The sequence below is a fragment of the Hibiscus syriacus genome, unplaced genomic scaffold, assembly GCF_006381635.1.
Source record: "Hibiscus syriacus cultivar Baekdansim isolate YM2019G1 unplaced genomic scaffold, ASM638163v2 tig00111073_pilon, whole genome shotgun sequence".
In the NCBI taxonomy this organism is placed as follows: Eukaryota; Viridiplantae; Streptophyta; class Magnoliopsida; order Malvales; family Malvaceae; genus Hibiscus; species Hibiscus syriacus.
In genome coordinates, this window is record NW_024062973.1 from 222,661 (window position 1) to 294,749 (window position 72,089).

At 32.8% G+C, this 72,089-nt stretch overlaps 4 protein-coding genes, 1 non-coding gene and 1 pseudogene across 10 annotated transcripts; 5 read left to right on the forward strand and 1 right to left on the reverse strand.

Annotated features, from left to right (window-relative positions):
* The first annotated feature begins 3,949 nt into the window (after positions 1–3,949).
* LOC120151996 lies at positions 3,950–9,064 on the forward strand (annotated as a pseudogene).
* Positions 9,065–13,218: 4,154 nt separating this feature from the next.
* LOC120151995 (ABC transporter B family member 25-like) lies at positions 13,219–18,083 on the forward strand. The gene is made up of 17 exons (XM_039164302.1): positions 13,219–13,297; positions 14,072–14,140; positions 14,233–14,268; positions 14,355–14,429; positions 14,554–14,678; positions 14,815–14,914; positions 14,991–15,162; positions 15,258–15,376; positions 15,862–15,972; positions 16,062–16,206; positions 16,334–16,466; positions 16,596–16,671; positions 16,768–16,833; positions 16,939–17,046; positions 17,250–17,357; positions 17,445–17,642; positions 17,865–18,083. Exons 1-17 carry the CDS (start codon positions 13,268–13,270, stop codon positions 18,066–18,068), a joined length of 1,875 nt encoding a protein of 624 aa, XP_039020233.1. The 5' UTR covers positions 13,219–13,267; the 3' UTR covers positions 18,069–18,083.
* Positions 18,084–18,931: 848 nt separating this feature from the next.
* LOC120151994 lies at positions 18,932–26,003 on the forward strand. 3 transcript variants are annotated; one of them, XM_039164299.1, is made up of 8 exons: positions 18,932–19,096; positions 19,739–20,206; positions 20,245–21,157; positions 21,488–21,694; positions 21,905–22,370; positions 22,514–22,630; positions 22,685–24,977; positions 25,652–26,003. In XM_039164299.1, the coding sequence occupies exons 2-8, from the start codon at positions 20,132–20,134 to the stop codon at positions 25,679–25,681; spliced, it is 4,101 nt and encodes a 1,366-aa protein (XP_039020230.1). In that variant the 5' UTR covers positions 18,932–19,096; positions 19,739–20,131; the 3' UTR covers positions 25,682–26,003. The 3 variants fall into 3 exon arrangements, with proteins under 3 accessions (XP_039020230.1, XP_039020232.1, XP_039020231.1); XM_039164301.1 differs by having other exon boundaries at positions 22,514–22,606; positions 22,721–24,977; XM_039164300.1 differs by having other exon boundaries at positions 22,544–22,630.
* A 7,197-nt stretch (positions 26,004–33,200) lies between these two features.
* LOC120151993 (protein LONGIFOLIA 2-like) lies at positions 33,201–38,001 on the forward strand. 4 transcript variants are annotated; one of them, XM_039164295.1, is made up of 6 exons: positions 33,201–33,273; positions 33,441–33,591; positions 34,005–34,075; positions 34,297–36,372; positions 36,446–36,596; positions 36,970–38,001. In XM_039164295.1, exons 2-6 carry the CDS (start codon positions 33,447–33,449, stop codon positions 37,806–37,808), a joined length of 3,282 nt encoding a protein of 1,093 aa, XP_039020226.1. In that variant the 5' UTR covers positions 33,201–33,273; positions 33,441–33,446; the 3' UTR covers positions 37,809–38,001. The 4 variants fall into 4 exon arrangements, with proteins under 4 accessions (XP_039020226.1, XP_039020228.1, XP_039020227.1 ...); XM_039164297.1 differs by lacking the exon at positions 33,201–33,273 and having other exon boundaries at positions 33,370–33,591; positions 34,297–36,195; positions 36,232–36,372; XM_039164296.1 differs by lacking the exon at positions 33,201–33,273 and having other exon boundaries at positions 33,370–33,591; positions 34,312–36,372.
* A 374-nt stretch (positions 38,002–38,375) lies between these two features.
* Positions 38,376–38,447, forward strand: TRNAT-CGU. The gene has a single exon. It is a non-coding gene; the product is annotated as a tRNA-Thr (tRNA).
* A 3,354-nt stretch (positions 38,448–41,801) lies between these two features.
* Positions 41,802–42,854, reverse strand: LOC120151986 (transcription factor TCP5-like). Its single transcript, XM_039164288.1, has 2 exons — positions 41,967–42,854; positions 41,802–41,863 (listed from the first exon to the last, which is right to left on the reverse strand). The coding sequence occupies exons 1-2, from the start codon at positions 42,817–42,819 to the stop codon at positions 41,802–41,804; spliced, it is 915 nt and encodes a 304-aa protein (XP_039020219.1). The 5' UTR covers positions 42,820–42,854.
* Positions 42,855–72,089: the final 29,235 nt, after the last annotated feature.

The following is a 72,089-nucleotide window of genomic DNA, read 5'->3' on the forward strand; positions in this document are numbered from 1 at the left end:
TATATATATATATATAATCATATCTAATCCATTGATATGAAAATAATCTTTCCAATCCAACTTACTTTGTTCACAATGTTAGGATCTGAATCTTAGATCTTATCAGGGATGGATCCAGGGGTCGGGGGACAATCACTCCCTTTAAAATTTAAAATTGTCGTATTTTGAATTTTTTTCTTTGTACTTTCTATTAAAAATATGTTTCATCTTAAAATTGTATAAGTTTATTATCTTCTAAAATTTAGAAATTCTCCCCTAGTATAAAATTCATAGTCCATCCTTGAATCTTATTTAAAAGATTTAACTTCTTCTTTCGGTAAATCTACTTATAATTAGTAAAAAAAAATCTTATATTGCATAGTATTTTAAAATAATTATTTAAACAAATATATAATCAGAATATTTTTAGATTCAATTATTTATACAATGTTTAAATTACTTATAATCCTCAAACATCTAAACCGAAAGCACTTAAGTATATTTGAATGCCTGGCCTTCAAAATGTACCCATGAAATTAAGACCTATTAGACAGTTATTTAGCTTTAAAAGATATTTTTAATTAAACATAACAACTCATGTTAAAATCTACTAAAGTATTTTGTACTAAAATAGTTTATCTTGGACAAATCACAAGAGCTAATTTTCTAAATCAGAATTTAAAATTTAAAGTATGAAAAATATAATGGTTAAATTTGATCAAATCAGAATATATAGACTAATTCATAACTTGTGCAAAGTACAAGTGGTGATCACAGAGTTTAACATATATTTAAACCACGAATTTTCCTGATGAATTTATTGTTTGAATGGGTAAAGTACACAAATGCCCCCCTGGATATAAGGTGTTATTTTTTTTAGTCATCAAACTATTAAAAGTTACAAAATAGTTTTCTAATTGTAGGGCATTTATTTATTGAGTCTCCTTACTATTAAAAGTTATAAAATGGTTATTCGATTATTCATATGCTACAAGCTCGTCATTTTTCGTTAAAAAATTGATAGTCGTCTGAGCTGGACGTTAACTTATTGGCTGAGATATGATAAAATAATATTTTAAGGATGTCTATAGGCATCGTCATTTCTTTTAAGCATTGGTTCAACGACATAATATAAACGGAAACTCAGTTCACAAAATACAACTCAAACGATCCTGAGATCAAATTTTATCACATCCTAATAAGCAAGTTAACGTCCAGCGCATACGACTGTTGATTTTTAACGGAAAAATACGATTTTAGAACATATAAATAGCCGAGTGACTATTCTGTGACTTTTAAAAATCATGAACTCAATAAAACAACATCTTAAAATTAAAAATATAAAAATACTAAATAAAACAATATTTTATAAGCGGTGTACCATTTGTATTTCACCCTTTTTTGAATTTACGGGTGGGGTGGCTTTAATGATAATTGTACGACTTGTGTCAATACCATAAAGAACCAGGCTGGTCCAGCAAAACACACGTGGTACATCAGCACAGGAAGGCAACATTTTTTTTTGTTTTTTAGCTCAACAATGCCGTCTGTTTGTTGTTGATTTTTTTTTTTTTAAATTTAATATTAAAATTTAGATTAATTAATATGATTGTTATTTAAATATTGTAGAGAATATAAATTTTTTAAAATATTAAATTAGAAATTAATATTTTTAAACTTGGTCAAATAAGAAGTTATCTGTGCATACTGCATACACGATATCAGTTGTACTAAATTTCACTTAAATTTGATCAAATAAAATATTATCTCATTTTCACGAGATTAATTAGTGTTTGGTTCACAGAATATAAGATTATCAATAAGAATAAAAGATTATCAGAGAATATGATTATTGAGAATGTTGTATTTTGTGTTTGTTTAGTTTAACATAAATGTAAGATTATTGTGTTTGGTTAAAGGAATAAAAGATTATTGAAATGTATATTTTACAAAATTATCCTTATTATATATTTATTTTTTAACAAGTTGAATTATACTATAATATTACTATAATTAATTTATATATTTTTAAAAAAAATTAAATTTATAAAATTTATATATATATTTTTTAAAAAAATTAATTTCATAAAATTTATATAATTTTTTTTTACAAAATTGAAAAGATAAATATGTTTGATGAAATGATAAAATTTTATTTTAATTCCTGAACTTCATATAAAATTATATTTATAGATTTTTTTTTGTAAATCTAAAAAAATTTAAGGATAAATCTGTAATTAAACCTTCGTAGAATTTTTATTATTCAACGAAAGAAGGATATTTTTGAGAAAAAAAATTAATCGCATTTTAGTCTAAAACGCCGGTAATCCAACAATACCTAAGTAAAGTGAGGTAATGACATTCCCGGTAATATACCCCAATAAATTTATTGTTGGTAATAAAAGATTATCGGGGGCTGGGAATATTGGCCAATCAAACAGGAGAATGAGATTTCATTCCTCCGGTAATCTCATATTACTTGAACCAAACACCCCAAATATTTTTAAATTATATCAAAAGTTCTAAAATGATCTCTAATCAGCACATATATAAAATATTAGCGTAGATTAACATTTTTTAAAATAATTAAAATATGTTTTCTATAAATTCAAATATAATAATGAAAGAATTGAAAATCTTGGTTGAAAAATAAGATATTAATCAACGGACACAAAGTATTCAGAAACAAAAGCTTGAGAAATAGTAAATAATAAAACGCTAATAAAAATGAATAATTCCTGTCGGTCCATATTTCAAAACACATTGTACATCATAAAGTGAAGCTAACTGTTTGAACGGAGACGTGAAAGGAAGTTTAAAGCTTCTTTTTTTGCACTCTTAGATCCAATAGTGTAATGCATTTTATTTTATAATACCCATCTCAACGACACCTACCACAAGTTAACTTCACCGACACTATTATTGAACTACATACACTATTAAAGATGACACTCTCAGATCCAATAATTTAATGCATTTTATTTTATTACACTATTAATAGACATTTACATTTTAAAGTGTTTGATTGATCTTTTTTATTACAAATGACACGTGTGTTGTATGGTATGAAAGATGACAACGAACTACTCATGAGTGCTATGAATGGAATAAATGTGCATTTAGGAAGTTAGAGGCTACGAATTTATGAGTAAGGATAGATGAATAAATTTATTTATGTAAGTGAATCTTAATTTAATCAACAAAAATATTTAAATTATATAGAGATTTAGAATTTTTAAGACGATTGCACCCTCCGATACCCCTTCAACCCATCCTTAATTATGAGTGTAAAATCGATAAATTACTCTGTTAGTAAGTAAATTTTTAGGATTTATGTCAATTTTAACATTGAACTCTGAAATACTTCAATATAAACACTGGAGTTTGTCTTCGAATTCCCTAAAAGCATTGGATCGTTAAATTTAAACTGGTATAGTGATGTGATAATTTTAGTGTTGATGTAAAGATTAATATGAACCCATCAAGTAATTTTAGTGATTAAAGGAAATATTGTTCTTCTAGAGGTCATACCTTATATATACAAATTTTTATTTCATGTCATTATATTCATCAAAAAAAAATTTTAAATCTATTTTCAGTCGTTACTAAAAATATATTATTATTTAGAGTCTTTCGTGATCACCCTAAACATTGATGAGTTGTCCTATCGTCTTTTATCATTTTATCGATTTAGTTTTTTTCAAAACCTTGTTAAAACTCATAAAATTTTGTCATTAGGGTTTGAGGAATTTGCTCAAAAACATGAACAATACAAAATAATATTTTAAGAAGATAAACAATACAACTCAAAAATAGTATATCGAAACTTATTAGATCGAATTAGTATCTCAACCCATGGACATGTTTATTTCAGAACACAAAACTCTTAAAAATGGCCCATTACTGTGATATGCCGTTGGGCTGCTCAATCCCGATACTCGCGAAGCTAAAGCTAAATAGAAAATAGCAATGGCGGCCTTCAACGCTAACTTCATCTTCCACTCCTCAACTCAGGTCGTCATTTGTTTCAAAAAAAAAAAAAGTTGAAAAAAAACCCTTTCTGTTCTCCATAACTTAAACAAAGCAAAGAATTAGGGTTTAAGGAAAGAATTTAATAATGGACGGCAATAACTTGGAGAAAACACTCCAAGAAGGGAACCTTACGGGCAACTCAATTGCCTTATCTTCGCTCATCTTCGCCATCACAATCTCACCCAAGTATTTCTTCAAAATTTCTGCATATTTTTATTTATTAATTTATTTTTACACTTTCCTTTAATTTTTTTTAAGGCTGCAAGAGACGTGGCTTCAGCAACAATGACGCCTTTAGACGTTGAAGCTTCTCCCAATAAGCTTCTTGAACTTGTTGCCAAGGTGGGTTCTGTATGTTTTTCTTATTGGGTTTGAAGGAAAGGCAGACAATAAAAAAAGGTAAAAGAAAAAAAGTTTTCTTTAGTTCTAAAGAGATAACAGGGTCTTGCAGTTGAGAATGATGAAACATTACGAGGGGTTCCTTCTTCTACATTGTTTGATTTGGGGACAGCTTTGGGTTATGGCTCAAATCCGAATCCTCGGGTTTCTTCTGTTGATTTCAGGCAATACCCTTTTGCTAAATTCCCATATCTTTTCATTTTAATTGGTTTGCAATGGTTTTACACTTAATTTTTTTGGAACAGAAGGCTAGATTTGTCATATATTATTCGGATTTAAGTATGTATCTGACATGGGTATTTTTAGATTTTTGAAGTTTTTCCCGTGTATTTGAAGGTGATATCCTCGTGTCCATTTGTCACACACTAACTAGTGTCGGATATAGATACATGAAAAATGAAGAATAGGAGCAACATAACTAGCTAATTAATCTAGAAAAGCCAAAGCGAATAATGAAGGAACCTATAATTTCATATTAGTTTGATATTTTTTGCCCTTCTTTTCACTGTAAGTCGGATAGGTTCCTTGCTACCAGTCTTCAATAAGAGGAGCTCTTAGAAGCTGGAATGGAGATACTGCTTCAATTGCTCTTTTGGGTATGGTCTTGCTGGCGGCAGACCGGACAGAAGAACACTGTGGTGTAATACAGAATAGACAAAGATAGGTTCTGAAAGAATATATTTCGTTTGACTTATGGAGGATTGGCCGAGAGAGGCAGAGACGATTTAGCAATGCTGGATTAACATTCTTTTTCCTTTTTAGAAATTTATTTTGCTATTCTGATATTAACATGCAGCTACGAATTTGAGCATTATTAAGTTTGAAATTCCTTGCTATTGATTGACATAAACTCATGATGAATGTCTATTGTGAAACCAGTGCTGCACAGGATACTAAAGGCTCGACAAAGAGTTTTCCGAAGCACGAGATGAGGCATCTTTCAGAGCACAAGGTGGTTAGCTTATGTGTGCAACACTCTTGTGAAAGTGAGTATCGAACTGAACTGATAGTTCAAATCTTCTTTAGAATATTGCCAGGTGCGCAAGGTTTAGTACCGACGGGAAGTTTGTTGCTACCGGAAGTGCCAACACATCAATTAAACTCTTTGAAGTATGATTCTTGTATTTGTATGTTTAAGTTTTCTTCAATTAGGATCATGTTTGACTTCTGTTATTTAATTGACGCAGATATAAAAAATAAAGCAAATGATGCTGCCTGATTCAAAAGATGGTCCGGTGCGACATGTTATAAGGACATTTTATGACCATGTTGAGGTATTGCTTATCGTTTATCCTGCAGTATGCTTAAGTTAATGGCAATGAGTCTCATAATCATGGATTTTTTATATTATGTTTACTTTTGGTTCCAAACCCTAATATTTTTACATTTTATCCCCTCCTTTCTGTTTCATTTCAACCTTGTTTCTGCACAGCCTCTCAGTAACTCTCCTTTATGCTTGTAATCTTAATCAATTTATTTGTTTTTGTCTCTTTCAATCTAAAAGTTGAAAATTTCTGCAACTAGCATGTGTTTGGGTGTAAAATATATACCAACATTATTTTCGTGAATGCTTGTTTTCAAGGAAAAGCCATAGAGAAACTTATACTTTTATTCCTTATATACATATATGTATATATATATATATATATATATATATATATATATTAGTATATTTTTCTAATATCTTATGGCTGAAATGATGGGCATCTTGATTTCTTATAGTTTGCCCTCCAAATCTCTGATGACAATCTAACTCTAAAGCTTATTAAAGATGCTTGCTGGTTTTTCTTTGTATGGTCTAACTCTCTTTTGCTCAAATGCAGCCCATAAATGATTTGGATTTCCATCCTCAGAGTACCGTGCTAATATCTGGTGCAAAAGATAACACTATAAAGTATGGATTTTATTCTAAATATAATTAGCTTTGGGATTTTCTTTTAGTTTTTATTATTTCCTATTTCGTCTCGTATTCTTTCCCTTATTAGTTCATCAATAACTACTTAATGATGGAAACAGTGAAAATCGATGTTTCCTTTCTGGAGTGGTAGATAGCATGCAAACTGACATTTTTACATTATGTTCGCAGATTCTTTGATTTTTCCAAAGCTACTGCAAAGAGAGCCTTCGGAGTGATCGTATATTTTGATACTGCTTCAATCTTGGTTTATGTTCTAAGATGATTTTAATGTACTTAAGAACATTATAGTAAACTTTGTACTTCTGATGACCTAGGATACTCACAATGTACGGTCTGTATCTTTCCATCCATCTGGTGATTTTCTAATTGCAGGTAAACTATTTGAATCATATTTTCCCTGTTTTGATTTTTTCTCGCTTTTCTATTTCTTCATGCAACTTCGTACTTGAAGCTTAGATGAATATTCTAGTGGAAGACTGGGATTCGTTGAAACTTGTGAAAATGGTTTGATTTAATAATTCTACTTATACCGTGTTCTGTATTTGAATTTTCATAACCCTGCTAGACCCATTTAAGGTTATGAGATCCACTTTCCGTAGAGGACCAATTTCATCTATGCACGATAGGGTACTGTTTTGCAGTAATATGGTTCATGCACCCAACCCTACATAGTGGGAAAAGGCTTGGTTGTTTCTTGTAAGTCAAATCTTTATGAACCATGTCCTTCGACAAATGCTGACCCAGTTTTTGCATTTCTCGTGGTTCATTTGAATGGGCATAAGTTAACTCATAGGAACTCCTTTTCAAGTCTTTTACTATGATTTGACTGCTTACAAGGTTCAGATGAAAACTGGCAGGAACCGATCATCCAATACCACACTTATACGATGTTAATACATTCCAATGTTATCTATCTGCAAATCTCCCTGAGATTGGAGTTAATGGAGCGATAAATCAGGTATAAAATATCATCTTGAATACAGAAGGTTCTCTTGTCCATTTGTTTTGTTAAAGGTAGGTTGAGACCATTTAGTCTGTAACCTAATCTGCTGTGGTTTACAGGTAAGATATTCTTCTACCGGTGGCATGTATGTTACTGCATCTAAAGATGGTGCCATTCGGTTATGGGATGGAGTAAGTGCCAGTTGTATGCGCTCCATAGTTGGTGCCCATGGAACAGCAGAGGCCACGAGTGCATGTTTTACAAAGGATCAAAGGTATGAATGGTATCAGTTTGGTGGTTCAATTACATCTTATGTCAAAGCATGGCACTAAGTTTGATATGTTTTAATTTATAAATGAAATGGGCTATAAATTGTAGACTATAATGTATTATGTTTGATAAAAGGAAAAAAGTTTTTATATTGCTATGTTACTTGTACTCGGGAGTGAGTCCTCAATGTTATATTATGGCTCAATGTTCTGCATGGGTATCTTCAATTATTTCTATGTTTAAAAATATATTTGGAGAGTCCTTTGAAGATCATATCCCCGTACCATGTCCTGATATGCGCCAGACACAGCTATTAGACACTAGTGCTTCGTGAATAATAAGTTGAAGCAACATAGTTATATCGTGAATGAGAAATTGTTTCTCTGGCTAAGACTGTAAGCTACATTAGATTGTAATGGAAAGTGAAGCAGATTGCAGTGTACGGCTAATGGGATACAAACTCAATCAATGATGGAAAGTTCATGTGAGTTTTGTAAATTTTGCATGATTTGATATGCATTAGTACCTTGTTTTGCTTCAAGAAACTTGACCCGTAGTCTTGATTTTCTAGGTTTGTCCTTTCTTGTGGAAAGGATTCCACGGTGAAGCTTTGGGACATTGGCACCGGAAGATTGGTCAAGCAATATCTTGGGGCTACTCACACGCAATTGCGGTTTCAGGTATGTGAGGGTGGTTTTCTATTTGGTTAAGCTTCCTTATTGTTAGTCGTATCTCTTCTTTGAGGTCTTGAGGCCAAATCGACTACCCCCAAATTAGTTATTTGGTCTGAACAGAGTTATCTCCGGACTCATGAATTTCTAGCTGAAACAGTGCTCTGCCATGTACCGGAAAGATATCGTGGCTGTTTGTTGCATTGCAACTTGTTTCCCCAGATGAATCAGTGATTTCGATTAGATCATTACCAAATAGTTCGATATGTTCTCTGCAGGCTGTTTTTGATGATACCGAAGAGTTTGTGCTATCCATAGATGAACCTAGCAATGAGGTTCGTTCTACTTCATGATTGTAGTGGCAACAACATAATCTCCTACTTTTGGCCTCCATTAATTATTCTGTTATAACGCAGATTGTCATTTGGGATGCTTTGACGGCTGAAAAAGTGGCAAAGTGGCCTTCCAACCATATCGGCACCCCTCGTTGGATTGAGCACTCACCAACGGAGCCTGCTTTCATATCCTGTGGGACTGACAGATCTGTTCGGTTTTGGAAGGAAACTCTCTAAGCACCCGGAATGATCTGGAGAACTTAATAGAACCGAGTTGGTAAAAGCTAAGTGCATCATGATTATTGCGGGTCCTCGGTCTGGCTTGAAACTTGTCCACATATTAGGAGTCGATATTGTGGCACATCATTGGAGTCGCCGTCCAAATTGTGAGTCGTCACGGATCCCCCTATCTCCTTTCTCTCTTTCTTCACCTATCGGAGAGAAACAGGCATTGCAGTTGTTTAGTTTCCCGTTTGATAAAAGTTGGTTTGATTAGTGTGCATCACGAGTATATATAGAGGGTTAATCGTTTGTTCATGAACTATATAATATTATCTTTCAATAGATAAAAATTAAAAAAATATTATTAATCGATGCAATATTGATGTCGCGATTCACGTTATAATGTTACATGATCTACGGATATTTGTGCACAAAACAAAAGTTCGAGTGCTAAGCCTATAACAACCTAGTGTTGTTCAATTGAACCTAACATTAATTGAGATATAACAAGGAAGCCTGTTATCATCACAGGAAATTTATTTTGTTGAGTTTTTTTATTATTAAAAGTTATAAAATAATCTTTTAATTATAGGACATTGTTTTATTGAGTCTCGTGACTGTTAAAAGTTAATAATTGGCCACTCAACTATTTATATATTTCAAATTCATTATTTTTCGTTAATAATTGTTAAACTTGACGTTAATATGTTGATTAGTATATGATGTATTTGTTCTTAAAATTTCAAATGACTATCATATCTCATTCAGTATGTTAACATTTAATTCAGACGACTGTTAAATTTTTAATGAAAAAGGATTAGTTTAGAACATATGAATTGTTGGGTGACCATCTTCTAACTTTTAATAGTCGAGGAACTCAACAAAGCAACGCCTTATAGTCAAAGAACCATTTTATAACTTTTAATAATCAAGAGACTTAACAAAGTAATGTCCTATAGTCGAGAGATCGTTTGTGTACTTTATCCCAAAAAATTTAATCATACTAGTTCATCATCGTGTATTCCTTTAAATATAACTAAGTAGGATAGACAGATATAATCCATACGTTATAGTCATTGGCACCTAAGTGTCCCAACCATCAACATAGTTAATATATGCACATTTTATGGTTTTATCACATTTTCTATTGTTTTTAATTTTTTTACTATTTTGTTAATGTGACAGTCCCATAGTTGTCATGTTTGTTAATTATCAGTCAAAGTTGATTAACGGTAACAGAAGGATTTAATCGATTTGATCATAAACAACGATCAAAGTTGGTCAAAAGAGAAAAAAATAGTTTTCTATGTACAGTGGCTAATTTAAAATTCCTTTTTAATATAGGGACTTATGACAAATTGACCATAAAGAATGTCTTATTGTTGTAGGAAAAAGAAGTTAGGTGTGTCCCTAGATGAGCTTAGGCCTAGGTCATGCCTTCATCCTCAATTTCTGATATAAATGAGCTTAGCCCTAGGTGACGCCTTCCCCAGGAATTTCAGATATTATTTATTTGTTATTATTATACAACTAATAATTTAAATAATCACTAATGTTCTATTTTTTTAATTTAAACTTTTTTTTTTAATAGTTTGAGTTATTATAAGGTATATTTATTCTTTATTTTTTTAGTTATTGATAACACATATCTTGTAAATATAATTACTTTAATTTAAGACCTTAAAGAAGAATAACATTTCCGTTAATTATTGAGGCCAAAATGTTTTTCTTTTCTCTTATAACACGCTTTTATCTTAATTTTGTAAAATAATAAAAAAATCAAAATTTAATTCATTATCGTATCTCCAGTTTAAGATTATTTAATTATTTTGTTGATTTACCTCTATTTTGATCCTTAAATTAATTCTCTCATATTAATATTATAATATATTTTCATAATCATCTCTTACAACTCATTTTTATCTTGATTTTGTAAAATAATATTTAGAGTTGGATTCATTGTTGTCTCTTCAATTTATGATTATTTAGTTATCTTATTGATTTGTCTCTATTTTGAACCCTCAAACTGATTCTCTCATATTAATATTAGAAAAATTCTATAACGCTCCTTGAGCGTGGATGAGCACATTTAATGATGAATACCATTAAATTAATTTATAAAACGTTAAATTATAAAACACTAAATGTATAATTATAAATTAGTTAAAAATCTAAATCTAAATGTAATTTAATTTAAATATAATATTTATAAAACATTAGTTTTTATGGTAAATTATATCATTGACCACATAACTATTTATCCCTTTTACTTAGACCTCTGATTTTTCAATTTTATCAATTGAATCATCTGCCGTTAAATATTAACAAAGGAGATGATGTGGTAGTTAATAATTTTTTTATCCAATCAAATCGTACCATGTGTCACCAATTAAATGAATATAAAATAAATTGAAACAATAACTGCTAATTGTGAGGTTTAAACCCAAGACATGAGGAGATGAAGCAGACACTCCAACCACTAAGCTACACCATTTAAATAACAAATCTATCACGACATAATATATATAGTTAATGGCAATAAAAAAGGAAAAATGACTTAATAAGAATTCCAACATGAAATAATTGAATAATAGGATAATATGACATAAATACACAAATATTATAACTGATTAATATGTGAAACAAATTTAGTGGTCTAATTTAGTGGTTAGGGTGCTTAATTTTTCGACTTGGGTCCCAGGTTCAAATTCCACTAGTAACGATTATTGATTTAATATTATTAAAAAAAATCCAATCACACAGTGACTCATGTCACAATCGGATTGAGGATTAAATTTATTAAATTAAATAAAAGTTAGGACTAAGTTAATAGAATTAATGTGTAAGTAATGAGGACTAAATGTGTAATTATATAAATTTTCTTAACTGCCATGTCATCTCCTCCATTAATATTTAACGACATGTGGTTTGATTGACAATATATAAATAGTTAAGTGACCCGATTGACAAAATTGAAAAATCGGTGGTTAAAGTAAAAAGGGTAAATAGTTAAGTAATCAATTATATAATTTACCCTAAAACTAATATTTTATAAATATAACATTTTAATTAAATTACATTTAAATTTCTAACTAATTTATAGTTATACGTTTAGTACTTTATAATTTAACGTTTTATAAATTAATTTAATGAAACTCATCATTAACAATGTTCATCGGTGCTCGTGTTTCAACATCATTCTTAATATTATAATATATATTAATAATCACCTAATATGTATACTATTTTAGTTGCGATAAAATCAATTATCAATATATTGTTATATTTTATTATTGTTTTAGTGTCAATGGTGCATTTTTTTGCGGTTAATAATAATACTTGTTTGTGTATTTTTTTTTCGACTTATTTGATTGAGTTATTAAACTCTTTTCCAGTTTAATCATTTTTTTATTATTTAATGACTATTTTTGCTCTTTAATAATTTTAAAGAGCAAATATTCAAAATTATAATGAAGTTCGTTAACTAAACACATAATTAGAATATTTTACTGTAATCATCGACGCAATAAACTAGTCACTTGATATCATATAAAAATCATATAAGAAAAATGTTAGAACTCATCCAAAAAGAGAATACTAAAAAAAAGAGAGACAAATACGAACAAATCTAACTGTATCGGCAAATGAACCAATAGAAGATTAGATTATTGACAACCACAAATCAAAATTAAACGTCGTAAGAAAACTATTTATGAACGCAAATCACGTATCCAAGTTAAATCTTAGAGTCCAAAGCAGGGAAATCAACAGGATAATAAATAAAAGTCATATTAATTAGGCGAAGTGAGTCAGTCTAGATTAATCAAAACGAAACTTTTAAACCCGAAAGACAAAAAAAAAATGTCATAATGACTGAATTATCAAAGATTAAACAAACAAAAGAAAAGTAAATATACAATATAAGAAAATAAATAAGAAACAAAGATAAAATATTGTCGATGACCAACATCAAACTGATATATTTTCATGTCATACAAAATGAAAAAAAGAAAGAAAGAGAAGCGACTGCCTTTAGAGTTTGTGCTTATTTAAATTAATAGTTGTATAGTAATAATAATAATAAATTAATAGTTATATATATATATATATATAATCTTGTGCAGGATATGAAAACTAATATATACAACAATCTCGTGATTCGAAAACTAGTATATACAGTGACATCGTTACACATGTCCAAGGAGTTAATTCAGCATGGTCGAAAGCAACAAAATCATTGCGTCGGTGATGACGAAGCCATGGTTGTCTCGGTTCATTCAACTGGGCCCATAAATATGTGTGTCAGGCGATGAATGATAGCCACGCGCACACACACTCACACTCACACTCACGGACTCCAAAATCCAATAATTTGTCATATAAAGTCCACCATGAAATGCTGAAAGATTCTGAATCCCTCAGCTGCTCCCACTTTCATTCGTTCTGCAATACATAATCACTGCATTTTTCTTTGCTCCCATCCACAGGTTTTTCCGGGATGCGTTTCGATAGAACTCCTCTCTTGGGAGTAAGTTCCTTCTCTATATACTGCCTTTCCTTCTCTTGGGAGTTTGATATGAGTTTTTTGCGTGTATTGTGAATATTGGACGCTGGTTCGTGTCCAACATGGCTGTTTTTCATTTTTTGTGTATTGGACGATTCTTCGAGCATCATATCTGCATATTTAATTCATATATGCATTAGACATGATTGAGAATGAGGAGTCAGTTTGTTTTCTCTACTGCCTTCGGATTTTGTTTTTTATGTTAAGTTTGATCTGAATTGTTTGCATTTATTTATTTATTATTATTATTATTATTATTATTATTTATGTTACTCGGACTGGATCGTGAATATTGGATACGGGTTTGCGCATATGAAATGGGTATTTTCAGTTTTTTTATATGTTTTGTAATTTATCTGAGGGTTCCACTGAAATCAGGGATGGATTGAGTGACGGGGCGATCAACTCTGAAAATTTTAAATTCTCTTATAATTTAGATATTTTCTTTGTATTTTTTTATTGATATTCGGTTTTTGCAATAAAAATTTATACACATACAAATCTGCATTTGTTCATGTTTGAAATCATATCTTTATCATCAAAGTTGGATATTTGTTGAACATAATTAAGAATGTCTATAGGATAGAGGTGAGTTTTAGATAAAGGATCATACCCCGAAACCAATGTCCAAATATGCATCGGATAGAGGTGTTGGACGCATGAAGAACACCCAAATCTAAGAGACATAACCGACAGCTCAGTGTTACATTATCTAACGTTACTTTCATCCATGCATAGGGGAGAAGAAAGAGGAATGCAAACTCAGATGATAACTTGACAGATCTTGAGCATGGGGATGCAATACCGGTAAAAGCGGATTCCTTTTTTTTTCGTTAATGTCACATGAAATTCTATATTAACTGATATGTTAATGAGAGATGATTTCTTGAGACTTTCAGGCTGCAAATGTGAGCTTCACCAGAGTACTTTCACTTGTAAGTAGCTGAGATTCGTCATTTGTTGTTATGTAAAGCCATAAACATGGAAACTTTCGGGATTTTAACATTATACCATGTAACAGGCAAAGCCTGATGCAGGGAAACTCATCTTAGCAACAATTGCTCTCTTGATTGCTTCCACTTCAAGCATACTGATTGTACGCATCCTTTTTGTACTACTTATCGGTTCTCTCAATTTTACGGACATATGAAGCTATTTGGAATGAGAAATTAAGGATAACTAAACTTATTCATGGTGATGTCAATGGTTCATTTCTACAGCCGAAGTTTGGAGGGAGGATAATCGATATTGTCTCGGGAGATATCAGAACACTGGAACAGAAAGCTGAAGCATTAGATGCAGTTAGGAGCACCGTACTAGAGATTTTCCTGATTGTTATAATCGGGTACAAATAGTTTCGACTTTTATGCTATTTATATAACCTATCAGTTTGGTTTTGATAGAAGCAAATGAATATTTTTCAATCCAACTGCATCTCAAGGGTTCATCATCTTTTTATTGGTTTTGTTTCATGGTTTCAGTTCGGTTTGCACAGCACTGCGAGCGTGGCTGTTTTCTTCTGCCAGTGAAAGGGTCGTTGCTCGATTGAGAAAGAACTTGTTTAGTCATCTTATTCACCAGGTACAATATCTATTAAACTACTGTGACAGATTTCAATCATATGAACTAATGTTACAATGGTTGATGAGTTTTGCAGGAGATAGCCTTCTTTGATATTACTCGGACTGGTGAACTTTTGAGCAGGCTATCGGAAGATACACAGATCATAAAGAATGCTGCAACTACCAATCTCTCCGAGGCCCTAAGAAACTTGTCGACTGCATTCATTGGCCTTGGTTTCATGTTTGCAACATCATGGAAACTAACATGTAATAGTTATTTTTAATACTCAAAGCAATGTTTTGAAGTTTGTATTTATTTTGGAATTGATCCCACGTAACCTTACCTTGTTTATATGTTCTAGTGCTGGCTTTGGCTGTTGTTCCTGTAATTTCTGTTGCTGTTCGTCAATTCGGTCGCTTTGTTCGTGAACTTTCTCACAAGACACAAGCTGCAGCTGCAGCAGCCTCTTCAATTGCTGAGGTTTGTCTGTCATTATAAAATGAAGTATGCAGAAAATCTATGTTTGTTTGAATTCCTGGAGTCGAACCAAAACCGGTCAAACCGTTATACAAATCTGTTTGTTACATATATATTATACATATACATATTCATGTGCATGTACATATGGGACCTTCAAAGTATTTGCAGCACACAAATTCGAGCACTATTCTATCGATTATTGAGATTTTGATTGTCATAATATCTTTTCTGCTATTGTTTGAAGATATACTAGAAACTAGGAAGCCTGTACCATGTATATTAAGATATCTTCTATCTATACTTGGAATCAGGTGTGAGAGTCAGATAGGGAATGTGTCTGACACGGGCAATGTTCATTATTGCCATGATGGCACACCTATGTCTAAAACCAGTACTTAAAGCAAAAATGCAAAATCAAAGCAACTAGTATCCTATTGCTCCCTTTTGTTGAAAATCAGATACAAAGTTTTTGTATGGTTGTTTAGGAATCATTCGGAGCAATTCGAACAGTGAGATCTTTTGCGCAAGAAGAGTATGAGATATCTCGCTACTCTCAGAAAGTAGAAGAGACACTGGATCTTGGACTTAAACAAGCAGTGAGTTCCCTAGAGTTATTCAATCCCTCTTCTTTTCCCTTTCTTCCCCTGCGCGATGCGGCAAATAATCTCATCTCTGATTGCAATAGAAAGTGGTTGGCCTCTTCTTCGGAGGCCTAAATGCTGCATCGACGTTGTCAGTTATCGTGGTAGTTATATACGGAGCTAATTTGACAATCACTGGTTCAATGAGCCCCGGTGCTCTAACGTCCTTCATTCTTTATAGTCTCACAGGTATGGCCCATGTTTCCTATATTTATGTATATAAATGTGTGTGTATATATATTTCATCATCAAGTTTTCCATCTGGTATGCTGGTTTTCTACTCTCATGAATTCGTTTGGGCTATTCACACTTGCAGTTGGATCTTCCGTGTCCGGACTCTCAGGGTTATACACTGTCGCAATGAAAGCTGCAGGAGCCAGCAGGCGTGTCTTTCAGCTTCTGGATCGAGCCTCATCGATGCCGAAATCAGGAAATAAGTGTCCGTTGGGGTTAGTTTGTCCTTTCTTAATGATTCTTTTATGAATATGTGCGAAATCAATGGTGAATTATCAATTTCAGTCATGGATTGTGTAAATGGAAGTGAGTGCCAAAAGTGACAGCGCATTCTTCTATTTCAGTGATCAAGATGGGGAAGTTGAGTTGGATGATGTCTGGTTTGCCTATCCGTCCCGTCCTAACCATATGGTACTCAAGGTATTCATCTGTTCATATATATCGTAGCAATCACGTAATGTCCTGATATGAATGATCTTGCGTTTAATATTACATAATGCATTCGGTTTTTTTCAGGGAATAACACTTAAACTGCAGCCAGGATCAAAAGTGGCTCTTGTTGGCCCTAGTGGTGGAGGAAAAGTAATACCTTTATCCGAAGCTTTCACACTGTTAATAAACATTTACGGCTTATTTTTCGAACACTATTATTGCGGAACATTATACCATTTACTCTGTCTGCTGCAGAGCACGATAGCAAGCTTGATCGAAAGGTTTTATGATCCGATGAAGGGAAAGATTCTATTGAATGGGGTTCCATTGGTAGACATATCACATGAATATCTTCACAGAAAGGTAGTCTTGATTTTCCTAACTTCTCAAGTCAATCCAAAAACATAAAATTTACAACAATCTCATAGATTTGGGGTCGTTCAGAGTCATATCTCGATACCATGTTCTGGTATGTGTCGGATATGAATTTCAAAGACGGAACATCGAAACTCAGTGACTATCTGGATAGTATTAGAATATGATGAATATCCTTCTTTGTTGTTCAGATCAGCATAGTAAGCCAGGAACCTGTTCTTTTCAACTGCTCGATAGAGGAAAATATAGCTTACGGGTGTGAAGGCCAGGCCGATATTAATGATATTGAAAACGCAGCAGTAAGCTTTTTTGCATCTTTAAGACTTATAGTCTACAGGAACCACTATGCCAGTGTGCATTGACATTTAAATGTTGAGAAATTGCAGAAAATGGCCAATGCACATGAATTCATATCAAAATTTCCGGACAAATATGAGACTCATGTCGGAGAGCGTGGAGTACGGCTTTCGGGGGGACAGAAGCAGAGGGTAGCAATAGCGAGAGCGTTGCTGATGAATCCGAAGATTCTCCTACTGGATGAAGCCACAAGTGCTCTGGATGCTGAAAGCGAATACCTTGTGCAGGTGAGAATATTGCATCACCCATATCCGAATCTTACTCATTTTAAGAAACCATGTTCTTAAATTGTTTAGTTCATAATTCTCGAGCCCTCTCCTTGTTCGCATATTGAATAGCAACCAAGGCTTTTCTAATGAGATCACATGATCTGAATCTTATTCATCGAAGAAACTGTGTACTTAACTTGCTTAGGCTATAATTCTCGAGTTCTCTGGTGTTTCGTGTAGGATGCCATGGATTCTCTGATGAAAGGAAGAACCGTTTTAGTAATAGCTCATCGGCTATCGACGGTCCAAAGTGCAGATACTGTGGCAGTTATTTCCGATGGACAGATTGTTGAAAGTGGCAACCATGAAGAGCTTCTTGGCAGAGATGGTGTTTACACTGCATTGGTTCGAAGACAGTTACAAGCACCAAAAACAAACTTGTAGTAGATAAAATATTCTTATGTCACTCAAATTTTGTATTGGGCATGGATACATTCAGTTTTCTCAATATTTTCTTTATATATAAAATATTCCAAGTGGATCATATATGATAATTGACGACAATTTTAGACCCAAAGAAACCTTTTTACTCTCAGGACGAAAAGTCGTCAACATTTGAAGACGTTGTTGATAATTACGGTATAATTCACCCAATATCTCTAAATATTTTCTTTTAAATGCAATAAGTCATTATCCTAAGGTGACCGCTAAATCTCAAATTTCATAGTAAGTTTCATCTTGTTCTTCTTATTTGATTCGTCATATTAAAATATTGAAAATCTCCCTCAAAAGTCACACAATCACCCAAAACGTTTAAATTTCTTGAATCTCGATCTACGTCGTCCATCGCTAGATGATCTCCTTCACGAGATATGTTATTTTTCTCACCAACAACAAACTCTCCACCATCCATATTGTCGAATGTAACCTTGATCTTTAAGAAACTCAAATCATTCATTTGTAACGAAATTAATTGAACGCGTTGTAATTTACTAATAATAGGGTGACATGTGGTATAATTTACGCAAACGAGTTAATCATAAATATTTTCTAACAACACCTTTTAAATCCATTTGAGATTTAACGATACAATCTCTTGATTGATACAATCGAGTAATTGAATGACTTGATTATAATTTTTGAAATATGATGATTTATTTGTAAACTTACTGATAAGAGAGTGAGCTAGGGTGACATTTAACCAAAATAAAATTTACAATTGAGTAGTCATTAACTGAATTTAAAAATTAAGCGAGAAAATAGAAACACCAATGAAACTCATAAGCAGAAATCACATCCAAAACTCAGAGGACTAGTTAGAACCCTGAAGGAAAAAGCTTCAATTAGGGTTTATAAACCCCACAAAAACACCTTTGTTTTCCCCGAAACAATGTTCTAGACTCTATAATCATCAAAATTCTAGGGTTTTATGTTTCTTCTCCCGTCTCCATTCCCTCTCCCACTTTCAACTGGTAAGCCACCGTTGCTATGATTAGTTTCGTCTATTTTCTTATTCATTATTCATTAATTTAGTTACTCGGATGCTGTTCTTCTGGTTTAATTATATAAAAGATTTACCTTATTAATCATTGTTATTTATGTTTTATATTTGCTGTTTGGTTGCTGAGAAAGTCGATGGTAAAGGAGCGGTAACAAAAAGTTTGAACTTAGCCTTTGTGTAGTTTTATTATGGATTTGAATTGAAATTTTATTTCTCTTCCGAAACTTGGCTTTTTGAAGCTTTTTTATTGAATGCAGTTGAATTATGTATGTTAGAAAGGAAGAAAAATGATTTTGTTTCCTTAATTTGTGACTAAAGGAAGCAATTTGATTTTTGATCGGATATATAGTACTGCTATACTGTGCTTAATATCGAAAAGTTAAAGGGATATGCTTTCAGGGAGTTCTGAAGTGCAATTCGAGCAATTTGTTTCAAGGCTTCATTTTATCCAACAATGCATTTAGGGAGTTCTGAAGTGCTATTTGTTGTTTTTTGGTGTTGTTCTGCTTCCATGTTGGATCTATATTCTTTTGTCTGTTGAGAACTGACTTTTACTGAGTTGTCAACTTTATAGGTTTATTTACTTTCTGATTTCAATGCCGATTTTCCACAGGTGATTTCGAGACTTGAGTTGAAGGTTATACCTGTGCTACCGACTTTTGTTCTAAAGCTGTTTGTTTAAGTAATACTATTTTTTAGATGTATGTTCAAGGGAATCAAAATCCTCAGCCAGGGCAGGGTCCTCAAAAACCCATATCATCTCCATATCCGCAGCACCTGCCTGGTCCATCTCCTCTACCTCAATTCCAGCTAGGCCCTTCAAGCTTTACATATCAACAGCATGGTCCTGCTGCACCTCATCAAATTCCACCTGGTGGTAGATTGCCAAATACAGGCCAATCTTATCTATACCCACCTTTGCATGTTCACGCAGGTGCCTCATTGCCTCATCTGTATCTGAGTGCTCAACAGAACTCACAACATAATTCACAGTTAGGTACCCAGAATGCACTTAATATGCCACAGCCAGTGCTTCCTCCTATTAGTACATCTCACCCAGAAGTTTCACAGACCCAGCCACCTCCTCCATCACCTCCTAGAACATTACCTCTTCCTCCACCTCCTAGAGCATTACCTCCTCCACCACCTCCTAGAGAATTACCTCCTCCACCACCTCCTCCTCAATCTCAAGGGCAAGTATTTTATAGAGCACCAGTGAATCCACCTCTGCAATGGCCAGGACTTCAGCAGTTATCATCACATTCACCTTTTCCTGCTACAACGAGTTTCTTCACTTCAGCTCCACTTGGAAGCTTCACACACTCAACAAGCACAAATCATCATACTGCTCCACATCCACTTCCACCCCCACCCCCACTGCCACTGCCACCTCCACCCTCCTCTCCACTGCCTATCCAACCATCTCCTCCACCTTCCACCTCTGTTTCCATTTCATCTTCTAAGCTTGCCCAGAATGATTCCAACTTGCCCTGTAATCTGGATAATGATGGGTCTAAGTTAAGTACTTCAGGTTCCATGGACGACGCAATGACTCCAAATCAGGTCAACCCTGATTTAATTGCAGATGATGACTCTCTGAATAAGGTTGGGGGAAATGCCTGCAATGTGGGTTTTATGGTTGGAGATAAGCTATCTTTACAAGAAAGTTTGACTGTGGATGTATCTTCCCCTCTTCGTAAGCCAACAGATAAAAATCTCATTGAAAGGATTAAAGCTTTATGCCTGTGCATTGCTAAGAATGGTCCTGATTATGAGGATGTGGTTCGTAAAAATGAACATAGCAACCCAGAGTATGCATTTCTGTATGTTGGTAAACCCGGAAGTGAGGATGCTATAGCGAATGACTTTTTCCAGTGGATGAAAAAGAAAAGTATTTTGACCTGTAAACTAGATGAACAGCAAGACGATTCATCTTTGAGGCCTTCAGAAAACGTGTATCCGGAGCAATCCTGTCCTTTGGTGATTGCAGTCGCATCTCATTCGCCTGGTGATTCTGACATGGAGATGGAAGGTTGGCATTTTTACTATGTTTGTGCTTCCTAATGTTTACAATCTCTTTATCTTTGGGTTATTGAAGTTAAATCTTTTAAGTTCATATAAAAAAATGTCCATTCACATGTTACGAGCTCCAAAAGAAACAGTACTGATCTTTTTGTGATAGAATTTCTTTTGAAGTTATTAATGATCATCGTAAACACAACAGAGAAGAAATTGTATTTCATTATGTATATCACTTTTTCTTATGAACTGTATTCTTAAGTGTATTTTCTAAGCATCTGTTTACCGTTGCACGCTGATCTTTTTTTATATTTGTTTATATATTCTGGTTGGTGTTTTCAAGATGATATCACCCAAATTGATGAAGACCAGGGAATGAATCACTCATCCAAAGGCCTGAACAATCAGTGTGATATCAACAACAACATGCTTAATGTAGAAGAGCAGTTATACTGTCACCCAGTGCAAATATCAACAGATGGCAATGAAAACAAGGACATTTTATCAGAAAAAGAATTAGCTGCTGGCAGTTCAAGATTGGGTAAAGAAGGTCAATTTAACATCTATTTGTCATATTAATCTTTCTTAGGTTCTCTCGTTTCTTGCTTTTTCAATATATATAGCTGATGGCTCCAGAATGCAGTTATTATCTGATTCTGTAATGTCCCAGAATGTTCACTGAGATGTCTTTATGTCTTGTAATTTTCTCTATCTATTGTATGTTTAGTGATTTTAAGAACTTTTTTCCTGTGCAATTCAGATCCTAAAGGTATAAATGCTGACCAAATGACATTTGGTGCATCTGTTTCCAAAACTAACTCGATCAAGTCAACTGCACCTTCTAAACAACCTCTTGTCATGAGTTTGGAGAGATCAAATACTTCTGTTCAACTTGCAGAAAGTGGCTGTCCATTCAGACTTATCCAAGACTATGCTTCTGATGACAACTTAGAAAATGTTGAGGTTGGTTCTAGTGTTGATAGTGATAAGTTACGAAAGGAATCTAGGCTAGTGGAAGAAAATATGACTCTTGGTTCTCATCATAAACTGGATAAGTTTGGGCGATTGATCCGGGATGGTGCTAGTGATAGCGACTCAGATGATTCTTGCTATATTGGGAAATATAGAAGGGGAAGACCTCAGAGCAGAAATCAGAGCCTTTCACCTCTAGATAGAAGGAGAAAAAGTCCACGGAGGAGAAGGAAGAAGCGCAGCCTATCTTGCAGGTTGTTGGTTTGTGGTTTTGAGTTCGTCTTATTTTTTAATTGATCTTTAAGAAATTTGACTTCTTAAGAATGTTGTATTCCTTGCGTTGCAGTTCTTGTTTATGATAGGTGGAAAATTTTAAATTTCTTTCTTGTTGTTTTAGTTCGTCTCCCAGAAACAAGAGAAGCAGGAGCAAGTCTCCCAGAAACCGGAGAAGCAGGAGCAGGTCTCCCAGAAACCGGAGAAGCAGGAGCAGGTCTCCCAGAAACCGGAGAAGCAGGTCTCCTAGAAACCGGAGAAGCTGGAGCAGATCTCCCAGAAACTGGAGAAGCAGGAGCAGATCTCCCAGAAACCGGAGAAGCAAGAGTAGATCTCCCTGTTTTCAGCATACAGATGAATTCTGTGGTGAAAAGAAAAGACATGTGAAGGGACAGATGCCATTCTGTTTTGACTTCCGTCGAGGCAAGTGCTACCGTGGAGTGTCTTGTCGTTATATGCACCACGACTCTGGCAAGAGTTATGAATCAAGGCGGCAAAGGAGCAAACAACAGCATCTGGAGTTGCCTCATACTTCTAGGACTAATAATGTTCGTGAAGAGATCAAGCAGAGCTCTGAGAAAAGAGAAGATTCTGGTGATGGAGGTGTTCATTATCAAGATATTCAATCCAATGAGTATCACATGGTTAACTCTGATAGATCTGGAGGCACCCCAACCTCTTTATTCGAAACACACTTGTTAGAAAAGAAGCAGGAAGGGCCTAATCCTGCCAGTTATGAGAATTGTCTAGAAGCAGCTGCAGAATCTCAACACCTGTCAACTATGGATAGCTCATCAGTTGGCAAGATAAATACACTGATGTCATGTGCTAATGCTTCTCAGCAAGTACCTACTTCTTTGTTCAGCCCTTCTGATCCAGTGTGTCAACATGCTAATTGCCAACCTCAACAATCAGATAACTCATCCATGTCTGATTCTTTACCGTGTAAAACATCAAAATCATCGCTAAATATGCTTCCAGACGGTAATGTTCATCCACATGCAATGGAGCTCCATAACCGTCCTTGCCATATATCCTCCCCTTCTGTCCTATGCTCACATGGTAAAGATAATGAACGTATGAAAGAGCAGCAAACTTCATCTTCTATGTTTCAATCTTCTGGGGAAGGCTTTCCTTCTTACATGTTACCTAGCCAAGAGTCTTACTTTGCTGTACAGCCAAATTCGTATATGACTTCCTTACCTCCAATTCCACCACCATCTGTGGATTCAACTGTAACTCCCAGTGTTTCTTCACATTTTCGGCAGAATTACTTTCCTTTGAGGAATGATATTGGTTCCCAGATTGTCCGAAGTCCTTACCTTACTAAATTGCCTGCATCTTCTCAATCTGATGGGTTTCAATTTCAACAGAGAGCTTATTCTCCAATTCAGGATGTTAATCGACCTATCTTGCAGGTTTCTTTACCTGTGTGTAACCTGACTGGAGCTCCTAGTATATCAAGAGATGATGGTTTAACACAACCTCCAACGCAGAATGTTATTGCTTCAAATTCCTTTTCCCAGAGCAATATTCATCGTCATGCTCTGCCATGTTCACAACAGTTGATGGGAAACAAAATGCAACCATTTTCCTCTGAGAGTGTGCCACCAGGTGGACTTTCTTACTCATCTGCATATATTCATCCCTATGCACAGCAGCAACCACCTCACAGTTCACACCACCCTACAATTGATGGTATTTATAATCTTGGTGGAAAGATAAATTCTTCGCTAAAAGTTCCACCAAATATTGGGGACACCCCACCCCACCTAGTTGACATTGGAGGATCAAGTAGTTCAATTCCTAATCCAAATGTATCGACTCTTCTTCAGCCAATGAATACCAAACACAATTCTGATATTCTCCGGCAAGAAAAAGATATAGCCTACAGTAAGACTCCTTTCAGTTTGGCTAATGGTTCAGTGCATGAGAGAGGTATTGTATCTCAACAAGCAACTTTGTCACCCTATTCTTCCAGGGCCTTTCGGCAGAATTTTCTTAGAACAGGTTGTGACCAATATGATCCACTCATTGATAGCATTGAGCCATCTTCAAGTTTATCGAGAAAAAACAAGTGTATTCAAAAGTTGGAAGTAACAGGTGAATCTGACATTGTATTGGGGCTTAGTGGTTCCAACAAGCCACTGAATGTGGGGGAAAACAACAATAGGAAAGATGCTGCAGCTGCTGCTTCTGTGGCATCTGCAGGGAAGGAAGAATTTGGTGAGACTGCTGATGGTGAAGTTGGGTCCGTTGAGATTGGAAGGCCGAGTAATCCTGTTGAAGTTAACATGGCTACTAGTGAGGTTGAGATTGACCAGGTAAAGTCTCCAGGGAAGAGCAAGAAGAGCAAAAAATCCAGATCAATGAAGCATTTCAAGGTTGCCCTTGCACGTTTTGTGAAGGAGCTTTTAAAGCCGTCATGGAAACAGGGCAATATGAGCAATGAGACATTTAAGACTATTGTGAAGAAGGCTGTTGATAAAGTATCAGGTGCTATGAAGAGCCACCATGTGCCCAAATCACATGAAAAGATTGATCGTTACATCAAGTCATCTCAGCAGAAATTGACAAAACTTGTGATGGTAAATTTTCTTTTTGTTCCCTCCTTGTGGTGATTAGCATAGCAGTAGCGTCAATTTACAGGATGTTCTGCCATTTTGCGTTTATTATGTTTCATTTTTGTTGGGTTATTTTAGTTTCTGGTCTGAGAACCCATCATGCTTAGAATCAACCACAATCTTCCTTATAGAATAAGTATTTTGCAATAGGGAGCACGTAGTAATGTTTTATGAAATCTACGCCTTTTAGTGATGACCAATCCCTTTCTATCAGACTTCAGTCTTGATAACGACTTCTCACATAAAATCTTGGCTCAAGTTGGATGGAATAATTCTAAAGTGAGAAAAGATTGCTGCTAGGATTGGCTAAAAGTGTAGCCTAGGCCCTACAGTAAGGTATGGAGTTGGAACAAAATATAATATGAAGGGAAAAGTCAGAATCCCGATGAACTGATTCCCTTTTTTCGAGCTGGTTCTGAGAAGGATTCGTGCATTGGGTTCTGCTGAATTTCAGTTATTTTAGTTACAGTTTATTCTATAGTTATTGGTTCAAGAAATCAAGTTTTGGCTTTTCTTTCATGAAGTTTCATACAGCGTAAACTTTTGGTTGGAAGATTGATTTGTAACTGCCTTACATTTTTGTTGATGATGATGATTTAAATTTTCAATTTGGTATCATTATTTCCTCATCATTGCAGGGTTATGTCGATAAGTATGTTCATGTGTAAGATGGCATCGATGTTGATCCGAAGCACTTTCATCAACAGGTGTGTTCTTTCTTTCATACCTTGATCTCGACTACTATCCTCTGCCCTTGAAGCTTTTGCAAGTTGGTAATTCATTTTGTTGCAGTGGGTTGAGAAAAAGTTCAGAAATTTTCGAGTTGGTGGTGATAAAAACTCTGTATAGTTTGTAAGGTCAGGATAATTTTATGAGAAGGGTGAAAGTGATAAGATATTGTTACGTTACTCGAACTCGGATGTGAGTGTCGGATATGTATATGATGCACATGCTTAAAAAATGACGAGTCAAATTAACATAAATATGTAATGTTGGCTGCCTGCATATCTCCAACCTTTTCTCATTGCTGGAGGTTTGATAAAATTCATTAGCCAATTGTGCTGTCCATTAACTTTACAATAAAAAGAACAACTTATTAATGTCGAATCAATTAATAAATTATTATCAAATATTTGGAGACAATTTGACTAACAAATTATCAGTTAGTTTAAGTTACAAATCAATTATGAAAACAATTAGAGCATCAACATAAACGATTATATAATTTTGGAGCAAATTAATTTGGTTCAATTTACATCCTTAAATGCAACCACGATTTATTCCTAATAAAAAATAATCTAATAATACGAAACATCAATTAAGTATATATTTTAAAACATAAATGCAGGGTTTACCGACCCTAAATTCTATATAAGAATATAATTGCATAATTTTATTTAAATTTAAAAATATGTTTATCTCTTTCTGAATAGATATTATCTTATAATCATATTAAATTATTAGAAAAAAATATGTGTTCCTCTAAAGAATATTTTTCTAAGGAGTTCTTAAAGGTTTCTTTAGGGGAGATGCTTTATCCTCCAACCTTAGAACATTGTTTCAATTGTTAACATCCATTAGAAGGAAAAATTCGGTTATTAGTGCATATTACGTGACAATTTTGATCAGTTAATAAAAGTAATGGATGATATACTGATTTTTTTCAGATTTTAACTTTATTCAATTTAATCTTTAAAATAATTATTCAATCCGAAATTGATTTTATTTATTTATTTATTTATTTATTATTTTTAAATATAGTCTGATGTTATTTATAATATATTTTAGGGGTAAACTACACAAATGATCAGTGATGTTGGAGTAAGCTTTCGTTTTTTCCACTGAAATTTCAAAACTAACAAATTAGTCACTAACATTATTAATTTGTAATAAATCAATCACTCAACGTTAACCTCCGTTAAAATGGGTAACGGAAAGCTTACCTGGCCGTTAACCGCCGTTAAAATGGGTGACGGAAAGCTTACCTGGCCGTTAACCGCTTACCTGACAACGTCTACTGTTGCACTGGAAACCCATTCCTTGTTGACTGGTCACCTCTTAAGTAAAAGTGAAAATCTTCAAGACTTCAATTGTAAAATTGATCCGTAAAAGATTTGGAGTAATATTTTTGATATTCGAATAATTAAATCGAATAATCATTTGTAAAATCTTAAAATTCATTTGTACTTAATTTGTTATATCAAAACATCAAAATGTTTTCAACAATGTATCTTAAATTTCTGTTTGCCTTCCATTTATCTAACATTGACTGCAGTCCACATTTTTTTTCTTGTTCAACAGTTTTCAGGAGACCATTTTATGATGACTTTCTCGACTTTTTCTTTAGGACATTTAATGTTGGAATCTGGTCATCAAGAGTTCAGTTTGCTCCTGCCTTTGCTTGAGAGTTGTATTCCATAATTAACTGTTTTTTCTTTGAGTATTGCTAAGTTAGATAAGTGCACCATAGAGCGTAATATTCCTTCATGAATGACATTATGCCTTGACCATGTTGCTATTAATTGTTGTTGCAGTAAAAATGTGATCAGGGTGCTTCATCTTCTTAGATAAAAAACGGAGACTTGAACTGGTTTTCTGTTATGTAAGTAGCATTACCTGCTGTATTTAACTATTGTTAATAAATGAGATAATTGTCAAAGGTTTGGTTAGCTAAATAGTGACTGTATCATTTCCTTCTTGAACTTTTTCATTATATTTATGGCTTCAATTAACGAGCTATACTTGCATGATTAGTTAATCAAGTAAGGTGGTTTATTTTATCTGTTTGGTTATTTCAGTTTTGTTGATATTTTGTTACTGGTAACAATTAGTTTCTGTTTTTTTTAAGATGTACATGACATGCTGAAACTGACCTTTATCAATACAAAAAAAAAAAAAAACTGAACTGTAGAACATACAAGTTATATATTGTTCTAGGTTCCAGGGACTCCTTGTGTCTCGGTGCACCTTTTAAAACTAAGCCATGTTCTAGGCAAATTGGTCATGAAATTCTACTGTCTGGAATTTCCTATGGCATGCTCTTGTTCTTGTTTTTAGCTTTTTTAGTTTTTATGTTTAACAATACAAATAGAATGCATCCATCTATCTTGCTAGAACAAGCTTAAAGGGTTGACATTAGGGTGCACCTAAAGTCTGCTAACGACTTGATATGTATTTCAAATGCAATGTCTGCTGTTATATAAGCATATACTGAAATAGTTTTCAGCTACCTTTCCATTGAAGGTTCTGCCTGACAAATGGACCTTATAGCCTATGCTATGTGATGTTAATATTCTTGTGGATAAACCGCTAGTTTTGAAGGAACTTAGAAAATTATGGGATAGGCAATTACCTAACATTCCATGGAAGAAGGGAGAGTATAATGAATCAAACACGCTTTTGTTGGATGATTCCCCGTATAAGGCCTTGTGAAATCCTGTGACCTTTTAACATTTTTCCTCTATTTGCTTACGGCTTATTTAACACTTTTCAGATTGTTGAAATTCAAATGATGCTCTAATGCTTTCAATCTTTTCATTGGTAGGCAAATGCTGCTATATTTCCATATCCTTACCAATACACGGATGCTGCAGATTGTTCATTAGGTGAGACATGAGCTAGCATGTTTTAGGGAATTAAAGGTACACAAACAGATTGACCGCAATATAGTATCGAAGCCTTCATGGGGGGATATTATTAATCTTACCTTTTTGGCCTTTTCATGGTATAGGAAAAGCAATAGTGGATGTGGATCTTTTTAGTTAGGTTCTGTAGATCCTACCCTTACCTTGATTGAAACCATAAACTTGTTGGGTCAAAAATACCTTTTTCCGGTTAGGGAACTCCGAAATTATGAAGTCGCCTTTGTATTTGCATGTATTGTACTAATGTGATTTTTCGAGCCATTACCACAACTCGGTCTCAGCTGACCTTTTCTACTGTCGCTAATTTTTTTATTTAGCTTTTGCAAGACCAACGCATAGAACCGAATTTGGTAATGGTTTGCCTGTACTTTGTACACATCCCTAGTGATGGTTTAGTTATGTTTCAGTATTTGGATATATTCTAATATTTCAGCAGCATGGGGGAGGGGAGGGGAGGGGAGAATAAAAATGAAAAACAAAGACAAAAGCTAACAGTTTTATGGATCATTACCCATGTAATTGATATTGGTTCATGTTACATATCTACCATTTGAGTTTGCATTGAAGGTCATCTGTAGTGTACCTAATTCCTCCGATTTATTTTTCCTTGTGTGCACCTTTTATTGTTATTGTCATTGTTAAATAATGTATGCAACAGCACCAGAAGGAGATCTACGGAAGTATCTTGAACGGTTAGCTGAAGCAGAGAATGTTCAGCAGTTCATCGAGCAAAATCCGTTCGGGGAACCGGCCATCACAGAGACTGATCCACATTGGGATTTCTATTCCCAAATCATAGAAGACAAGACGTTGCAAGCTCGGTAATCCCGTCCCGATTTTTCGAATGTATGTCTCGAAACAAATCCTTCAATTTGACATCTTTTGATGAACTATGTTTCTTTGATTCTATATTTTTCTTGGAGTAGTCGTGTTCGATATATATATTAGAACGTCGGGATATGATTCTCCGGCGACTTCGAAAAACTCTCCGACAATTATTGTTTCTCTCTTTTCATAATAAAAAAAATAATTTTATCTAAAATCTTTTTTTTTTAATTTAGCTTTTTTTTTTTTAGAATATTTAAATTTGTGACATGATTTTGAGCAGCAAATTATTAAAAGAGCATAGCAGTTATGAAGTGGACCCTTTAATTCTTAATATATGAAAAATCTGGATGGACCCCACCCCTCATCACATTGTGTTACTGTTGGGCCTGACATACAGATAAGAAAAAAGGTCCATTAAATCCATTTAAATGAATTAATTAACATTATTTATTTTTTTGATTATTTTGATATAGTATTATGGTAATATTTGTATCGTATTTAAGTCGGGTTGATTTATCAGGTTTAATTATTAATGTCATTAATAATGTTATTCATATTATTGGACCACTCATTGGATTTAATTGATATTATTATTGTTGCCGTTGATAATTATGATTTTTAATTAATGGTTGTTGTCTTGACTTGTCTTGCCTTGCCTCACAACTTATTATTATTATTATTATTAAGTTTAATGTAAAAATAACTACTCAAATTATACCTGAAGTAACTGTAGGTGTCTAAAGAATTTTTCGTTAAAAATAGATGTCTAATGTTTCTAACGTTATACTTTAGATATTTGGACCGTTAACATCGTTAAATTCTATCGTATAAGGCAAATAATATTTCAAAATTCTTTAAATAAATTTTTTTTAAATTTTTATAGGCCTGACACATATCACTTAACGATTGAATTTGATGGTATGCACTTAAAAGTGTAACGTTCAAAAAGTTAGGCACCTAGTTTTAAAGAAATTTTTTCAAGTATCTAAAGTTAACTTTGGATGTAATTTGGATACTTATTTTTTCATTAAGCCTTATAAGATGATGATGTATTATGGTTGAAAAAGTTTTTTTTTCTTAAATAAATAATTTAGTTTAAGGTTCATATTAGTTTATTCGTCATGTCATCAATCATCGTGAATTATTATGTCAACATTCTAACGATTAATAATGAAAAACACAAGTCAAAGGGTTACATTATTATTTTTTTTGAGTTGAAAGATCACATTGGATGCAAATATAATTCAAGAATCCCATTAATTTTTTAAGTATAAGAAACTATGTACCTTTTTATCTAATATAAATTATAAAAGTATTTTTAAACTTAAATTTATCTAATCAATAATTTTAAATGTCAATATAATTGGTTTCGTATAGCAAATTAATGTTACATCAATCTGATTTTAATGAATAATAAATTTTAATTTTAATAAAATATAGTTAAGTAAATGTAATTATTTAAATATACTTACATATATAAAAGAAATATAATTATATTTAATACAAAATAAATCTGAAACTGATTCTTGAAGTAAAATTCATGTGACTTATCTTTCATGAATTTCCAAATTGGCAATTAATTAAACATTTTTTATCCACTAGCTCTTTCTTAAACAATCAACTTAGTACAATTAATATTTCACCAAGTACCTAGTCTTTGACTTGAGGAAGAAGTTTCAACATCGATGTTGAATTGGTCATTGAAATTTAAAAAAAAATGCTTAAAATTCGGATATTATATCGGCCCAGTTTGAACCGATTCAAATTCATATTTATTTAATAATAAAATCATTAATATAAATTACTCTCGTTTTTAGTATTATTATAATAATAAATTGTATTTAAAAATAATTTTTGATGAATGTATACATAAATCGATTTGGATTAATAATCAACAAATACAATTATAGGAAAACTTTGATCACCTCTCTATCTAATAATGGTGATGATGTATTCAAATATTACTTGAGTAATTTAGACACTGAAGTTGTAATTATCCAAATAAAGAAATTAGAAGAGAAAGGACCAAATGGACCTAAGTTTCATAATTTTGATGTCTTAACCTTTCGTCATTAGATCATTAATAGATTCGTTTAGTGGAATAGATTATTAGGTCTATTAAGTAAAATTTAATGTTCGGATATAAATATTATGAATAAAATAAATTAGATTAAAATGTCACTCGTATAATAGATTATATATATTACACTATTTATATTAGTAGATTAATAAATCAGATGCAAATAATTATATTAAAAAATAAAATTAGATTTCCTTTGGTCCAAATCAAATTTAATTTTAATCTTGGTTTTCAAAATTTAAATCCTATCTAATTGAAATTATTTATTATTTTCAAATATTTTATTAAGTTGTATTTCCTTATTGTCAAATTGCAATATTTTAGTGAAAAGAAAAGAGAAAAAGCATTTTTTAGTAACGCAGATGTTAACAAAAATCTACACGTCTAAATTTGGTAATTGATACAATAGCTTGATTTGTAATAATTTAGGTTAGTTGGTACGGTATGGATTATTATTTTTAAGGGTAAATTACCTAAAATGTGATTTATCTCTACAATGTGTATCAATTTTATTATTAAATTTTAAATTAATTTAATTTAGAGAAAATTATTTAAGATACAACCAAATTTTAAGTGTTAATTCGTTTATATTATCAAAATTTCAATCCTGCCAATTTTAACATTAACTTTAGTTTTCGCTTCAATTATGTTATTTCGTCGTTAAATATCTTATAAACATAACGTACATATCATATAATTCAAATTATTTATAATTTATATTTTAAAACTAAAATATTATTTATAATATATTTTTATTATATATATACACACTAATATATACCAATATGATAAAAGAAAGATGAGTGATATTTTATAAAAAAAATTGAAAAAATCTAAACATAAACTAATGTTCATTAGAAGAAACAAACACATATATCATGTAAACACAATTATTTGAACACAAGATATTTAAAGAGAATAACACTTTCTTCTACCACTGAAATCACTTGATGATTTCACTTAAGGACATATGAGGAATTTTATGTTGAATTTCTAAAATTTAAGAGATGACAAACTTATAAAATTTCAGAGAAATAAAAACTTATTTTAATTAAAAAACATATAAATTTTTTAAAAAATATGATAATTTAAAATTTTTATGAAAAATTACCAACTCTGTTGCGTCCCTCTAGATTCACATATCAATTATTATCATTTCAAATGATCTTCGGCAAAATAATAATATACACTTTCATCAGTTTAATAATAATAATAATGATTTTATTAATGGTTTTTTTTTAAATGAGTAATTATTTTATTAGAAAATTCACACGTAATAGTAGTTGATAGGAAAGAGAAGGCGAAATGGAATGCTTGTTGTTGTTTGATTGTTTTGTCTGAGTGGTGAGAGAATCACATGGCTATGGCATGCAAAGACAGCATTCTCACATTCATCCCTTTCCCACATGCATTCCTCAGATAAGATGACATCTCACCTCTTTCTCTCTCAATTTTGTCTCCTCTTTGCCCTATTTCTGCCTTTCTCCTCAGGGCCAGGGGAAGAAACAATCCCGTCACTCTTATTTTTTCCACAAATGCCTGTTTTCCAATTCTGAAATGGCCTATTGGGTTGGGTCCCTTCCCTTTTCCATTTTGGTTCGATTACTATGAGATTCTAACACTGGGCATTCTCTGGTTGGCCTCAAGGAGTAATCCTTTTTAAGTATATATATATACCGGTCACTGGAGTCAACTTTGTGGTTTCTGGGTAAGTTCTTTTTGCCTCTCTTGTGTTTGATCTTTCAAGTATATATATATATATACAGCAAAATAGATTGGTTCTGGTTTCTGTGGTGAAAAGAAGAGATAATGGCTGCAATACCCCTTGTTTGAATCAAGAAGGGGAGGAGAGGATTTAGGCTCAATTGATTGAAGAACATCATGGCTGCAAAACTTCTATATTCGTTAGCAGATGAGAATCCAGATTTGCAGAAGCAAATGGGATGCATGGTTGGGGCTTATCAAATCTTTGATAATCACCATACGCTTGCCACCAAGCGCCTCGGCCATGGGAATCTTCAAGCAGGTACCCTTGGTGTTTCCTTTTGCTGAAATCTACTTCACTTTTCTGTGATTGATGCAATATTTATATGAAAACTGTGTCAATTTTTGTCTTTTGTTTTAGTTTTAAAATTCATTGTCAACTGCATTGGTCTTTCTTATTGCAAGTGTTACTGTTACTAATCAGCCTATGCTCCAACTAAGGATCCATATCGATTTGTTTCGCAATAATTGACTTCCAGAACACCTAACAAACGCACTGTAATTGTCTTGATTTCAACTGTTTTCTATCTGTACAATGATGCATGAATGTGGAATTAGTACAGTGATTCAATCATTGTTTTATAGAAGCCGATTCTATCTAAAGCACTATCCCAGTTTTCTATTTTCATTCTTTGGTTCTTTGTGCTCTCAAACATTTCTTTCATGCATCTCTAGGTAATTCCCAATTGAACAATGGGATCCATGAAGGGGATTCAAATAATGCCTTTCATCGACAAACTGCTACGGTAAGTCCCCGGAAATATGCTCTGCATTTTCTCACCCCCTCTCCCGTCCCATCACCATTTTTATGTCATGTGAGATTGAGTGGATTTATCTTGACGCCTCGGCTGTGACTATGTTCACAAGAATCTCTCTGAAATTGCACGCTGAGTACTCAAATTGCTTCTTCAGTTACGAAAAAGTTTATTAGGTGATGCCATTTTTGTATGGAAATCTGTCCTTACAATCTTTTGATTTCCAGGAAACGAACATAAACAGAAGTGGGAGTGAGAAACAAAGGATTTCGACGGAGTCTTCGAGAGCCTCTTTTTCATCATCACGCTCATCTTCCTTCTCATCACTGGAGTATAACAAGACGGCTCAGCAAGAGGTCCCTTTCCCCAAAACTCCTCACAAGGAAATGGTCATGGACCAACCAAGTTCTCCGCATGTAGGGTCTCAGTGCATCGGCCTTCGAGATGTGGTCAAGGAGTCGATGTATAGAGAAGCCAGAGGACTATTGGTTCAAACAACAGCCAGAGAGGATATATCGGGTAGTATGGTGAAGCATAGAGATTCGCCGAGGCCATTTCAGCTTCCTAAATCAGTAGATGGGTCTTATGGTGTCGGGATCAACGGAAAGCAAAATGTGAGTGATGATTTGAAGGAGTCTCTTAGAGTTCTTGCTAAACTTCGGGAAGCACCTTTGTACTACAATAATGAAGCTAGGGAACCTCAAAGATCATCACACGAAGCAAATGGTTCATGGAACTTGATTTCAAGGGACGCTAATGCTCCTCGATTTTCTTATGATGGAAGAGAGGTTAATCATTTATCTTCCGAATCACGAGACACCTTCAAATCTGCACCAAAGCTTAAAGTGCTGCCAAGACATTCTTTGGATAGTTGTGAAAGGTCAATGAGGGGTTCAAGTCATCTTACGGAAAGTTTTCATAGTATTGGCAATTTGGACGGCAGAGTTACTAATCCGCCACAATCACTGGGACCCCAGAAGCGCCCTCCTAATGTTATAGCTAAGCTGATGGGCTTGGAGTCGTTACCGAGTTCTTTCTCAGCCGGTGATGGCCAGTTGGGTGTTAGTAAAACCTGCTCGGTTGAAGATAACTATCCTTTCTTACGGTCACTAAGAGCAAATGATCCAAGCAGGCCGACCAGAACTAACTCCATAAGAAGCTCATTGAAAGACCCAGCATCACCGCAGTGGAAAAATCCTGATTTGATCATGAAACCTATTTCTAGTTCAAGGTTCCCGATTGAGCCAGCACCATGGAAACATGTCGGTGGAAGTCAAGGCTCTCAGAAACACCCTCTGAAACATGTAAAAGTTCCAGTCAATAATCCAAATACTTTCCCTTCAGTTTATAGTGAGATTGGGAACAAATTGAAAGATCTGGAGTTTAAACAATCTGGAAAGGATCTCAGAGCTCTTAAACAGATAATAGAAGCAATGCAAGCAAAGGGACTCCTTGAGACTCAGAAAGAAGAACAAGCGGAAAACTTGGCGACTCAAAGAGACTATGAACCAAAATGTACGAGCCTCAGTCAGAATCCGAGAGGCCACCAAAGTCCACTGAACACTCTTATCAACACATCCCCTAAAATAGGTTCGGAGTCTAATAGAACATATGAATGTCCTATTGTGATCATGAAACCTGCAAAACTTCTTGAGAAGGTTGGTATTCATGCTTCAAAAGTAATCCCGATAGACGAATTTTCAAGTTTTCCCAAGGTTCAAAGTGGCGGGCCTGTAGATAACAAAAAAGGTTCGACAAATGGTCGAGCAGCTCGAGATTGTACTGCCAGAAACAGTCGTAGTGGTTCTGCTTTCAGCTCTAAGAGAGTTAGTAGCAGGAATATTAAGGCCATACAGTTTTCAATGAAATCTCCAAAAGAAAGTACTGCAACTTCAGTAAAGAATTCAGGACAGGCGAGCCCGAGACTGCAGCCGAAAAAGCTTGAATCGGATAGGCGATCTCGTCCACCTACCGTACCACCTGATCCAAGCAAACCCAGAAGGCAATGCCACTGGCATTTGTCTGAGTCGGGTACCTCTGGTGGTAAACATAGACCAAAATCTCCTGACATGCAGCAGTGTGGTGACCAACTGAGTCAGATAAGTACAAAATCGCGGACTTCAAGTCACCAAGGAGGCGACATTTCTCTGCAGTCAGAAATCAGTATTATCTTGCAGTCAAAGTTAGATGTGGAAGAACCCAGTCATGAAAGATCTGTCCGGATCATTGCTAGTCAAAGCCCATCCGTGAAGGCTCCGAAGTGTTCAATTTCCAGCATAATGCCGAAGGTGACATTTTATTTACAGTCTTTACAGTTCATTCAATTGTTTTTCCGGTTACCTTATATTAATGTACATGCAGAAATCACATTTGAGAATTGTTGAAGATGAATTGATACAAGAACCTGCCGTGGTTGCTCCGGAACATCCAAGTCCGGTTTCTGTCCTTTACACCTCGTTTTATAGAGATTATGAACCATCTCCAGTAAAGCAGATATCAAACACCTCTGAAGGTAATAATTCTGTCTCCTAAGATACTTGATTTGGACATATAAACTGTTGTGAATTAGATGCGGATGCTGCTCAGTTTATCCATTCAACGCATTTTTTATTTTTCATTATCAAACCTTTTTTTGCATACCAATATAAATTTTTAAAGCAATGCATAAAAGCAACACATTATCATTGTACTCAGATTAACAAGTACGATAGCCGTCATCATTTCATTGTGGTCGCTAGCATTGCTACTGTTGTAAATATAGTAAAACCCCTAATACTTTTTGAGCATTTATACCCCCTCCGGACCACATCATCCCGAAAGAGGCAAACAATTGTCGCAAAGGGATCAATGAACTTAAACTCTCACTTGACTATGCATTGTATCAGGTAATGGTGCTGAAGGTTTGAACAAAGATCAAAATGACGAGCAATGCAACCCTGCAGATAAGTGCACGGCTAACAACGTTGGGTCTGGTCTTACATCCGAGATTAATCGCAAGAAACTAAAGAACATTGAGCATTTGGTCCAAAAACTTAGAAGACTGAACTCCGAACATGATGAAGCCAGTACGGATTACATTGCCTCTCTTTGTGGGAATACAAATCCTGATCACAGATATATTTCTGAAATATTATTAGCCTCTGGTCTTCTACTGAAAGATCTCGGTTCTGGCTTGACAACATTTCAGCTCCATCCATCAGGCCATCCCATCAACCCTGAGCTGTTTTTAGTTTTGGAGCAAACCATATCAAGCTCTTTGGTATTGAAAGAAGAGAGTGATACCGGAAATGTTTCCCATTCAAAGCCGGACCATGAGAAATTCCATCGGAAGCTTATATTTGATTCTGTTAATGAAATTCTAGTGGGGAAGTTGGCTCTATTCGGAGCATTTCCAGAGCCTACAATAATATTGGGCAAGTTGGCAAAGAAGTCCCTCACTGCACATCAGCTTCTAAAAGAACTGTGCTTCGAGATCGAGCAACTTGAATCCAGGAAAGCAAAGTGTGAACTGGAGGGAAATGAGGATGGCCTGAAAAGCATATTGTGTGAAGAAGTAATGAGTCGATCGGAGAATTGGACAGATTTGAATGGTGAGATTTCCGGGATGGTGCTCGATGTTGAAAGATTGGTCTTTAAAGATTTAGTTAATGAGATTGTGATTGGCGAAGAAGGTAGCTTACGAGCCAAGCAAAGCAGACGGCGGCGGCGGCTGTTTTCCAAGTAAACTATTTGCAAATGCCTTATAATTCTTCTTCATTCACCCATTTGTTTTCCTCATGAAAGCATAATAATAATTCGAGGATAAGAATTAAGGCAGTGGTGTTTTATATCATACTCTCTCAGATTGTGACAACATTCATATTTGTATGAAAACCCTTTGTATATGAACTAATGTTATATGGTAATTGTCTCCTCATGCTCTATGTTTGGTGCATTGGCTGCACTGCTTAGTTCAATTCGATCAGTCGATGATTGAATCGAAAAATTACATAACTGTTCGAAATTTGTGTACGTGTATTCTTATTAAACATGCCTTAATTGTATGAATACAGGGCAGTGTCCACTCAATCTGCGATATACACGATTTGGATAAGTTTAATCATGCTTTTAGTTTCAGGAATTTAATCTCGATTTAAAAATTAAAGTCTAATTAATAATACTATTAGTGGACATTTTATTTAGGTTAATTATACGTGGTATTTTAATAAACATTATCAATTGGATTTTTTGAATTAGAAGAGAACTAAATCTATAAACTTAGAAAAAAAAATTAATACTTTAATAGACAACTGCCTCCGTAGCATAGTGGTAGTGCGTTCGCTTCGTAAGCGAAAGGTCGCGAGTTCGATCCTCGCCGGGGGCTTCTAAAGTTTTATTTTTCCTTTTATTGAAATAAAAAGGTTTTGGGCTTGGGTTGGGACATATTTAACCTACACATTCAGCCCATAAGAAATATTCCTATATTTTAATCTTTATGAATTTGTCACATGAACTAGTAAAATAGTTGATACTTTTTTTAAAAAAAATAGCAAATAAATAATTTCAATATATTATAATATTAAAAATTCGATAAGATCCAAATAAATAATTATTATTTGTGGATTTATTAAAATTGTTTAAAAAACAAATTATTTACTCGGTTTGATTTAGGTTACTAATATAATAAATTTTAATTTTATTATATATATATATATATTTTAAAAACATTAAGTACCTAAAATTTGAATTATTTCACATTTTTTTCATTGCATTTCATTTGAATTATAGCCTATTATTTAAGGTTGGAACATAATGCTAAACACTATTATTAAATTCACAAAAAATTAACAAATTTTAGATTTTATGATCAATTAAATCATATATATATATATCTACTAAAATTTGTATATTTATATAATAAAATTATTATATATATATATATATAGATAAAACTAAAGTAAATACAAAATAATATTTATTTAAATACTCTTAATCATTGAACAATCAAAGCTTATACATGACATTTGCGACCAATTATCTTTTAAAACTTTTATAACATAGATAAATAATTTAATAAAAATAAATTGCAAAAAATTAACTTAAATATAGTAATAAATTAATAATTCATGTAAAAAATACAAACATTTAAATTAAATAAACATAATTACATCTAATGTATAATAAATTTAATGCCAAAAAAATTGAATTCAAAGAATTCATAATCATACATACAAGTTATATCCGATAAAAAATATAATTCAAAAGATCAAATGTACAACAAATTTAAATCATAAACATTTAATTAATTAACATAAATCGAATATTATCAATAACAGGGAAACTACACTTTTAATATATAAATTATTGTTTTTGTTTCCTTTTGTACCTGAACTTTATTTTTTTTAAACTATACTTAATGCTTAATTTAGGTTTCATTTTAGTATCCATCATTGAAAATTTAACGGTAACGTTGATATGTCACCCTAAGATAATATCACATCATCATTAAAAAAATAAAAAAAATATCATGTCAATAATTTTGTTAAGTTTTTAAAGCCGAGTATCAAAATGAAACATAAACTAAATGTTAGATATAATTTTTTTAAAATAAAGTTTGATTACCAAAATGAAAAAATTGTAATAATTTAGGTACAAAATTTATAACTTACCCTAAATAATATTATATATACATATATATTTGAAGCCACCTTTAGATCAAATAATAATAGAAAATAGTAATTTGAAACAAACCTTTTAGTGAAGTTCGTCTTGGATCCTGTGACAGTCAGGTTCAGACTGTTTCATTTCAGTCTTTCTTTTCTGTTCCACACTCCACTTTATCTCATTTTTTATTATTATTTTGTATTTAGTTTTGGGGATAAATTACACCAATTAGTCACTATACTACACACACATATATACTTTTAACCATTGAACTATAAATATTTTTAATCAACGTACTAGACTCGATATAATTTAAAATTTAGTGATTAATGATATAATTTATCTTAAATTAGATCAATATATACCCAATGCCTTAAAATGATACATAAGGTGTTAGTTAATTTTAGGTTTCGAAAGGATGAGTAAATGCAACCATCTATTTTCACTCATCTAAAGGGTTTAAATTTGTTAGTATTAGTCGTTTATTTTTACTCATCCCACAATATTATATATATAAATAAAAAAAATTACATTGCGTAATTAAGTATTGTATATACATCACTACTTATATATTTGTTTCAATGAAACTATAATTCAAAACCGTTATGACAGTGGGTTTTTCATGACATTAATACGAGTGCATATATGTATCATGTTCATACATTATACCGTCAGGAGGGTAGAGTAGATTACAACCGACAGTGCCAGAAGGAGAGGACGACCAAGGAGGAAGTGGGTAGAATGCTTGAGATATGATTTGAAGGATTTAGCCCTTACCGAGGACATGACCTCTGACAGGAAAGTATAGAGACTTAAGACCAGGGTAGCCGAGTAGTGTGGGTCACAACCATAGGGTGTAGCATCTCTATCTTTTTTTTTTTGCCTTTGTAGTTATTTCCATTACTTTTACTTTTTATACAGTTCTTTATTGGAATTTATGAAGGATTAGAATTAGGGTAGCGGAGTAGTGTTGCCTTAGTTTAGGATTTCACCCATTTGACTTTATATCTTTTCGTAGCTTGCTATCGCTGACTACTGTGTATCATTTTCTTCATGTTTCCTCTTTTTAAATTTAGTCGGAACTTACGTTTCTGTCTATATGCAGAGATTTTTACGCAATGATTTATTTGCAGGGATTACTTCCCATTACAGATGCTTATATGAAGACTACTAGGGATGGCAATGGGTCGGGTCGGGTCGGGTTTTTGGGCCACCCGACCCGACCCTAGAAGAAAGGGTTTTTCACCCGTGACCCGACCCGACCCGACGAAATTAAGGTTTCACCCGACCCGACCCGACCCGAAATAATAATAAAAAAAATTTTTTATTCAATGAAAACAGTGACTTAATTGAAAAAAATTATATATGGAGGGACATTATTGTAATTATCCCTAAATATATAGGATAAAATTATATATATTTTTCGGGTCGGGTCGGGTCGGATTTTTTTCACCCTAAACCCGACCCGAACAGTACATTTAAAAAAAACCCGACCCAACCCGAAATTTTTTAAAAAAAATCCGACCCGATCGGGTCGGGTCGGAACCCGTCGGATTCGGGTTGAGTTGCCATCCCTAAAGACTACTGTGTATAATTTTCTTCATGTTTCCTCTTTTTAAATTTAGTCGGGACTTACGTTTCTGTCTATATGCAAAGATTTTTACGCAGAGATTTATTTGCGGGGATTACTTCCCATTACAAATGTTTATATGAAGACTACATATGAAGTCTATTCAACTATGTATTTATTTATTTATACATGCACGTATTTTATCTATATTTTTTAATTTTATGACTGCCAGAAGTCTGCTACGGAAGCTGCTCTCTACCTGGCGTTGGGGGCAGCCCACTATCCTACCTCCCCTTACCCCATTATATATAAGAATTAGGGTTTTGTTGTTGTTATTTAGCAAAATATAATATAAAAAAGTTGATTAAAACACAAAAAATTAATGGCATATTGCCAGAGAAAATTCAAAGTTCTGTATGTGTAAAGAAAAAAATTGCATTTAGAAGCAATATATATATATATATATATATATATATATATATATATAAATCCTTGAGGAACTAATTAATCAGTATTATGATCCTCACCTGCATGACTTTGATCGTCGTTTTGTGTTTGACTGAGGCCTGCAACATTTCACGTTTTCATGAGAAATATTTTCATGGAAGAACAACTCACACATGATGGGATGTTTTGAGTTCAATAACGTGGAATGATTTATTATATCACCTGTCGCCGCCGTCCCATACGAAGTATACGACGGAAAAAGTGACGATGCGCCGAAAAATAGCTGCGGCGAGATGGAATGTGCCGACGGTAATGGCGGACAAGCGTTGCCATTGAAGTAAGTTTCAGGTTGGTGATGGAATCCATGGCTTCCGAACTGAAACGAGGACAAAGATAAATTTGAAGAAGGCTCCCAATGGTAGTTATTGTAAGTATTGGAAGGCATGGAATTGGATGCCCCGTTGTTGAACAATCCAGGTATGGCTGGACCATGATTGGTTAATGGGAAAATCAGTTTTTCTTGATTTTCTTGCTCTTTGATCCATTTTCCCTTGGTATCTGCAATATTTTCCCTTTCAACCTGCATGTTTTTCTCTTCAAATCCCGTGCATTGATGATCTTCTTCTTCATGTTCCCCTCCACAATCTTTCATGAACATCAAATTTGGATCTAAAAAAGGAGCAAAAGAAGATGATTGGAATGGATTGTGTGCCATCAATGGCGGATGAAACTGAAGTGGTGGGAGCTTATCAATATCATCTTTGGTTGCTTCAAGCAACCAATCCACAACTTTGCTAGGCTGGTTAAGGCCTAGCCGGTCTTGCAAATCATATAGTTGAATTGCCGTCGGCACCGAAAGCCTTATCCGACGGTCCCTTAGTCCCCTTATAGTACAAACTTTGCTATGCCGGTCTTTACCGCCGAAAGAACGCGGCACTCGGACTATCCTCGGATTCCGAAACCCCGACCACTGCCTCGAACTCGATGGCACCTTCGAGACCTTACTTCCGTTGCCGTTGATTTCACCTTCTTGCTTTGCTTGAGAACAACCCTTTTCTCTTGAACTTGAAATCATCTTCTCATCATCATTCCAAAGTCATATATATTGTATGTATAAAACTGAAACAAGGAATGAATTAGCCTGTAATTAGACGGCAAATAACTTCAAGATTCAAATAAGGGCATGAAAATACAGTTGTTCATGAGAATCCAAGGATGTTTTCCCATCTCAGATGACATACATGCAAAATTTCAAAATATTAGGTTATAATTTTCAAAGTATACATATACACATACATATACATATACATATACATATATGAAACAAATACATCTTCTTGCACAATAAACTTACATAACTGACAGATCAAAATGTTGCAGAACTTGGAGAAGATCAATGATCAACTTGATTTTTGACTGTGGAAGCTTCTCTTAGGTATTCTCTCGGAGCTTGGAGTTGAAGGACTTAAAGCTTATTGAAACAATAAGAATATAAACCCTAGAAAAAGGAAATCACAGTTGCAGGAATGGAAAAAGATGCTGGAATTTCACTGTAAACACATGTTGCTTGGTAATGGAGAAAGGGAAAGGTAAGACGAATCCGAGTCCCACACTAATCGACACGTCGATATAAAAAAGAATATAACAACAGGATTTAAATCTCCATAAAACTTTGTTTCTTACCACACACTGAACAATCACCTGTTTAATTATGAATTATTCAAGTTTTGAATAGCAAAAAAAGTAGATGATTAACTTCATACATACATACACATGCATACATATAGACATATATATTGGGGACCATTCGGTACATATTAGAAAGAAAAAAAGAAGGCTTATGCTTTATTGGCAACTGCAAATAGCTTTATCATGCAATGCATGCCTAGCTTGCTAGATGAGTTGAAACTGAAAAACAAATAAATACCAACATAAAAGAAGTTGCTTAATCCTTAAATCCCTTTGATTAATTCCCTTTGAAACGAGCTAAAAATTAGGGTTCATATTGGAAGGGGAAATTTTTTATCAGATAATGTATTTGGTGACAGTAGAGATAAGTATATAGCTAGGGTTTGCATAGGAGGGACCAAACATAGCTAGGGTTCTTTAAAGCATCTACAAATTGAGTAGAATTCAAGGACCACTTACATCTATGGCTGCACTGAGACTCTTACACCAGACAAGTTGGACTTTTAATTATATTAACTTTACCTATTTATAAAGTTGTTATAATATTCCAATATTAAATATATATGTATACTTCTTCGCATTTCTCACCATTTAACTTCGGTTTGCAAAATAGATATATTCCAATATTACTAGTTATTTGAGCGTTTATTGTCAAATGATTAAGATTTTTTTTTAACAGATACTACACTACCCTTATAAACACCCCTAGACTAGAAAAAAACATCAGTTTGTAAATCATTTCATTCTTCATTACAATACGTATGTGTGTGTATACATACATGTAACATATATATATATATATATATATCTAAAAATCCCTATATCAGACAATAACTTAATGGAATATGGAGTTTTGGAAGATGCTCTGCAGATCAGAAAAACAGTGCATGCATTATGCTACTTAGATGAATACACACACATATAATTATACATAGGGTTCCAAGCATTTATCTGAAAATAAAAAGAAACAACATCCCAACACGAACAACATGAAAATCCAAGAACTGTATGCATGTATACGTTTGTGTATATATATTTAGAAAATGGTGATCTTCTGCAGAACTATAGTGTGTAAGCTTGCATTTTGAACCAGTACAAAAGCTGAACTCAACTTTATATCCGAATTGTATCGAAACCAGGGAAAAATTTTAACACTTCGAGGAACCCTATGAAAACTGCAGATACATCCTCAGCTTTGCAGGTATATATATATATATATATATATGTATGTATGTACGTGTATATGTGTGTTCAAGGTTTCTTTGGCAATGCTAATAGAATTTATACAGGAAATTAAAATGACCAAATATATTTTACTAATTCTCAAGTGGAGTAATTAAAAGGTAAAGTCAATGGCTCAATGTTTCCTTTTTTAAACCATTAACAGTATTGGTGAAGAGAAGTGGGGGCAAAAACAATAAAGCCCTAATTGGACAATTCCCTCTTTATTATGATTATCAGACTAAAATGGTCCCTGCTTCAGACAGACACACACTGTTGTGTTTCAGACAGCCATTAATCTCCTCGAACTATAAGTTGAGATCAGTTTAGTTTATTGTTTCATCTCCATCATGCAATTGATCCAAATCCAATCTTTAATGGTTAATTTTCACTATGTAATTTCTTTTTTTATTGTTATATAGTTATGTATTGAATAAAATTTTAATTAAGTTGAATTCTAGTGTAATTTTAGTGGTTGAAGGTTATTAAGTGATCAAATTTTTAATGATTAAAGATTACTAAGTGATCAAATTTATGTAGACAAAAATTTTAAGAAACAAGATTTCTTAGTGACCAAATATTTAGGTCTATAAACATAAGGTATGCCTTACCATTTAGAAAGAAAAAATTACTAAAGAGATCCTTATATGTAATTGTCGGAATCGTCTTTCGGGTGAATCCCAGAATTGGGCTTCAACTTGGATTAAATGAATTGGAGTCGCCACCGATCATTTATTTTAAAACAAATGAGTTGATCGGATACCCTATTTCTTACATGATATACGTCTTTCCAAAGATGTGTCGGATTCGGGAGTTAGTTACAGTCAAGGAACGTTAACACCCTTGAACTGCCCTTTCGGTACTACGTAATTTTCAGTTGTCTTAAATTAAGAAAATTGTAATTTAAAATTAAAAGGTAAAAATACGATCTCAATTACTTACCTTAGATAGTTTTAAAGGTGTACCCTTAAGAGAGTCAAGAAACGTGATAGATAAAAAAATGAAAATAAATAGAATAAAGAAAATAAAAAAAAACAACTGAAATAAAAGAATAAAAAAAGAGTGGAGATAAAAATGAATACAATAAGAAAAATAAAATGAAGAAAAAAGAATAATAATGATAATAATATATACATAATAAACGAGTAAATAAAAAAATAAGAAGAAAATAAAAATAAATAAAACAAATGTAAAGAAGATAAAAAATAAATATAAGGAATAAAAATAAAAATGAAATAGAGGAAAAAAAAGGTAAATAGAAATAAATAAAATATAATAATAATAATAAAAATAGTAAGTAAAGAGTAATAAAAGAAAATAAAAATAGAAGGGTAGAATAATAAATAAAATATATGTAATAATAAATATAATATTTGCAACAAATAAAAAATAAATAGAAAAAATGTATATATATATATATATAATATGTATAGATAAATAATAGAGAGAGAAAATATATAATAATGGTAGGGAAATAAAATAAAATAAGATAAAAAATATATAATGAATATGCATATAAATAAAATGTTTTAAAAAATAATAATAAATTTTAAAAAAAAGATAAAATAAAACAAAACATATAAAACATAATAATAATAATAATAATAATAATAATAATAATGAATTATATATGACAATAATAGTAAGAAAAAAAATAAAATATAAAAAATTGAATTTTTTAAAACTCTTCCCTTCCTCTTTTCAAATGTCCGAACGATTTTCACAAAATAGCCTAAGGGTTCCGTAGATCTAAAAAGTTAATTTCGAAAAAAAAAAGCTCCGGTCATCGGCCTTTTGAGTTTTTGTGATTTTACAAATCGAAAGCAAGAAACAAACGACACATGCAAGCCTAACAATCGAAAAAGGTAAGTTTTTTTTACCTTTGTTGCCTTCGAAACTTTGCAAAAAAAATGCTTTGATTGTTCCAAATTTTCTGTTCGTATTTCGTCTATCCATTGTGTGTTATAATAGTGAGTTACAATGGCTATTTATAATGCTTATGGATCCTATTTTTAGGAGTTTGAATCATAGTAAAATTCTATCATATTTTTAGGAGTTTGAATCATAGTAAAACTCTATCATATTTTTAGGAGTTTGAATCATAATAAAACTCTAACGTTATGTTTATTTTCTGAATCCCACTAAATTGTGGTTGTTGAGAGTGTTGTACCCGAACGAAAAGGTGTGTTGACAGTAATATGACCCTTTAGTTTATTACGAATTATGAAATATAATAATAAGCAATCGATCATAAATTACAAAGTAAAAGAAATTGAACAGTGAAAAATCTTTGACGAGAAATTCAAAGGTAGAGGAAAAAAATCATATATATATATATATACTCAATACACACACATATATCCTCTTTAATGTTAATTATTTATCAAATAGAACAACTCAATATACACACACATATATATATCAAATAGGTCACATCATAAATTTATTGTTTTCTTCTATTAGAATTTAGAAAGGGCTCTTGATTATTTTTCTCTTATTTAATTTATTTTTTATGCTTTGAATTGTATTACGAATTATATCATTTTAAATACAATAAATGGTTAATCTCGTTTACATTAAGAAAAGAAAGATTCGTATGTATATACAACACATAATTATATCATTAAATTAATTAAAAAAATAATTTCTTTTATGGATGTTTTTATTATTGGAAATTTTAATTAATGAATCAATTCATTATTCAAAAATATTGGTCAAATAATACGCACTATATATATATGCATGGTAGGTTAGCTTTAATTAATTGGCTACATATATACATCATGTGTAATTAATTAATTAAAATGAATTACCTAACCGGCTAAAGTACTTTTTACAAACTAAAACTTAGCTTTTGTCCTTTTAATCTATTTGTATCTGACATACGTGGTTGATATATAACTAGAAATAGGCATTAAATATAAATTTTCAAATAAATTATTTGATTTTGATGTATATTTGAATATGGGTAAGAATTATAATTTTTCAAAACCTTTATAGTTAAGAAAATCTTGAAAAATAGTCGAATATATACATAATAAATCAAACGTGATATATCAAAAGACATTTGTTATAGAATTAAATATTCGCCTAACGATACATCCAAGTCCTGGAAATGAAACTCGGGTTGATTGCCTAAGTAAGCCTGTAAATGAGTATCTCCCCTTGAGTTCATTTGTCTCCTTCTTTAAAGCCACCACCACATTTTCAAGAGCATCACCCCTTTGATTCATGGTATCCACAGACTGATTGATGAGGCCTTGAATATTACTTCTGAGTTCTTCTCCCGTAGACTGCACTTTTTCTAGGTGTACCTCCATCACCTCAAGGGTATGTTGTTGGTAATGCTTAAAGATTTCAAAGGCATGTAAATCCCACATGATTAGGAAAAGGTTTCTGGATGAGTTTATAAGGAGTGTTCTCTTTCATTTCTAGTTTATTGCAATGATTACATCGATCGGAGTGAATTGCTTCTGACTTACAAATTTATTTTCTGTGTAACACCCCAAATTAGGGGTCAAATTATGAGTTTCTGAAACTTATGGACAGATTTATGAAGTGTAGGAAATTCATGGACCTAGCCCTGAATTTACTCATTTTCTGTTAATGGTTAAAAATAAACCAAGTTAAACATATTTTCCTCCTATTGGTAAGAACCAAAATCCCCAAATCTCAAACATAAATCCTAAAAACTTTCCCCCGATCAAAGCCTCACCGAACCCTAAGCTCTCATCGTCCGACCACCGTTCGACATCCCCATTACCCTGTTCGAATCGTCGTTGTTCGACGACCAAGGCCCAAGCATCACCAAAGTGTGATTCGGCGTGAATCGACGCTTGCATCACCGAAGTGTGATTCGACGTCGATTGGCCCGAATCGACGTCGCAAACCCCACCCTGTCATTTCGTTTTATGCAAAATTTGTCCATCTCGATTGTCCGTTCACCTCACCGTCACCCTAGGAAGACTCCCCAGTTCCGTACGAGCAAAACCTGACCGGGTTCGTCGCCTCACCTTTGCCCGTTCGTCGTCTGTCGTGGTAAGCATTTCGTTATAATATTTAATTCATTTTCTTCGTGTTTTAGCTAGTGATTGGAGTGTTTTTGGACTGATTATCGTGTTGGTTTTCGTTTGGAGTAATTGGCTGCTCGAAACTGCCCCCGTCGCACGAGCCGCCACGCGCCGACGGTGTGTGTGGGCTTGTTTTGGTATGGGGAAATTTCCAGAATCGGGTCGACCCGACCCGCCTGGTCCGGCCCAATCATTGAGTCAACTCGTTGACTTTGACCAAGTCAACCCGTTGACCGTTGACTTTGACCGAAAAGTTAAATTTTTTGAAAAGCCCTATTTTATGTTTTTTAACGTCCCAAGTCCGAATCTGAAGCCTGTATTGCCAAATTCGCATCCGCTAAACTGTTTTTCAATGTTTTATCTTCGGATTCAAGTTGGTTTCTCATTTAAGTTCAGTTTCTGACGTAAATTTGTTTACTATGTACCCAAGGAATTGTTGGACAATGAATTAAAGCTCGAGGAAGGTCGAATGGAGTTTAAATGGTCGATCGATATGACATGAAAATCGAGGTAATACTCTACTACATTTTGTATGCTTTTCGGAACCCATTGATAAATGATAATTGCATGAATGGAAATGATCGTTCCATTAGGTGTAGTTAACTATCATTGGACTCAGACGGAATTGGAATAAATAAGGAACATTGTATAAGACTCTAACGGCTCGAAAAAGAAATTGATAGACTGATCGAAAATAAATCTCAGTTCAATGATTTAAACAGTAAATCAATCAATCTCATAACGCGTAAATTCTGATTAATCTCGTTAAAGGTTAAATGTTGGAAATATTGGAGAAGAAATTACCAAAAATATCATTATGGGGTAAAATTACAAAAATACCCTTGTATTGAGAAATAACCAAGACTTTCCCTAGTGGTGAAATTAACCTCTAGTGAGCAAATGAGCAAAATACTCTGAACTTTAATGGAACTGGAATACTTTCAAGCCTAAGTTACCCGAAGTAATGCTATGGACAAAATTGAATGAAATGATAATAATACCCTTAAAGAGTAAAAGGATTATGGATGAATATGATAATATAGACGACTTGAGAACTTAAATTATGATCCACTTGAATATGGGGTAAAATTACGAAAATACCCTTGTATTGAGAAATGACCAAGACTTTCCCTAGTGGTGAAATTAACCTCCAGTAAGCAAATGAGCAAAGTACTCTGAACTTTAATGGAATTGGAATACTTTCAAGCCTAAGTTACCCGAAGTAATGCTATGGACAGAATTGAATGAAATGATGATAATACCCTTAAAGAGTAAAAGGATTATGGATGAATATGATAATAGAGACGACTTGAGAACTTAAATTATGATCCACTTGAATATGGGAAATCACCGATTAAACTCCTGATTTATTTGGAATACCCCTGAAGTGTAATATGATTCGAAGCACGTCCAAGCCCTAAAATAACTAATACCCTCAGCTCTAAAATGAACCAATCAACCTCGTATAAAATGACTATATATTATGACCAAATTGAACTGAATGGAAGTATTGTAAGTATTCAAATTTCAGAAACGACCGAATTACTCAGGAAACTCATAAGCAGCCGAAATAAACTTGAATAATAATTGAATTAAGTACCCTAATGACCTTGAATTAAGCGAATAACTTGGATAAGTCTGAAAACATCGATGTTTATATATATATATATATATATATATATATATATATGTACCGTCCATAAGGGTTTGAACCCCAGATCAAGCACGTCGACATTCCTTGATATCGTTGCAATGTATAACTAAAATAAAGACCATCGAATAGATGTTCATCTCCCTAAGATCTAGTCAGCGATGATCATGAAGATGATCAATTTGACAAGAGTTATCGGTATTAAAAAGTGAATACTCTTGAAGTTCAACGATTTGACTGATTGATATGTATCATTGATGAGACTTGTACAGTTCGAGTTAACTCGATATTCCGATAGATCGACACAAATCATAAATGTTCTGAATCTTCGTTTCTCCCCTATTAGCTCAAGTCACTAAGAATTCTCCAAGAACCTAATGCCCAAAATGCCTCTAATTTCCTGAATAATGAAATCGCTCCTGTCATATCTGAAAACACAAGAAACTCAGATGCAAAGGATTCTGAATACCTTTCTGATTTCATAGTGACTCCAAAAAATGTCCGAATACTATATGGTCCTGATAAATCACATTCTGAATAACTGATGATCACGTTATTAAATGAACTCTTCCGATAGTGATTCTAATTTCCTGAATTCTATCGGTATACTGAAGATTCGTGTTTTCCTGCCCGATAAGATTAGCTAGTACCTCCAAATCATATCTGGAACCTCTAGTGTGTTCCCTGATCACATGGATGTTTTCTCTGATTTCTATTCTGATATATGCTCTGATTTCTTATATCTCTGTTTACAGACTGAAAATATTTTTATTTGGAGTACTCTAGATCTGGTATGAAGACTTTAGCAGGTTTGGTCGCTGCTGGTAATTCCTTGTATAAGTTCAGCACCGACTGATAATTCCTATCTCTGGCAGGTTCAGTCGCTACTGGTAATTCCTTGTATAGGTTCAGCATCGACTGGTAATTCCTTTTAGACCTAAGGCGACCCTTGGGTAGGCTTTGCAGCCGCGAGAATCTTTATTGGATATGCTCTCAGGCCCCAAGGTGCTCCCTTAGGTTATACAGTTCTGGGGAGTTGCATATGACGTTCGGTTGGAGGGATTACTATGGTTTTTGAAAAATACGTTTTAAACTGCTATTGTTTTAAAAAGATCTGTACATTTTTACTGGTTTTGTGGGAACACACTAGATACCCTATTCTGATCTCCTGAACCCAGTTATCTGAACATTTCCTCTGAACTGAAAGTTTACTGTCTTTTACTATCAGAGATATCAATGGAACCTCAGCTCATCATAAAAGTCTGTAGATGTCTGAATCAATAAGGAAACATATGCTTATCTGTTATTTACGTTCTTCAGCATCAACTGGTAGTTCTGTAGTTCTGTATTACTAATCTTTCAAAAGCTCACTCTGTTACTCACCTTTTCAAGTTAAAAGAATTGAACCAGTGCAACTATCGACGTCAATAAGGGAGTTCCACCGGCGTTGCTTGTGGGGTACGGTGCATGTGTTTAGGGGGCATGTAGTTTGTATTTTGTTTTTACATCTGGGTCTGAAATCTATTTTATTTCTTAATATTGTTAAATTTTACTGTTGTGTTTATAAATTGTTTTATGATTTTTCATGTTTTAACAAAAATTTTAAATTTTCAAGGATTTTTACGGTGGGTTGCTCCGGTGGTCCTAATGTGACACCTCGGATCGGATCGGATGTTACATTCTATAATATATATTTTATTGTCGTGTTAGTGTTAATGCCTAATTTTATAGTAATATTACCAACATCTCTCTCGTATCCCCATCGTTTCCTCGAGTTGAATGCCACATCTTTTTCCAACAATGCCATCAAGTCTCTCGAACTCGCTCTCTTTTTTATTTCCCAACACGGATCTCCCTCATGTGCAGAAACACCAACTCCTTGTTATGTCATCCCAATCAATGCCTTGTCCATGAACCAACTTAGCCACCCACTGCAGCTAGCTCAAACACCAATACCCACTAACTCTGATGTGAAGTGTCACAGGACTAGACATCTATCTAACATTTCATGCGATCTTAGACGATGAAACTCGAGTTAATCCTAAGTCACCCTACAAATAAGTAGCTCCCCTTGAGATCCTTTATCTCTCATTTGGGACTCTTAGTAATAGAAACCGTCTACTTTAAATTCGCTCTTGCTCTTACTCTTCGCCTTTGATGTATCTCCTAGTGGCTTTGAAGCATCTATTGGGTTACGTTTATTTATTACTTCGATGATCTTAAAGTTCTCATAAATTGTTTTCCAAATTAATTTAGATGATTTATTCAAATTTCATCGTTTAAATTCACATGAATCATTAGAGGAACTTCATTGCTATAGTAAAAATAATAAATAAAAACATAAGAAAATGGCATATACATCATTAGGAATTTATAAAATAAATAGTTAACATAAAATAAATTACATATAAATACTAAATTTTAATATAATTTGATATATTTATCTTAATATTAATTAGAATAATAAAATAAAATGACAAAATATCAAAATAAAATAAAAAGGTTGTAGTATTGTAAACCGACTATCACTCTCAGCACTATGATCTCAGCTATCATCATCATCATCATCATGCCCCAGTTACTGAATGTCGACTCAGTGATATATATTTAATGAAGTATATATATACATAGTTGTATTATTTGTATCATTTGTCTTCTTTCTTTTTCTTTTCTTTCTTTACCTTTTCTGGTGACGTGTCTCTTTCTTTTCTGGGAATACAATAATGATTCTTCTACTTGGCTGAGAATGTGAGTCCACCAAAACAGATAGTTTTATTGTGCCACGATATAATTTTTAATTTAAAATTTTGTATTTTCAATAATTTTTTTTATTACAATCGATTTATGTCGTTTATAACTTTATATGTTGAAGAATTTCCGCACCAAAACCCTAGAAGGAAAGGTATCAAACTCATTGAAAATTGTATGCCGCTGCTGCTGCTGCTGCGTCAATAATACAAAAGCTATAAAGCTCTGCAGGCGTAGAAAGCCAACTGCTTTTTTCACTATTCCAACTCATCCCTAGAGAAAAAATTAACGTAAATAATCTAAATTCGCACAAACCAAGAACGAACATAGTATTTTATATTAAATTAAAGATTTTTTAAAATTTTATTTATAGATTAATTTATAAAATTTTAGAAAGACAAAAACATATTTGTAATATATAAAAAAAATATAAAATATATTATAATTTTAAATTTTCAGGAGGGACGGCTACCCCCACCCACCCACCTCACCCTCATCCATCCCTGTCACAAAACAATAATCTAAAATCAATATAAAATTAAAATATTTAGATTGCGTAAGTGAATTTATCTCTATATATTTATATAAATTTTTAAAAAATAATTATATTAATGTAATTGTGCTAAGATAATGTTTTAGATTAGTAATAATTAGAGACATTAAAACAATGAACTCGTTAAGTGGTTTTAATGATTAAAGGTAGTGTTATTATTTTTAGAGATCTTGGTTCAAGCAGTTACATATGTAGAGTGGGTGTGCGTTGATAATAACTAAGAAATATTATGAATATATATATATTACTTTGTAATCACCTCATACTATTAAAACAATATATCTTGTAATTATTGTTGTGGGGGCTGATGTTAATATCCATCAAAGTAAGGCTCGATAAGCTCTCGGAGTTGGTCTTACGTTTGATAGAGGAATTGTTTTTGTTTTGGAATTGGGTGATTGGCGGACATAGAAGAGGAAGACTTTCATGGTGTTGCTTTGTTGATTGGTGTTGATATTGTAATTTCGTAGTTTGGAGATAGTTTTTGTGGTCCGTTATTTGAACTCTCGATCTTTATTTTGTGAGTTCAAAAATAATTCCATCTTTAGTCAAGTATAAAAAAATATATGTGTAATTAAATTTGGGAAAGGTAAATAAATAAATGTTACTGAGAAGAGCGGATTTGAAGGAGGTAAAAACAGAAATAACATTCGTGGTCCAATGTCTGCATTCACCATTGTCCCAACTGCAGCAAACAATAGCATCAATGGCACCTCTAATTTCTCTAAGATCAATGTACCCTTCTTTATGTCTTCTCTTTTGCCTTTTTCTTCCCTTTACTTTAATATTTTTTTTTTTTGGAAAGGAGTAATTCAACTTCGTTAATCGTAAGTTGATGTAAAAAATTACGTAAATGATTTTGTTCTTCACTGGTGATTGAGGCATTGTCCAGTTGATGTAAAAAATTACGTAAAATATTATCATTTTGCACAAATCAATTTATTTGAGAAATATATATGTTTTTTTATTGAGGTTTCCGTTGTATTATTTGAGAAAGAGATTTATCATTGTGCATAAATCAATTTATTTGATAAATTTTTATTATTTTACACAAATTAATTTATTTGAGAAATATTATAAGTGTGTTATTGAGAGTTTTGGAATTTGTGTTCACAACGAGTGTTAAATAATCAATGGGGTTTCTTAAGGGATGAAGAGTTCACAAAATTGTATAAAAGGATTTTCTTACAACTAGCGTGATTTAGTTAGATTGAGGATCGATCTCTTGTACTGGGAATTTTTATTACTGAATTTTCCTCTCAATAAGGTTGAGCACTGAAACCTGAAATACATAATCTTAGTATATGTTGTTTACGTTTATGTTTCCAATTGTTTAATAAATACCAAGTAAACCTGATGCTAACACTTAATCATATGAACCATCGATATCAGAGCTTAATCTAAAATATATTTGATAATAATCATGTTGCCCTTCCTTGATAAAATCAACTATGGGTATTGGAAAAAACATATGTGCATCTTCTTGAAATCGAATGATGAACTAACATGACTATCAATCCTTAAAGGATGGAAAGCTCTTATTCATATTGTGGATGGTGCCACACTTCCCAAACAATTTGAGCAATGGACCGAGGATGAAAGGAATGTCGTCAATCACAACTCAAAAGCATTAAATACATTCTTTGGTGAAGTTGACGAGAATCTCTAATTGCACTCGAGCGTTGAAGCTTGAAAACTTCTTGAACCAGTTCATGAAGGATATCTGTAACACTCCCATCTTATTTGATCGTAAATCGAGTTAAAGATATCACACTTCGAAATTGAACTTTAATAGGATAAACTTTACAATAATTAAAAAATCGAATTAGAGGTTAAAATTTTATCGGCTTTTAGTTATAGTCCTATCGATTGAATTGATCGGATCGAATAAAGATTATTTTAAAATATAATAACCTTATATTACTACACGACATTAAATTATCAAGCACCTAGAAAAACTATCTTTGGATTAATTGTCATATTAGTAGAAATAATACATAACATCAGTAATTTAGTAGAATAGGACGGCTAGTTTGCGTATAGTATTAGGTGCATGTTGTTGTTAGATGACATTGGGTTCGATGCTTAATCTTTTTCCATGAATAATTATAATTAAAGACCATTACATTTTTTAACCATCAATATATTTAATATTTGTATTATTTTTAATTAGCAAGTATTAGATGTGATTATGAATCATATTATACTCCAAATAAAAGAATCTCAAGTTTAAATCATAATTATAATTAGACCTGATGGTAAATCATAATTATAATTAGTAAGTATTGAGTTGTCTCGATGATTAAAGGGAGTCTTGTTCTCTCTTGGGGTCCTAGATTTGAACAGTTGCGTCTGCAGGATGTGTGTATATTGTCAATGGTTAAACAAGATTATGAACATATATTATCTTGTAAACGATTCAGATTACTAAAAAATCGAAAAGGATATTATCGGGTGAGACTTTGTAACATCCTCAATACCAGGTTAGTGACTAAATTGTAAAATTCCAGAATTTAGTGACTAAAGTAGAAATTATTGAAAAGTTTATGGATTTATATGGAAATTTTGGTGTACGATTAAATTGCAAAGAAGGATGAATTAAACGGTAAAATGGTCATTTGATAAGAAAGATTTTTATTTCCCTTTATAAGATAAGGAAACCACGTGAAAAAGAGGAAAAAGGAAGATTTCTCCAGAGTTATCTTCATTCTTTTTCTTTCTCTCCACCGTGAACCAAGGTTGCAAAGGTGAGTTTTCTTATGGGTTAATTATTCGTTGAATTCAAGTTTGGTTTATGATCTTTAGATGATACTTAAGCTTAAGGAAAGCTTAAGTTATATTAAAATCAAAAGATGAAGAAGTTATGAAGGATTAAAGAGAAGGGGTTTCTAAATGAATTTCTGAAAAAGAGTCAATAAATAAAGTTTGAGTCTGGAATTGACTTGTCATCAACTTAATTAAGAGATATGAAGTGATAGAATTGAATTTAGAATATACTAAAAATTTGGTTTGATTATTGATTTCCATATGGAGGATGAGATTTTGAGGTTAATGATATATTAAATGAGTAGAAATTGGTGTATGTATGTATACTTGAGTTAAAAATACGAAATGGATTTAAATATAAAGTGTTTGAGCTGACAAAAGTGAATTTTAGGGTTTAAAAAGAAAAATCTGGACTATGGGTATCGGTACTGTTTCATCAGGTACCGATACCTCAAGAGTAAAATAGGGAAAATATTCAAAGGGTATCGATACTTGGGCAGGTGGTATTGGTACCATAGCATAGGGGTATCGATACCAGGTTAAGGGTATCGATACCAGAGAAACATCGAATTTAAATTAGGTATCGATACCTAGGGAGGTATCGGTACCCTAGAAGAGAGATATCGGTACTATGCTTGTAGTACCGATACCCCTCAAGTTGGAAAAGTTGATATTAGTATTTTAGTTAGTTCAAGTTAGTATGAATCATTTTTAAGTATTTCAACGTTCGATATTCATTAGATTATATTTGTATAGATATTGAGCAAAAAAAATTCCGGAATGGCCACAGAGTCGGGATCAATCCAAAGAGATAGAATTATAAAAGTGAATTGGGATTAAGCAAGACCAAGGTGAGTGCATATCCTAGTAGTATAGATATTGTTTTCTGGAAAGAAGACTTGTGATAAGTCTATTTCCTCTAATTGATTTTATGATTTACTTTTTCATATACATGCATATGTTATGATTATAGTGAGTATTTGCATAATTCTTAAATGCTTTCATATGATATAAGATGTAATGTATGCAATCATCAGAGAACAAAACCAAGTATGTGTAATAAGTAAAGTGGTCATATGTGTACATGTGAAGTGAATGAAATGTTTATATGAGAAGTGTAGACACCTATTTTTTGATTGGGATTAAAATATATATTATATTTATTATTATATACTATAGTATGATGATGATTATTATTATTATTACTAATATCATTTTATTTATATTTTATGCAGGCCAACAAGTGACAATTATAAGTCCAGAATATACACTCACTGCCCACACCGCCAACTCCAATTAGCCTTTGTGTCAACGACAAGATCTTATCCTCACCAACAGCTCGGGCCATTTCAGTCGAACTCATCAAATCACATGCACCAAATTCAAGCAAAATTAATGATTTTACCTAACCCATCAACATCATACCAAACGCAAAGAAAATGCATATGCATCCAAGGAGATTCGGTGAAGATATCAACAATAAAATCGAAGAGGAATCGAGCAAAAAAAGCGGAGAGGACTCTGGAGGCCATTCGAACATAAAAAATACAGAGGAAATTTCACAAAGAGATTAAAAAAAACTAAAAAAGAAGTTTACCTTATTTTTGGAAGCTCTCGCCGGAGAAGAAGAACCCTATCACTAAGGTAAAAAGTTTTAGTTTTTAAAGTTGTAATTTCGAGTTTCAAAGGAAAAGGGTCGGTTTTGGGATTTTTGAAGGTTTGAAAGTTAAAGAATAGAGAACAGGGAGGTTAAATGAGAGGCGGCAGAGAGAAGACAAACAAATGATAATTTAGAGAATTACACATAAAAGGGGTTTAGAAAAGGGTTTCAACGTGTCTTGTAACTTGTAATATTTTCTTTTTTGATATTAAAAAAGAGTCCATTTATATTGTCTTTTACATAGGCCCAATGTAGTAGCTCACATGTTACAATATATATACATTATATAATAAAAAATGAAAACAAAACAAAAGCCCTAGTCTATACTCATACTTCAGCCGCCGGTTTTGCTTCAAAAACAAGGAGAAAAGTTGTTTTGAAAAGCCAAATATGTGATGGCATTTAATTGGATCAATTCTTTTAGGTGAAATTTGTTTTATTATCGTTTATAATCCTTAATTTTGTTTGTAATTACACTTCTTCATTACTCATGTTTTTGATAATATTGATGTGAATCATTTAATTTAATTTGGAATATTAATTTTGCTTATGCGTATGTAGATTTTCAAATTTTGTTAATAAATTAATATTGGATTTATAGATTTTAATTGTAACAGGCTTTGTCTTTGGTCACTATATAAATAAACTTACGGTTAAATTACTTAAGAGATTATAACTATTTTGATCTTTCATTTGATCAATGTTTGAGTATCATGTATAGTATTTTGTGGTTTAGTTACATTTTTAGTTGTTTGTTTTTTATTCGTTCATTTTAACCTCATATTCCATGTACGTACAGATCTTAGATTTTAATTAGTTTTGACGTCATTGTTAACATTAAATATTAAATATTTAATGGAACATGTGTGTTTTATTATTATTAAAGATATTAAATACTCTTATATTTGATACTACTATTTGCCAAGATTTTTATTCGAACATTAGTAATAATACTCATCTTAGAATATGTGTGAAAAGCACTACCTTACAGAGGTAGTGCGATTCAATACAATATTTGAATGAAATGGAGAATTTAAAATAAGTCGAATATTCCATTAAATGACGGTGATATTTTTATTCTATTCCATGATATTTTATTCTATTTAAATTTAAGTATTGACAATTTATGTTTCTAGATAATTCCATATAAAATTCAGATATTGAGTTTTTACTCGATTTTAATATTTTCGAATAAATAGTTGGGAGAATATTCTTTTACAGATAAGAAATAGATGAAATAACTTTCTCGATAGAGGATTGTTAATATTGAGATTTCTTTTCAAATTAAAGAATTTTCTCTAATGAATTAATTAATTTGAAGCAAATTAATATTCAATAAACTGATCATATTTTAACTTGATATTTGATTCAGGATTTAACACCATTTACGACAATGTATAAGCGACACAGTACCAATTTTGGGCGCTGTGACGGTGCTAATCCTTCCCCACGCGTAACCGACTCCCGAACCTGTTTTAATCGAATCTTTGGTAAACACAGACCAACTTTTGTCTAAAAAATGATTTTTTCTTAAAATTATTTTTAAAAGATGTTTTTTAGGTATTCGACCTACCTAACCCAAAGGTCGATGGAGACTCTTTCCAATTTAATCCAAATTAATTCAAAATCAACCATTTTCCAAAATTAAAAGTCGTAACTATTTTCTAAAACAATTAAACGATTGTTTCAACCGAAAAACGGTTACGACAAGAAGTGATAAAAGAGATATGAAAAGGTGAAATGTATCTATATTTCAGCCCATGTTATATAATATGAGAGTTGTAGGTATAATTGGCATGCCAAGAGTCGAGGGTTAAAAGTGGTCCTACGGGACAAAGTGGTCCTTTGGGACATAGTTGTCCTTCGGGACAAAGTGGTCTCGTGGGACAAAATTCTAAGTGCTCATACTGGGAATTTATTCGAGCTGTGGTGACAGCATTTGTGCACAATCTCAGTGTACTCAAGTACCTCCTGTTCTCAATAATGTATATGGGCATCCAAAGATAAATTAGATTGAAACTCGCATAAGAAGATAAATTTCATATGTGCATGACATGATCATATATGTTATTATTTAGTAGATACATTCAAGTTGTAATGTCTCGATCGAATGGTAAGAGTGCATGTTTTATGAATTCATTATTAAATATTCTATTATGCCTCACTAAGTCTGTGACTTAGCGTGTAAGTGATTTACACGTAGGTACCAAGAAGCAAGAAGACCGGGGTTAAGGTCTAGAAAGACATCATCTCCATTAAAGAGATCAGATCAGAAGTAATCTAAAGGAGTATGTTCTTTTGTTATAATAATTATGTTAGCATGTAATTACAGTTTAAAGTTATAATTTAAAGTTATAAGTGCTCTGATCGATTTTGTAAACATTTTGATAGAATATATGTAAATTAATGTATTGTACTTTAAAAAAATTTAAAATTTATGAGATTTTGTAAAAGTAAACGTTTTGAAAAGGCAATGTGGCCCTTCGTGTAACATCCCAAAATGCGGGTTAGTGACTAAATTGTAAAACTTCAGAATGTGTTGATTAAAGTAAGATATTTGAATAGTGTAATGATTTGTTCGGAAATATTTCCTGAAAATAATTAGTAATTATCAAAGGAATTAAGGGGCAAAATGGTCATTTAACATGAAAGATATTTTGTTATCTCTTTATGAAGAGATAAACGTTAGGGGAGAGTATTTAGAAAACTCTTCTTCTTCTTATCTTCTTCTTCTCCAACGTGCAGAGCATAAGGTGAGTTTTCTATTTGTTGGTTATTTGTTAAATTGAAGATTGGGTTTTGATCATTAGATGATAACTAAGCTTAAGGAAAGCTTAAGTTGTCTTATAATCAAAGATGAAGAAGTTATAAGAGATTTAAGAAAACGAGTTTTTATATGAAATCATGGAATAGAGTTGATAAGTTGAATTTTAAGTTGAATTTGACTTGTCATCTATGAGAATAAGAAGATAGAAGTGTTAGAATTGTATTTAGAACATATTGAAATTTGAGTATGATTCTTGAATTACATATGAAGGATAGGATTTTGAAGTTATAGATGATTTTCATGGATATAAGTTGGTTTAAGTAATGGTAGTTGAGTTTAATGACATGATAGGGGTTTAAAATAGAAGAATTAAGTGAAGAATTGATGATTTTCGGGGTTAAAATACAATTTCTGGGTAGAGGGAACCGATACCCTATGAAGGGAATCGATTCCCCCTATTGGACGAAAATTCTAGTATGTGCAGGGGGAACAGATTCCCCCTGGGGGGTTATCGATTCCCCGGGAACAGATTCCCCCTGGGGGGGTATCGATTCCCCCTAAATGAAAAAATGGAATTTGATTCATTAAACCGATTTAAGTTATTAACATCAAGTTTAAAGTTTAGGCTTCTGATAGTTGTTTTGAAATGATATATTTATGTAGATATTGAGTCTAAACAAGTTCCAGAATAATCAAAGGATTATAATCGAATCAAAGCAAGGCTAAGGTGAGTGCAATTTTAATTGTACTTATATTATTGAACGAACATTGGCTTGCGATGAGCCAATGATGGAGTTACTACGGTAAGAAGTGACTCCTAAAATGTTATTTGATATGTGATTCTTATATGTACATGAATACATGATATGCATAAACATAAGAGCATGAAACATAAGATATATGATATGATATACATGATTATATGCATATGTGATATATGCTATGAGATATGACCAATGTGAAATGAAATAAGCTATGTGAATATATGAAATGACATATGAATATGCAATATGTGATATGATATGAAATATATGGTTACACATACATGTGGTATGTGACAGAAGAAAAAGAATAAGTGATGAGAAATATATTTATAAAATGCCCATAGTATATGATACGAGAGCTATAGGTATAGTTGGCATGCCAAGAGTCGAGGGTATTGTAGTCCTTCGGGACATAGTCCTTCGGGACGTAGTGGTCCTACGGGACATATATAGCAGTCCTTCGGGACGAATACTGAACAAATGTTCGGTGCCCCATGAGGGAATTTATACGAGCTGTGGTGACAGCATTAGTGCACAACCTCAATGTACTCACATACCTCTATTCTCAATAATATACATGGGCAACAACAACAACAATTGAAATATAAATTAAAGTGAAAGTGATGCAAAAAGGTAAGTTTCATGTGTGCATGACTTGATTATATATGTCATAGGAAATATCCATGCATATTGAAATATCATGATCAAATAGTAAGAATGTATATTCATGAATCTACTGTTACATGTTTATTTATTGCCTCACTAAGTCTATGACTTAGCGTGTAAGTGATTTACACGTAGGTACCAAGAAACGTGAAGAGCAAGAATAGAAGTAGCAAGGATAATATTATTACTAGAAGATCAGATCAGAAGTAATTGACAAAGTATGTATTTTGTTGTGTATAGAGTGTTGGGATGTAATAAGTCGTTAATTATGAGTACTTTGATCAAGTTTGTATTTTGTGGTCTCTTTTATGTAAATTAAAGTATTTTGTTTTAAACAAGTTTTAAATTCCCTGGGGTTTTTCTTTAAGTGTCAAGGTTTGAAAAGTCAATGTGACACCTCAGACTCGTATTCGGGTCGGGTACGGGTTGGGGTGTTACAGTTAATGGCATCAGAGCTAAGGTTTAGTTGATTCTCGGCATAAACCGGAGTCTAGAGTGTTTATAAGGTATACATGCCAACAAAATAGTGAAAACTTCTGATCTGATGGAATAGTAAGTGTACTGTCTTGCTAATATAATTAAAATATTAGGTTATATTAGATATATGATCATAAGAGTTTCTAAAGTGAAATACAAGGTGATAGACCTGAAGGTAATAGCATTCACCTGCCCTGGCCAGGCAAGGAGAAGAGCGAAAACCTCAGGGAATGCCTGTATAAGATTAGAAAGTGATTCATGATGTTGAATGATATTATGATGTGTTTTAATTTTATACTTCTATAATTCATAGAATTAATGTATTGAAAAGAGTTGAGAACACCCGAGTTTAAGGGTGAATTTGAGAAATGTTCCATTGTTATGGAAATTTGATTAAATGGTAGGAAGATAATATTAGAAAATTTTCATTTCTCCAAAGTGGAGAAGTTAAATTGAGTAGTTTTATTACTACGTAGGTAAGCTAGAAGTATGGTGAATAAATGTCACCATAAGAATGTTAAAATATCAAGTGACGTGGTTATCAATTGTAGAAGAATTTATGAATAAGTACATGAATGGTCAGTTCATAAAACAAATGAAGATCGAATATATGAGATTAACAAAGAAGTTACACATGCATGTGTATGAGTATAAGTTTAATAAGTTAAACCGATTTATTGTTGTGTTAATTTTGATTAGGAAGGATAAGGAAGAACATGTGATTGGTTGTTTAGGGCTTGCGCCTTAAATTGAAAGAGTGTTACTGGTTTTCAAATTGTTCTCAATTCAAGAAATGATTAATCACGTTAAAATTCTATAGAGAGCTAAGAATAAAAGGATTGGAGAACAAAAATTTCAGATGATTAAGAGAATTAGTGTTTAATAGGGTTAAACACCATTAAAGAAAGATAGAGATTCTAGCTTTCAACTTCAAATCAGATATGAATTAGTTGCATTCTCCGCCAGAGAATTAAATCAGATGAGAGTCAGACAGACTAAAGCGGTAGGGTAATTTTGATTAGGAAGGATAAGGAAGAACATGTGATTGGTTGTTTAGGGCTTGCACCTTAAATTGAAAAAGTGTTACTGGTTTTGAAATTGTTCTCAATTCAAGAAATGATTAATCACGTTAAAATTCTATAGAGAGCTAAGAATAAAAGGATTGGAGAACATAAATTTTAGATGATTAAGAGAATTAGTGTTTAATAGAGTTAAACCCATTAAAGAAAGATAGAGATTCTAGCTTTCAACTTCAAATCAGATATGAATTAGTTGCATTCTCCGCCAGAGAATCAAATCAGATGAGAGTCAGACAGACTAATGCGGTAGGGTCTGATATTTGAATATTAAATAAGAATTTAATTGATGATAAGTCAGGGTTAAAGGCAATCTTTGTGAATTGGGTTAAAAGCTCTGTTAGAAGTTATGAAAATTGAAGAAAAATTATTATTTTAAAGGGATATAAATAAGTTTAAGTATGTGTATGTGAGATAAGGATTTGAATGTTCAAGATAAGATATAGAGTAATAGAAAAGTTTGAGAATGAGTAAGTCGGTGAACAATTTATAAGATAAAGAAAGTTATACTGTTCGATTTTAATCAGATAAATAATATTGCGTGTGAGTAAACGTCCAAGTTTGAAAAGTTGAGTAAGATATCATTGGAATATATATATATATATATAATTGATTGAAAATATGGTATATGATTGAGTGGATAAGGGTTGTACCCTAGATTAAAAATTAAAGATTTCATTTAAAAAAATTAAGGTGCTATTAAATAATGTTAAAGGATATCCACTATTATAAAGTGGAGAATTTAGATGAGATAATTTAGTTGCTATGCAGTTGAGTTAAAATATGGTAAATAAATGTTGTAATGGGAATAATGGAAGATTTATTGATGTGAATATTGTTTCTGAAAAAGTTTAAGAAATAGATATGTCAGTAATTATTTTATAAGATGGAAGATGTTGAAATGTTGAGAGTGAACAAATAGAATTTCATGATACATGAGAATGAATGTGGATTTGACAAGTTAAGTAAACAATTGTTGAGATAATTCTGATTGGAAGAAAATATAAAGTGAATTAATCAAGTATGATATGGATTTGAATATGGTTAGGTATTTGGATCATATATATATATATATATGATTAAGGCAATGAGAAGAGTATTTACAGGTTTTAAAAGGAGCTTTGAGAAATAAAAATAATGCAAGTATAAGAAAGAATAAAGAATAAAGTTATGTGAAAATAATGTTAAATATTAAGGTTATGAAAGGTGATAAATATTAGTAATCAAATAAGTATAAGTGTTATTATGATGTTTTTCATATAAATGAAAAACGTAATGGAGTAAAAAAATGAATGAAATGATTTAGATTGCAAGGAGATTTTGATTTGTGAAGGAATAAAGAGATAAGGAAATTAAATGATAGAGTTTAAAGGTTTAAGAATGAAAAGGGTTATGATAAGGTGTAAAGTATAAGTTTGGTATAAAAGTAAGAATTTTTCAATTCTAAGTGGAAAGGATAAAGAGTTATGAATTTTGTATCAGAATTTCAGTAGAGACTAAATTTGGAGGTTTATGAAGAAACTGATTAAGTTAGTATCATTTATCATACTGAGGTAAATATTTCTTGGATAAGTATGTAAGGTTATATGAAAAGATTGTTGGATTTTGTAAATTTCATGTCTTAATTATATCTGATGAAGATTTAAGATTATCTCAAAGTTGTGGAAATCTTTGAAAATGTCTTAGGAATTTAAATTAATTGTAGCATTGATATCTATGCATAGACAAATAGTGAGTTTAACAGATTATTCATACTTTAAAAAGGGTATGTATGATTGAGTTCAAAGAATCATGGGAAAATTATTTACCTTTAGTAGAATTTGTCTATAATAATACTTATTAATTGAGCATTAAGATGACTCTGTATGAAGTTTTATTTGGGAGAAAATATCGGACATCATTAATTTGGTTCAAGTTAAAGGATCAAAATTTTATTTCTAGGATTTATTGAAAGTGGTTGAGGATAAAGTAAAGATAATTTAAGTTAATTTCAAGATGGCATCTAATCGACAGAAGTATTAGTCAGACTTGAGACAGAAATAAATTGAATTTTATGAAGACGATAAAGTTTTTCTTAAAGTATCATATTAGAAAAAAAAAATTAATTGCAAAGGGGAGCGTATAATAGAGTTTAAAAGATCGGAAAAAGAATGTCAGACTAAGTTAACCAAGTGTAACATGTATTGGTTTAAGGTTGTGTTTCTTAGCCATGTAAATATAGTAAAAGAGATAAGGATTTATTTATGTTTGAAGGAAACTTGAGATATATTTGAATGATAGTATTCTCTCTAATCAAGTTATTAAAGATAAGTATGTTACTTTTGAGATGAAAAAAAAAAGAGTATTGACATCAATTTCAAGATTGATATGAGTAAAATTTAGAAAGAAAGGTGTATAATAATTGGATGAAGATGGTATAAGAATAAATGTTTGGTTTATGTTGTAAGTCGTTAGAGATGGATGAAGAAATCAACGGACTCATGATGTTGAGTGATAAGGATTGAGATTACCGTATGGATGGAACCTTATTATTTCCATAATGAGCGACATTATTTATACGAATTTATAAAGATTAAAAGGTGTAGAATCGAATGAGTGAAAAGATATAAATGAATGTAATTCCTTGTTGATTGAAAATAAGTTTAGTAATTGCAACCACGAAGGGAAAGTTAAAGATTTAAAATCAGATAATGTTGTCATAGGAATAGTTATTATGAGTTTGTTTAATGAGTAGTAGGTTTGCAAGTAAAGAAAGATATCAAAATAGTTTTTTGTTGTGACATTGTGTAAAAGAAATGCTGGAAACTATTAAGTTAGTTGAATAGAAATATGAGATTTTGTATGGACGGATTGGATCAAAGAAGTTGAAGAAAAGTGAAAAAAAATTAAGATAGTGGATAGTTAACAGAAGTTCTATATATTTAAAGAAAAAATGGAATTTCTAGATAAGTGATAAAGTATTTATTAATGTCTTGTTCTGAATAAGATTCTCTGTATAGTATAGCTCAGTCCTACATTCATTAGACCTTATGGATCTTTAAAAGAGGTGGATCTGTAGTAATATGGAAGTGCAAATATGATATAAGTAGACAGTTCCCATATATTTGTACAGTGAAAATTCGAGGACGAATTTTCTTAAGGGGAAGAGATTTGTAACATCCCAAAATACGGGTTAGTGACTAAATTGTAAAACTTCAGAATGTGTTGATTAAAGTAAGATATTTGAATAGTGTAATGATTTTTCGAAATATTCCTGAAAATAATTAGTAATTATCAAAGGAATTAAGGGGCAAAATGTTCATTTAACATGAAGATATTTGTTATCTCTTTATGAAGAAAACGTTGGGGGAGAGTATTTAGAAAACTTCTTCTTCTTACATTCTTCTTCTCCAACGTGCAGAGCATAAGGTGAGTTTCTATTTGTTGGTTATTGTTAAATTGAAGATTAGGTTTTGATCATTAGATGATAAACTAAGCTTAAGGAAAGCTTAAGTTGTCTTATAATCAAAAGATGAAGAAGTTATAAGAGATTTAAGAACGAGTTTTTATATGAAATGGAATAGAGTTGATAAGTTGAATTTGACTTGTCATCTATGAGAATAAGAAGATAGAAGTGTTAGAATTGTATTTAGAACATATTGAAATTTGAGTATGATTCTTGAATTACATATGAAGGATAGGATTTGAAGTTATAGATGATTTTCATGGATATAAGTTGGTTTAAGTAATGGTAGTTGAGTTTAATGATGATAGGGGTTTAAAATAGAAGAATTAAGTGAAGAATTGATGATTTTCGGGGTTAAAATACAATTTCTGGGTAGAGGGAACTGATACCCTATGAAGGGAATCGATTCCCCCTCTTGGACGAAAATTCCAATATGTGCAGGAGGAACAGATTCCCCCTCTGGGGGGTATCGATTCCCCGGGAACAGATTCCCCCTGGGGGGGTATCGATTCCCCCCTGAATGAAAAATAGAATTTGATTCATTAAACCGATTTAAGTTATTAACATCAAGTTTAAAGTTAGGCTTCTGATAGTTGTTTTGAAATGATATATTTATGTAGATATTGAGTCTAAACAAGTTCCAGAATAATCAAAGGATTATAATCGAATCAAAGCAAGGCTAAGGTGAGTGCTTTTAATTGTACTTATATTATTGAACGAACATTGGCTTGCGATGAGCCAATGATGGAGTTACTACGGTAAGAAGTGACTCCTAAAATGTTATTTGATATGTGATTCTTATATGTACATGAATACATGATATGCATAAATAAGAGCATGAAACATAAGATATATATGATATACATGATTATATGCATATGTGATATATGTATGAGATGACCAATGTGAAATGAAATAAGCTATGTGAATATATGAAATGACATATGATATGCAATATGTGATATGATATGAAATATATGGTTACATACATGTGGTATGTGACAGAAGAAAAGAATAAGTGATGAGAAATATTTATAATAAATGCCCATAGTATATGATACGAGAGCTATAGGTATGGCATGCCAAGAGTCGAGGGTATTGTAGTCCTTCGGGACGTAGTCCTTCGGAACGTAGTAGTCCTACGGGACATATATAGCAGTCCTTCGGGACGAATACTGAACAAATGTTCGGTGCCCCATGAGGGAATTTATACGAGCTGTGGTGACAGCATTAGTGCACAACCTCAATGTACTCACATACCTCTATTCTCATAATATACATGGGCAACAACAACAACATTGAAATATAAGTTAAAGTGAAAGTGATGCAAAAGGTAAGTTTCTTGTATGCATGACTTGATTATATATGTCATAGGAATATATCCATGCATATTGAGATATCATGATCAAATAGTAAGAATGCATATTCATGAATCTACTGTTACATGTTTATTTATTGCCTCACTAAGTCTATGACTTAGCGTGTAAGTGATTTACACGTAGGTACCAAGAAACGTGAAGAGCAAGAATAGAAGTAGCAAGGATAGTATTATTACTAGAAGATCAGATCAGAAGTAATCGACAAAGTATTTTTGTTGTGTATAGAGTGTTGGCATATAATAAGTCGTTAATTATGAGTACTTTGATCAAGTTTGTATTTTATGGTCTCTTTTATGTAAATTAAAGTATTTTGTTTTAAATAAGTTTTAAATTCCCCGGGGTTTTTCTTTAAGTGTCAAGGTTTGAAAAGTCAATGTGACACCTCAGACTCGTATTCGGGTACGGGTAGGGGTGTTACACTTCGGACTCGTATCCGGGTTGGATACGGGTTGAGGGTGTTACATTTAATGGTATCAGAGTCATGGTTTAGTTGATTCTATGCATAAACTGAAGTTTATAATGATTTTAAAGATACATACCAACAAAATAGTGAGAACTTCTGATGTGATAGAATAGTGAGTATGTTGTTTTACTAATAGAATGATATGGTTATATCTTATTAGATATCCGGACATGATAGTTCCCGAAGTGAAGCGGGAGATGATAGGCCCGCTGAGAGTTGTAATTCATCTGCCCTGGCCAGGCAAGGTGGAGAACAAGTACATTCTGGAGTGCCTGTAGGTGATCAAGATATTTTCTTCAGGACATTAGACACTGTCCTGACGCGTTTCCAACCTCTTGCCTCTTCAACTCAAAGAATGAATATTGCGAAAGAGTTGAAGGATTTAGGAGCTCCAGAATTTAAGTGTGAAGTCGAAGAAGGTCATGTTGTTGCGTACATTTGGCTCAATAATGTGAGAATTATGCTTGAGGGACTTCATTGTTTCTATTCGGAGAAGTTGGATGGAGTAGTCTCCTTGCTCCGAGGGTAAGCGAGAATTTGGTGGACCAATATTACACTGAGGATGACTAGTGATCAGGTAACTTGGTCCTTGTTTTTAGAAGAATTCAAGTATAAGTACATATGAGATCATTTTATCCGACAGATGAAGCAAGAGTTTATGAATCTGAAGCAGTGGAATCGCACAGTGTATGAATATGAGTGTGAGTTCAACAAGTTGAGCCGTTTTACTACCGAACTTATTCCTATAGAGAAAATACTTGTGAATGGTTTGTGGAAGGTTTGAGTCCGAGATTGAAAGAAATGCTAATTGTTTTGAACTTGTCCTCGTTTCAAGAGGTAGTTAACTGTGGCAAAGCTTTGGAAAGAGCTCAGAACAAAAGATATGGAGATCAAAGAGCTCAGTCATCTAAAAAAGTGGGTGCTTCTTCGAGTTCTGCAACAGAAAAAAGGGGTAGAGTATTGGTTCTCGACCCCATACGAGATGAGAGTCAATTGCATCAACTGCTAGAGGATTCAATCTGATGAGAGGCAGACAAACTTAGTCTGTGGGATCCGGAATAGGAAGATCTAACCAGAGCCAAGTTAGACCGTGTCCAGATTGTGGAAGGAATCATCCAGGAATTTGTAGAATGATTTCGGGAGCTTGTTTTAAGTGTGGGACACCAGACACTTTATCTGGGATTATCCAATGATAGCCGGTGAAACTGCACAGCCGGAGAAATCTACTTCTATGACTCAGAGAGGAATGGGTAGAGGTAGAGGAAGAAGTCAGTCAGAGTCATCTACTCAACAAGAGATACGCTTTAATTTTCAAGTGTATAATCTCAAAACCAATGAGGATCGAGATGACCCAGAGATTATAACAGGTATTTTCCAATTGTATGATAAGAGTATTTTAGTACTGATTGATTCGAGTTCTACATATTCTTACATTAGTAGTAAGTTAGTGAGGGAATTGAACATTCAGTTAGAAGCTACTAGCAATGATGTGATAGTAACTAATCCGTTAGGGCATAGTGCTCGGGTAAATAGAGTGTGTTGAGGGTGTTCCATACGGATTCAGGGAATTGAATTCCCTTTGACAAATTCAAAGTGATACTGGGAATGGATTGGTTATATCGTTACTATACTAATATTGATTGTAGACTGAAAAGGGTAACGTTGAGAAGTTCAGAAGGTGTGGAAGTTATTGTATTTAGTGAAGGATGTAATCCATTGACAAATATAATATCCATGATGTCCGCAAAGAAGTTAATGCTACAAGGATGTCAAGGATTCATTGTCAATGTGCTGTTAGAACTAAGGAGAAAGGGATTGAAGAAATTCCCATAGTCAGAGAGTTCTCAGATATATTCCTGCAGAGTTGCCGGGTCTACCTCCAGATAGAGAGGTGGAATTTCAAATAGAGATAATGTCGGGAACAGCGCCCCATTGCAATGGCACCATATAGAATGGCCCCAAAAGAATTACAGGAATCAAAGATTCAATTACAGGAACTGTCGGATAAAAGGTTTATTAGACCTAGTGTATCGCCTTGTAGAGCTCTAGTTTGTTTGTTAAGAAGAAAGATGGTTCAATACGTCTATGTATTGATTAGAAACTCAATAAAGTGACCATTAAGAATAGGTATCCCCTCTTAGAATTGATGATTTGTTTGATCAGCTGAAGGGAACCTCAGTGTTTTCTAAGATTGATTTACGGTCGAGATATCATCAATTGAAGATTCAAGAAAGATATTCCAAAGACGACATTTAGAACGGGTATGATCACTATGAGTTTATTTTGATGTCGTTTGGAGTTATGAATATACCGGTTGCTTTCATGGACCTGATGAACAGAATATTTCAATCCTATTTGGATCAGTACGTAGTAGTACTTATTGACGACATTTTAGTGTATTCGAAGTCAGAAGAAGAGCATAGTATACACTTGAGGATAACTCTGCATATTTTATGAGATAAGAAGTTGTATGCTAAATTATCTAAATGTGAATTCTGGCTGAACGAAGTGACATTTCTTGGACATGTAATTTCTGCAGAAGGAATTCGAGTAGATCCTTAAAAGATTGAAGCCATTCTGGAGTGGGAAGTCCAAAGAATGTGTCGGAAGTTCAAAGTTTTCTGGGATTAGCCGGTTATTATCGAAGATTTGTTAAAAACTTTTCGATGATAGTTTTTACCCTTAACTAAATTGTTCAGGAAAGATAGTGTTTACTTGGACTCTTGAATGTAAGGAAAGTTTTGAAATGTTGAAGAAGATTTTGACAGAAGCTCCAGTATTAGTTCAACCTGAATCTGGCAATAACTATGTAGTATATGATGTGTCCCATAATGGCTTGGGATGTTTTTTAATGCAAGAAGGTAAAGTGGTGGCTTACGCTTCAAGACAATTAAAACCATATGAGAATAATTATCCAACGCACAATCTGGAGATGACTGCAGTAGTGTTT

Coding starts and splice junctions, on each gene's coding strand:
- LOC120151986 (XM_039164288.1), bottom strand. CDS start 42,819: ATGATTTCAAGTTCAAGAGAAAAGGGTTGTTCTCAAGCAAAGCAAGAA. Junction 41,864..41,966: donor GTATGGGACGGCGGCGACAG/GTGATATAATAA, acceptor GAAATGTTGCAG/GCCTCAGTCAAACACAAAAC.
- LOC120151995 (XM_039164302.1), top strand. CDS start 13,268: ATGCGTTTCGATAGAACTCCTCTCTTGGGA. Junction 15,377..15,861: donor CAGCCTCTTCAATTGCTGAG/GTTTGTCTGTCA, acceptor ATGGTTGTTTAG/GAATCATTCGGAGCAATTCG. Junction 16,834..16,938: donor GCCCTAGTGGTGGAGGAAAA/GTAATACCTTTA, acceptor TGTCTGCTGCAG/AGCACGATAGCAAGCTTGAT.
- LOC120151993 (XM_039164295.1), top strand. CDS start 33,447: ATGGCTGCAAAACTTCTATATTCGTTAGCAGATGAGAATCCAGATTTG. Junction 34,076..34,296: donor TTCATCGACAAACTGCTACG/GTAAGTCCCCGG, acceptor CTGTCCTTACAA/TCTTTTGATTTCCAGGAAAC. Junction 36,597..36,969: donor GATATCAAACACCTCTGAAG/GTAATAATTCTG, acceptor GCATTGTATCAG/GTAATGGTGCTGAAGGTTTG.
- LOC120151994 (XM_039164299.1), top strand. CDS start 20,132: ATGCACTTAATATGCCACAGCCAGTGCTTCCTCCTATTAGTACATCTC. Junction 22,371..22,513: donor AAGCGCAGCCTATCTTGCAG/GTTGTTGGTTTG, acceptor TTGTTGTTTTAG/TTCGTCTCCCAGAAACAAGA. Junction 22,631..22,684: donor CCCAGAAACCGGAGAAGCAG/GTCTCCTAGAAA, acceptor CTGGAGAAGCAG/GAGCAGATCTCCCAGAAACC.